The 72,089-nt window shown below is 44.0% G+C and overlaps 2 protein-coding genes across 3 annotated transcripts in view; one reads left to right on the forward strand and one right to left on the reverse strand.

The window, feature by feature from the left end:
• Window positions 1–4,856: 4,856 nt before the first annotated feature.
• On the reverse strand, window positions 4,857–57,136 carry capn15 (calpain 15; the record flags this gene model as incomplete). Its single annotated transcript, XM_083788272.1, has 12 exons — window positions 4,857–5,081; window positions 7,097–7,275; window positions 10,037–10,206; window positions 10,592–10,827; window positions 11,075–11,236; window positions 15,714–15,866; window positions 18,981–19,106; window positions 20,808–21,031; window positions 21,562–21,745; window positions 24,594–24,802; window positions 36,685–38,383; window positions 56,958–57,136. The coding sequence occupies 12 exons, from the start codon at window positions 57,134–57,136 to the stop codon at window positions 4,904–4,906; spliced, it is 3,699 nt and encodes a 1,232-aa protein (XP_083644398.1). The 3' UTR covers window positions 4,857–4,903.
• Window positions 57,137–65,254: 8,118 nt separating this feature from the next.
• ankfn1b (ankyrin repeat and fibronectin type III domain containing 1b) overlaps window positions 65,255–72,089 on the forward strand; it is a 237,809-nt gene continuing 230,974 nt past the window's right edge. Inside the window, exon 1 of one of the 2 annotated variants that reach the window (XM_083787093.1) lies at window positions 65,255–65,329. The gene's annotated coding sequence lies outside the window, so the exon portion shown is untranslated. Of the gene's footprint in view, window positions 65,330–65,367; window positions 65,537–72,089 lie in introns of those variants that run through there. The other variant, XM_083787092.1, reaches the window with a different exon arrangement.

Raw genomic sequence — 72,089 nt, forward strand, 5'->3', positions numbered from 1 at the left:
TAAACCATAAAAAAAGAAATCACCATAAAATTGTGTTAAAAAATGCATATTTAGCCCCATGCTAGAATGCCCCCGCCCCCCTGTCAAAAACAGCTAAAATCCCTAAAACGAAAGAAAGCAGCAAATGAAAAAAGATTAACACTCATCTTTTACTTTCTCTAATACAACCTAAAACATGAACCTTGGTTGAAAAAAACTAAAGTTGTCCTTTAAGTATAAGTAGCAATACTGCAATGTAGAAGTGTACAAGTAAAAGTACGGAATAAAAATGTGAAATATTTGTACAAAAGTATTGCCATCAAAATGTACTTACCAAAAGTAGAAAGTGCTCATTATGCAGAATGTTTACAAGTTTTCAAATGAAAAAAATTACAACAAATATTTTCAAAATAGCAGATCTACAAATCCACAGTGCATCACATTGTGAGCTTGTAGATCGGCTTAAAGTACAATATCTGTCTCCGAGATAAATCAAGTGTTGTTCTGTTCTTCTGTTGGTGTTCGAGAGCAGGCATCTCTTTCCTCCTCTGAGTCACCAGCCTGAAGGATGAGAATCGCTGCTCTACTTTACATACCTAAAATATACATTACTGTATCCGACAGGGATGTTAGTGTATAACACTGTTAATAAGAACACAGTTTTTCATTAAAAAAAAAACTTTATTTGGTCCAATGGAACCTGAGATTGAAAATTAAACATACACAGGTTTGTATACATACTCATATATTCCCCCCTGGAAAAGATCAATAAAATACTCTATATAACACATTCTTCTCAAACAGAGTTCCATTTTGTTTCAGCATTAGGTTCGATTTATTGACTTCTTTTCATTATTATTTTCTTTCCTTTTTTAAATCTTTTTTTACAGGGTTAAGAAGGTCAGTTCACTGCTTTTGGGGTGGCTTAGGCAGTAGAGTCTGTACAATTTACAAGAACAACAGGGCAAAGGAGAAATGGAGACGAGGCAATGTGGCTAGTCTGTATGTGACTGGCCACTTCCACTGACATGGCCATAGCCTCTTTTCAACAGCAGGGGCGCCCCTTAAGCAAGGACGAGTCACCACCATAAATCAGTGTAAAGAGAAGAAGATTCACAAGACAACAGGTAAAGCCAAAAACGAGTATCAACAATCATGATCAAAACATAAACAAATCAAGCACATGTAAATGTAAAGTGAAACAGCCACGACGCTTCATTTTGAGGTGCTTTGATTTCGCAGGTTATTCAGTGCAGGTTCAGTTTTTTCGACAAGCTAGTCCCTCGGGGCGATCAAAATCAAGCCATAAATTATCACATTACATTTTCTTCTGTCATTCATTATTCCGCCCACACACGCACACACGCACACACGCACACGCACACGCACACACACACACACACACACACACACACGCACACACACACACACACACACACACACACCACAGACTACACTCCTGTCTGTGTACCCTCTGATATACAGTTCTCAAACATAAAAATGTTCTTTTTGTTCCCTCCTTTCTTCTTTTTACAAATAAATTAGACAGACAGCGAATTGGCAATGACCACATACACACAGGGTGAGCCGCTCTGAAACTGGTCAATACACAATACTTTAAAAAACAAAAAGGAAAGACAAGAAGAAAAAACAAACGAACAACATAGCTATTACAGTTACTCCAACTGTGATTCATTACAAGCAGACATTACATTGTGATTTGTTGTAGGATTAATAGAAACTGTCAGGATAAATGCCAGTCTTGGTAGAAGTAGTCACATATCACAAGACTCATCCTGACACCAGCGAGGCCATTTGTCATGAGCGGTGAAAGCACAAAGGACAATGACGTATAGTGCTTCTTTCAGCATGTTTAACTCATTCCTCGCTTGGGGCAATGAGTAGTAAACGATTCAAGCGGACTTGAATATCATAATGAATGATGATCTTTTTGGGAGATTTTGCTTTTCAGGTATCAAGCTGACTCCCGTCAACGCCAGTAAGACATCTTAATCCATACGATTAGCCACTTTCAAGGTGAAAATCCTCAATTTTCTTTAAAAGAAAATGCAGATCTACAAGCTACACTGACACGCTGTGAGCTGGCAGATTGGCTATGTCATACGAAGACATAAATTATGGCTTAAGTTAGAAATGCATCTTTCCAATTCCAGCCAATACCACATTTAAGAAGTTTCTCTCACCTATTCACCCCTTTCTTCACTAGGAGATCTGTGTTGTGTCTTGTGACCTTGAGTGGCAGCGTTGGAACTGGAAATCAAATGAGGACACATGAGTGAGGGGGGGGGGGGGGGGGGGGGTGTGAGCGGCATATGCCCATAAAAGAGCCCTCAGAGACCATGATGCCTCGCTGATCACAGTGCATCCTGTGGAATATATGGCACACAATGCACCAGGAACTGGAACGGGAATGAAAAATGAATCTGCGTTGCCACAACAGGTCTCCAGGGGTGCATGCTCTCTGTCTGTTCCCGTGTGCGTGCACCGTCACGGAGTCAGACAAATAGCTTGTTTGTTAGTCAAAAGATGAGGCTTTGTTCTCCACCGTGCTGTTGGTGTATCCTCAGGGGGGGCATAGCCCAAGTGCTTATGATGGGCCCGAATAAACACAAACACAATAAAAATGGCCTCCTCCACTTCCCAAAACAATCCCGACAGCTCCACTTAAGAGCTCCCCAAAGACAAATCCACCGTTCCAACAACCAACGCCTCTGCCCCAAGAAGTTAAAGCTGACATGCAAGTAAACGGAGGCATGACACTTATAATGAATACAGAGTTGAGCAATACAATCTCAACACAGAAACAAGGTGCGTGGTTTAATTATGATAATTCTTTAAACCTACTGTATATTCAGTAACCAATTCAGGGTTCTCCCTGCACCAAGGACTGACACCGCAAGGTGCCGGCGTTAACAAGCTCTATTTGCCAAGACAGATCATTATCCCCAAAGTGCGAGTTCATGTTTCCACACACAAGCTAACAGACAGACGGTCAGGATGTGAAAGGTTTATATGCCTAAGGTCGCCAAGTAACACCTCGGCTTCACACGTTTGAAGTCCCAAAAGGAAATCTTCTGGAAAACACAGGAAGAAAAGATGAGGTACAATGGTGGTTTTCTGTAAAAACAAAACAAAAACTATAGGCTACTGTAGTTTGTTTTCCATTCTATCACCATGTAAAGCATAATTTATACTCTGTATAAAATAGGCTCGACATGACAGCAAGTACATGTCACTCACAGCACGGTCCTGACAGGCCTACCAACTGCCACACGACAGCCTGGCTACTAAACTCACCACATACTATAACCGCAGCCCTAAACAGCGAGTATCCCAGCTACTCTCAAGGAAGCTCTGAGAAGGAAGTGAAGTGGTCACGTGACTGGGCTGCGCCATGACACTTTCATGGACACTTTCATGGGAGCCAAACTACCCGGAAGTCAATGAGAGCTCAGTGACGAGCTCATGAACAAACATTATTTATGAACAATTGAGACCTTTTGTAAAGTAATCACTTCTGGAAAATAACAGAAGACATATCACAGGTTGTTTTCTAATCACTTACTTTTCGATGTGCACAGAGTGCAAACTTCTGGGTAGTTTGGCTCCCATGAAAGTGTCCATGAAAGTGTCATGGCGCAGCCCAGTCACGTGACCACTTCACTTCCTTCTCAGAGCTTCCTTGGCTACTCTCAAGTCATGCCACAGCTATAACCATGCAACAGTCAAAGGCGAGCCTTATGTTTCCCAGCTTTATGGAGACCTATTAGACAATGGCATGGGTTTGGTATTCAGCTACAAAAAGAGGGAGAGAGAGAGAGAGAGAGAGACAGCCAGTGCTGCATTGAAGAGGGTTCTTCAGAGAGAGAACCGTAGAGTACCGTATGTTTGATGGCTTGTCCTGTGATCTCGAGCTCATGATAATATATGGACGAGACGGCAACAAGGGACACGTATATGTAAAAATACAAGACCAATATTGACAAGATGTAAAATGTTTTAAAAAAATAACATCATTATGAATGTGTGTAAAACTGCTAGTTGACGTTTTGGCTGATGAAGTACCGTTCTACTAAGGGCTGGCGTAGTGGGACCGGTGAACTGGTCCAAGAGCCTCCCGAGGTGGATCGCCGACAGTCGTGTGTCGCCGTGTTCATTGAGGTGCGTCTTCAGAAGGCAGGATGGGGAGGGGTCAAGCACCCTCTAGAGGCGGCGGATTGGCTCAGTGGGCCAGCAAATCGGCTCAGTAGTTTTATTTTTTCTTCCCAAGCACTCCGCCTTGACCGTTAAACTACGTCTCAGAGGCAACGGATGAGGCCAATCAGGCCATCTCCCTACTAGTCCGTCCAAGGTCATCTCCAGGCGTGTAAAGGGGAGATACCAAGGTCTGAGTGTGGGCTTTCTGCTTCCACACCACACTTTCTGCTTCCATGGACGTGGGTCACAAACAGAATTGTGCACGGTTGGGAGGGGAAAAACCAGGCCCACAATTCAAGTGAAATTCCAGAGTGGACTTTTCTTTTAGCGGAGTGGGGCAGGGGATCATTGGGTAAAAAAATAATAATAATAATAAAGTTCAGATGGAGCCACACGGCCCCGCTCCCCTCATCCCATCCGGAAATGGCACATCCACTTGGCGAGATACAGGGCGTCATAGGAGTCTGTAGCGGTCAGCCATGGGAGGAAGAGGTGTTGAACACATTTAAAAACATACCCACAGTAGCCCTCTACATTCAGGTGTGTTCATCCAGAAACACACACACACACACACACACGCACTCACGCACGCACGCACACGCACACACGTCTCGTCACATTGATCAGACAGCCCGTCTCCCTCTGCCCCGCCCCCTTAGAGTTCACCGAGTTCAAGTGAGCGAGTGTGTGAGGTGGAGGGCGGTGGTCATAGGGGTCTGGGTCGATGCAGTCCGTCGATGTCCGGGGTGAGCTGCGGGCTGTGGGTGGCCTTGGTGGGCGTCCAGTCCCCTAGGGAGGCCTGGGCCGCCTTGCGGTGAGCCAGCCGGTGGGTGATGGAGAACCCAGCGTTGCCCTCCAGCTGCGAGAGCACCACCAGCACCTGCCTGCAGGGGGAGACAGAGGGCAGAGCCATGGCTTAGGACCGGCAACAGCACTGAATTAGCCCATGTTTAGCTTTGTGCGTGTGAGAGAGAGACAAGGACACTTCAAACACTCATCAATCAGTGCCGTGGGAGGCCATGACATCTCCTATTTTACATACACTAGACGATCTGGGCAATGTTTCTAGGAGTTCCCCACTGATGTTTAAGGGCACATTCACAACAGGATGTTTTACTGTCATTAAAACTAATCCTGGCATGAGGGGGGAGATTGGATGGAGCCTACTTATAACACCGATTCTGTTTGGGGGTTCATAGGCTATCTTTTTTATTATTCTTAATATGATCATCTACCGCTATGACTATGCACTACTAGGTGCCTTGGTTAGGCCGGGCAGTTTGAGTTTTTTTCTTCTCTTTAGACCAGCGGCGATAACGGTGATGATCGTGTGAATGTGTCATGGGCCGAGAGCAAAGACTGGCTGAATTCTGGGAAATCGGGAGAACACAGCTCTGCCTGTGAGTCATGTCCATGTCTCTGATTACAGCAAAGTAGGAGCATTGATTGAATCATAAAGTTCTGTTCACAAAAAAAAAGAGAACTATAAACATAACTATAAATTCAGTTTGGATGGATGTACACATTATCAGTATAATTATCTTTTATTTATACTTATAGCTAGACTTATAGTTATACTTACTGTATAGAGGACACTCCTGTAGCATATGTTGCATATTTTCACCTTTCAAAGTTTAATATCATCCCTAGATCTTTGGTGGACATTTTTGGTGGATTACTATAGCTTTCAGAGCTATAATAGAAGAACTTCAATTTATCAAAAGTTTCCAGACTTTCCTGACGATTTATAAGTATAAAGTAGACCGCCCTGGGAAAAATGTCTAACATTGGCTACAATATCCAATGAGAGCAAGTGCTCGACTTGAAGATGGGAGCCATGCTGATGTTCCTATAACTCTCTCCAGTGAGACGGTAATAAAACACCAGGTGAATGAGCACAATAGTGTGTGCCTGTGATGTACCGCATCGCTGGAACACACACATCACACACGAGCGTATTTAACAACAGCACTGGCATTCTGCTCTCGTAAGGGGCACGACTGCAAGGCACAGCATTAAAAGCGAGGAAATGCAGTTAGAAAATATGGGCCGCACGCGTGGCCACTCTTAACGGCGCACAATTATAGGGAAGATAACTACAAGGCGGCGGAGGCTGTAAATTTACATTCGCGCACACAGTGCTGTCAAATAGCACTTATTTCACAGAAACAAATCAAGAGGTAAGATAAGCACTTCAACAATCTGCCGTGCTTGTTTCCTGAAATTTACTGTACAGTATTTCAAGGCATTTTCAAGCAGACCAAATTAACGTAGATCACCAGTAAACTCTGGTTGCACAGAACCCCTTGTGCATTCAGTGGTTCTCAACCACTTTCATAGTTTCAAGGACCCTCAAAATCTATCTGGTGAAATAATAGTGAAATTTAATTCCTCATTTTGCTAGGGACCCCCATGGAAGCGCCTCAAGGACCACTGCTCTATACTTTACATTTAGTCATAGCGTGTGCTGGGGCTGAAGAATGCTTTGGTGTGGAATAGGAGAAAAAGATTAACAGATGCTAAAAACAGGTGTGTGTGTTTACGGGGGGAAAAAACAAAGTTAGACTATGGAGATAAGAGGTTTCTGCACCGACAGCGACGATATACTCAGCTGTGCGAAGGAGGAAGTATACGAAGGAGGAAGTATACAAAGGCAGTGGTTCCCAAAGTGGGGTCCAGGGACCCCCAGGGGTCCTTGAGGGAGTTCCAGGGGGTCCCCAGCTAAATGATAGTTAGGAACCAAATGGGCCCTTATGGTTCTGTAACTCTGAGAGTGTAACAATGGAACCAAATGGACCCGCTTTTGTACACTCTGAGTTAAATTAACATTGATTTTATGATAGGATTATGAATTTTACAATACGTTTGGGAACCAGTACACAAAGGGAGCTCCTCATACCGGTGCAGCGGCGGGACACTGTCGATGGTCTTGAGGCTGCCGCGGGTGGACACGACGTTGAAGCTGTCGGTGCAGTCACAGGACACATGGAGGTAGTACTTGGGGTGGCGGTTCTCCACCACCACGATGAGGCCCGCCCAGCCGTGGGTCAGGTAGTAGCACGTCATGCCCTCGCGACCCTGGGAAACATATTGGAATTGAAAAAAATTATGTTGTTTGCGTATTATCGTTCTATTTTTTTTGTAATATATTTTTTATCCCACGATTTTGTAACCCATTTTTCACCCCTGTGTCAATCATCTAATGTGATCCTGGGCTCTACACACCCTCCACCAACCTAGTCCCCATATATGGGGGACAAGGGGAGAGCAACGGACTTGAACTCATGCTTCCTTCATGCCTGAGTGTCCAAGTTGCTCCTTTACACCTGACAGGGGGGAGTTTCCCTGGTTGGACGTAGCGGCGTAAAGCGTGGAAGGAACACGTTATTCCAACCAGTTCCTTTCCCCTCCATCAGGCGCCCCGGCTGGCCAGGGGGAGTTTAGTGACCAGGATTACTGCATGTTTTTTGTGAGGGTACCTACCCTAGGGGACATGGGGAGAACATGCAAACTCTACACAGAAAGGCCCTTTCGCCAACCACGCCTTCGGGTATGGGCACTGATGACATGGAGGAGGAAACATGCCGCCAGCACCCACAGCGTCCCGAGCAGGAATCGAACCCAGGACCTTCTAGCTGTGAGGCGACAGCACTACCAACTGTGGCAGCGTGACCCGTATTATCGTTCTATAACCCATTATCGTTCTATAACCCATATTCTTGCTGCTTTATCAACCTGAAATTTGGCAAGGCTTCTAAAAACAAAAGAGCCGTTGTTGACTGTGTAAGAAAGGTCAACAACGCCTCTTTTGTTTGAGAACGCGTGCCAAATTTCAGGTTGATAAATCTCTAACTAGATAAAGTGCCCCTCGGGGCACAGGTCTCCAACAGGGCAGGTCAGGTTGTGGCCACCTGGTGGCGCTATAATAGGCCAATGTGAAAAGGGTGCTATTTCTGCTTGACAATTGGATGATTTGAGGGATTTTGTTCCAAAAATGTCTTTTGCAAAAATCCACCTGTTGGTGGCGCTATAGCAGGCCAATGTGAAAAGGGTGGGATATATTCCTCAGCATAGTAGGAAAGTTTCACGTAAATTGCACGCTGCGTTCATGATTTGAGGCTTTTTGTTCAAAACGGGCCAATCCTGCAAACTTTGAAAGCCAATAGGCGAGTAGGATTGTGAGAACGGCCTCAAAGAGTACATTTTAGTAGCCTGGATCAGGTCTTTAAAAATCAGGTGCAAAAAAAAATAATCTGCAAAGTCCATTTGTACAGACAACTTCATCCCCTCAGCTCTGAGTACAGGCTGCTTCCTTCCGGCCTTCGCCTAAAGGTTCCAGGGGCCACAAGTAACAGGTACAAATTCTCCTTTGTATTGTGCCTGTGTCTATCCTGCAGGCTTTAAATGCCGATAGGAGGAGGAGGTAACTTTGTCGCTGTTATGAATTCCATTGCTACACTGATACCTTGAACTGCCATCCTGTTTTTATTTTCTGTGTACCATTTTTTTACTGTTTTTTTATGTGATTCATGCGTCTGCCTGTTATGCTTTGCTGTACACCAAATCGCCCTTCGGGGACAAACGAATAAATTAACCTGAACCTACGTACAGAACAACCAGTTGAATAAATTGTTGATTGAGGCTTTAAATCTTTGCCCTTGTGAAATATCCTGGAACATTTATGGAAGATTCTTCTGAACATGTATTCTGTTATTGCTAGTTTAACCACTTCCAATACGCTTTCATCTTAACACAACGAATAACCGAACATATTCGTTCTACAAGCTCTCAATGCGTCACGCTGCAGCACATTGAGAGCTTGTAGATCAGCTACTTTGGCTGTGCAAGCTGGCTTCTATGGAATCCAAATGACTGATAAAGCTACATCGAAGGACAGGCAAACACGCTAATGAGTTGCCCCCAAGTGCTGTATTTTATTGACCTCCAGTTTCCTTTTTACATACCCGCCTCTCCATTCTACTCTTAAACACAGCGATAACTCTCTTTAGAACTTTTGAAGGCTTTCATCTCGCAGACAGTGTGTGCTAAGCACTGTTTCACAGACTACAATTGGGAATTGTCACGCTTACCATCACTGTGCTATTTTCCACAGCTGTTGTGTGACCTCAAACACCCAAATAATATTTTCCTTTATGCATAATAACACTTGTTAATAATTTAGGATCAATTATCAAGTTTTGAGAAAATAGCTGATCAACATTTGTTTTTGTTAATGAGAATAGGTTTCTGGGACGACATGACCCAATGCCAGCCCACAATGCTGTCTCTGGCACAAAGATTATGGTTTTCTTCTACTAAATTAATTTGTCAAATCTAAAAACCACATTTACACATTTCCTGCGGTTGACAGCTGTTACCTCACAAGATGCTTGCTTGGTGCTGCTAAATGCCTAAATTGTGAATAGTAAATTGGTCCACATGCTGTGAGCAGGCAGGAAACCTTGACACAGTACTTTCTCACTTTGTCTCAATGTCTCAATGTGTGTGTGTGTGTACTGTAGTGTACTTTATGTGTGCGTATGTGTTAGACATTTGCACAGGTAAAGGCAGCATGTAGAACCTTCCAAGTGGTTGATCTTAAAGTATATTTTATATGTTGGATAATCACAAATAGCAGATCTACAAGCTCATACAACGGCACAAAGTGATGCTCTATGAGCTTGTAGGTCTGCTATTTTTTGAGGTTTTTGCGTCTCAAGATTTGAGCAAATCTTTGAGAATATATATATTCTTTCTAAAGTGTTGGAAGATTTTCACTGCGCAACATGCTTCCATAGAAGACATTACCGACTTTTAAGTCCCTGGTAGACGTGCTCACCTCGTGCCTCTCTCCCTTGTTCTCGGTGAGGAGGATGATGGCGTCTGCCAGCGTGGTGGCCGTGGCCTCCACCTGCTCCACCATCACCTGCCTGGAGCTGTAGATGGCCAGGATGTAGCCGGGGAAGTCCTGACTGGGCCGCCGCAGCGCAGCACTGGTGGGACTGGACACTGTGGGAGAGGACCAAGACACAGTGGAACACCCAGAAACTGGTCAAATATTACGTAGGTTTTTTTTGTAAAATTACACTCTACAAGTGAAAAGTTGCTCAGTCAGTTTTGTGCTTGATTAGAAGTACTTTTAAAAATACTTTTTTAAATGAATAAAATCTAAATTAGTCCAATCTGTATGGTAGAGCATGTTAATACAATATAACTCATACAATTGGGGTGGTTGTATTTGGTGAGACATTTAGATCGTGTCAAAGATTTATCCCCTGAGCAAGCAGGGTAAAAATGTGTGTGTTGTAGTGTGCACCCACCGGATGTGTGTGTGTGTGTTGTGTGCTCCCACCGGGGGGCGTTATGTGTGTGTGTGTTTGTTGTGTGCTCCCACCGGGTGTGGGCGGGCCTGTGGCTCCGCTGACATTCATCTGCCAGTGGTTGAAGGCGCAGCAGACCACGGCGTACTCGCCGGGCTCCAGCATCACGTCGCAGCCCACAAACTTCTTCACGGCCCGCTTGCTGTGGGCCAGCAGGCGGCCCAGCGTCAGCTTGTTGCCGCTGCCGAAGGAGGCGCGGAACACCATGATGCACAGGTCCAGCAGGTGGCTGTCGGCCGTGTCCGAACGCCTGCGGAGGAGGAGAATGAATGGGAGAACCAGAAAGGAAAGGAGGGAGGGAGAGAGAAGGATGGAGGGGGGTCCAGCAAAAATATAGCATCACAGTCTTTTAGCATCAAGTATTTTATACTTTGGCTATTTAAAACTATGGATATATATTAAATGTATACTATATTTAAATTGAGAAAACATTATTCAAATCATTGCTCCCTTGATATGGAAAAGGTCTGAGTGACCACTAGTTTACAGTACTGTACCTGCTGCCCTCCTGGAAGAGGGCGAACTCCAGCGCTGTGCGCTCTAGTACAGTGAGAGCGGTGACAGTGACCGGCCCACTGGCCTTACTGGGGAAGCAGCCCTGCAGTCTCACCTCCTGCCAGTCTGAATGGATCTTACAGATGTCCACCGAGTCAAAGTACCTGGAGGTGGACAGCAGAGAGAGAGAGAAAGAGAGCGAGAGAAAGTAAGTCCATTTTATTCATATAGCACTTGTCATAAAGACGAGAAGATTAAAAACAAAACAAGGTATTAAAGCAGTTAGAACAGCAAAAAGCCTGTACAATTCATATCAAACAGCACAGAAGATAACAATAAAATCATATAACTAGTAGCATTTTTTAGGTTGTTCTAAAGATGTCCACAGATGCTGCAGCTCTCAAGGTCTGTGGAAGAGCATTCCAAAGTTTTGGAGCTACAGCCTGAAAGGCTATTTTATCTTTTGTTTTGAGGGGCGCTAGCCCCTTCGTCCTGTCATTTGCCATTGACAATGAAAGGAAAATGTACGTCATATGTAGACGAGCAAATCAGCTAACCAATCACATAAATTCAGTTGTCATCTTACATGAAAAGATGAGGTTTTTTTAAACATTGTATCATGGTTAAAAGATAACATAAATTGACAAATTAATTCATGAAGAAATATATTATATTAGAAATATATATATTTTATTGGATGATGTACAACGACAAGAGCGGGTGTGATTTTCTGTTTAATATTGGGAATTTCTAACAGACCCTGTTCAAAGCAGTCCTTACTCCTTAGGGCCCTGCTGAGCACATAACGTGGGGCAGGTCAGTTAAGTATTTCGGGGCCTGATCATGAGAGAGAATGAAAGAAAGAAGAATGTGGTTGCATTGCAGTTTACAGTACAATTTAGGCATTTAGCAGACACTCTTGTGCGAGATCGGAGAAACAATGAGACCAAGTCAACAGCCGAAGGTAAACAGTCACACAAGAAGAGAGCAAACAGAAGCTTGAGTGCCTCAAAGAGACTAGGATACCAGGTAAACAACCTACTGTAGCATGCCATCTAAATAGCATAACGGTACATACCGTAGTCTCGCAGCTAATTATTGTGTTTACCATGTCCAAACTAGGTACTGTACGCCAGGTTGAAATTAACCCATTCTGACCTGAGATCAGATTCATACGAGGTTTCCGCCGGACACACACTGGTCCTGATTAACCCATTCTGACCTGAGATCAGATTAAAAAAATGTCAGTCGCTCTTCGATTTTTCAAAAATGGCAGACCTACAAGCTCGTATCGCGCCACTCGGTGGCGCGATATGAGCTTGTAGATCTGCTATTTTTCAATAGCTAAAGCATAACATGATGCTGACACCAAAATGGGTGCCCGGTCAGAATGGGTTAAAAGATCTGATATGAGTAGAATCAGAATGAATTATTCATTGCATTTTACCAATAATATTAATATATAATATATTAATTCCATTACAATTTACTGTACAATTTATTTGATTATATTATTCCTTGTTATGAAACCTGTACTGATAAGTCCTGATCTGTATTTTTTAAGTACTTTTAGCTTCTTGTGCATCACTAATGTCTTATACTTGTAAAGGGAGGCCCAAATGAACATTACAGGAGACAGATAAAAGCACTAAATAGTTCCCCGTGGACATTATTTCCTCGGCAGGGCAAGGCCTCCGAAGCTGGATTTAGACTAGACAACAGTAAAACTCTCCATCGACAGCAATGCAAATGAAAGTCATATTTGCCCCGTGGCAGCTCGCAGAGGCAGGACGACCTATGAGCCGCTGTGAAGCGTAAACACTGCAAAAATAAAAAATAAATATATACACATGGGTTTGGGATGCTACTCGCATATATCCTTAGTTCAATAGTACCCAGGGGGAAAGTGTGGATTCACCATCGAGACTCCTGCATAATAATCCAGTTATACTCAAGTTGCGTGCCAGTGTCTACAAGCTAGAAATAGCAGATCTACAAGCTCACATTGTCAGCTTGTAGATCTGCTATTTCCGGTGCGCACACATGATGCACAAACAGTATAAATCAGGCTACAAGATGGAGTAGGACACAGCATACTGTAGGCATAACGGTGTGACACAAACACAGACGCGGGTGACAAGTGGTGATTGGAAATGCTAAATGACAGCTCCCCCCAGCAGTGGTTACACAAGCTCAGCGGACTCCGTGTGTGTGGTGTGTGTGTGTGTGTGTGGCACCCCTAAGCTGGTGGCTGGGTGGAAGACATTGGTGCTGACAGTGCAGTTAGGACACCGCTGTGCCACGTTTGTTAGCAAGTGTCCAAAACGTGTGTATGTGTGTACACACACATACATACACACACACATACACACATCCTTACAGCTCAACAGTGTCGTGCTCAACACCACTGTGTGTGAGTGTGTGTGTGTGTGTGTGTGTGTGCCAGTGTCGTGCTCAACACCACTGTGTGTGAGTGTGTGTGAGTGTGTGTGTGTGTGTGTGTGTGCCAGTGTCGTGCTCAACACCACTGTGTGTGAGTGTGTGTGTGTGTGTGTGTGTGTGTGTGTGTGTGTGCCAGTGTCGTGCTCAACACCACTGTGTGTGCAACTAAGTCTAAATCAGTGGGAGTTTCAGCTACAGTTTTGCACCTAGCAACTACCAAGTGATTCATTCTTCTGAAATTAAACATGAATTTAATTTCTCACAGTTAATTCAATTCAGCCGCTTGTTAAGCCCCAGGAAGATTAGCTTTTGTCATGGCAAAAGCTAATTGGGATCCTAATAAACAATAAATGTCATCCTTGCTTTCTCTTCACTGGTTGCCTGCGCATTTCAGAATAACTGATTTTAAGATTTTACTGATTCATTTAAAAGCCTTGCAAGGTAAAGCTCCTAGATACATTTTGGGGTTTAATGAGTTTAATGAGTCCAGTGCATGTCAGTGACAGACCCAACAGTCCCAACACCTCATATCCAGTGGTCTTCTCCTTCTCCAAACAAAGTGATTAGGATGGACACAGACTGGCCCCGGGCTGCAATGCTTGAAAAGAACCCGACTGTGGAAAGAGGACAGCTAACGGACAGATGACATGGACTTATAGTCTGTCCCCAGGTTCTAAGGACTGAAGGACAGATCAGGCAGGCAGGCAGACAGAGAGCTGCTGCTGGCCTTGTTATTGTGCCACACTCCCATGAATGACAGGAAGGACATCTATAAGCCGACACACACACCCACAGACAGACAGAAGAGATAGCCAGACGTCACCTTTCTTTAGGTCATGGACATTGAGAAGTAGCACATACAGGCAGGCAGAGATACATGGAATAAAGTACCATTAAATATCACAACCTAAAAGTTTATGATTATCTTTAGGTATTATCATTCTTAACCTAATGTTGCTGCTGTTCTACATACAGTACATACACCCAAACAGTTGAAGAAATCACAGACTGAAGCTTTAACACTTTGCTTTTATGAAATAGTGTTCATGTTTTACAGTTTGACCATTTCTCATTCTCTATAATCGTAAAATAACCAGTTTGACCATTTCTCATTCTCTATAATGGTAAAATAACAAATAACTGAATATAGCCTATTTAGAGTACAAGCTTGTAGATCGGCTATTTTTGGTGCACAGCATGCTTTCACAGAAGACATGCTGGCTTCTAGAGGAATCCTAACCCATGCAGATAGAACAGACAGACAGACAGACAGACAAAAGAAAAGTCAATGCTTCGCTGTTGTATGTCTGAAAGGCTTTAATTGAATAACTAAAGAGAATGTCATGACCAGTCCAAGATTCTGCCTGCCGATCTTATGGCAACCAAAACAATGCCAAACAATACAAAAACAAACCCAACAACAACTTAACGTCCCTTCCTCATGTGAACAGGTCACACCTAAAGAGTGACTAGCAGACAATGTACTAAAACAACACAAAGTGAGTTAGCAGGTTGAAAATACAGCACATGAGATACCACTGTATAATTTACTCTTAACACAGATAACTACTTAAGCCCTATTTTTGGACAAGCTCACCACATTGTAAAAACAGCCGGGCTACAAGCTCACAATGTTTTAAAATGTTAGGCAAAACCATTATAGGCAAGAACATTTTACCTATAATGACATAGTGATTAAACGAGTCGCCCAATTTTCATTTCAGTTGCTTGCTTTACCTCACTTAGAGTACCGGTATATTGTGTCAGCAAAATGAATGCAATACTCGTTAGCTTGCCTCATTATTACAAAGGGGACACTCCTGGTCACACAAATTAACAGTAATAAAATCGTAAATGTCAGTGCTGTTGCATCCTTATGGAGGACTAGTTCATATTACCTACAAGGACAATGCAGCACATCACAGGCAGGTGCTTGGAATAAGGTCTTGTAATTTTAATTGCCCTCATAAAAATAGGCTATTAACATAAAACTAATGCAATAGTGTTGCGCTTCAAAACTGGCTTGGTCTTACCCCCATGTACTGTACAAGTTGTAGACCAAAGAAAGAATAGCCTCTCGAGATGAGGAAAAGAGGCGCTGTTTTGCGGGCTGGCGGGCGGACGGACGGACGCGCACGCACACACACACACACACGTCAGCCATCCTGTGTGAAGTGACGTGTAGACAGAGGTTCTTACTTGATGAAGTCGCTGTATTCCATCCAGAAGACGCCGTCGCTGCTGCCGTGGGCCATCAGCTCATGGCGCAGGTGCTGAGGCCATTCTGTCCACTCGTCTGACCAGCTGCCGTTCCACGAGAAACGACCCCATGGGTTACGTAACCGCAACAACCTGGAAGAGTGCAACGTAGACCAACAGATGGGGAGATTGAGAGACAGAGGAAAGAAAACAGGGGAGGGCAGATAATGACAGTGTCAACTTCTTGCTCTTTGTGGATGATTTCCTATTTTGTAGCCTTTTACCCAGAGAGTCAAATAAAACTTATAGGAGAACTTTGCTCCTTTTTCAACCTTATCTTCATATAATTGGCACTCACTAATCATGCTTATTATACAATAGTACAATTTCGGTCTACTCACTCTGAATCTCAGTGGTGGGCAATGGACAGTTCAGAAACCTGCCAACCAATGACATCATCGATGGGGATTCCAAGCTAATATAAATTACAGACATTCCCTTTCTTGGAAGTTTAGAATACTGAAATAGAAGCCATTGTTCCCGCAAAACAGCGTTCTTTTCGTCTGAAAATAAAAATCTTGTTTGCAATGACCAAACCTGCCGACCGATGATGTTGTTGGTAAGCAGATTTCTGAACTGTCCACAGCCCTCCTCTGAGACCAAGTAGACAGAAACTTATAATGAGCATTAATGAGGAGCAGTATATGAAGAAATTGGGTGAAGTGCTTGCTCCTTTAAATGATTCTCAACCCACTTGAAAGTCTTAAGTGTTTGTAGCCCACCCATCTGACATTTGCTTACAGTTCACACCGCAAAAGGGAATGGAGGCGTGACTCTTGCACCTCGCACAGGCGATGATTATATTCATACACCTCACACAAACAGTGCTGCCTTCTTAAACATAGGCCTATATTATAGTGCTTTTAGATCGCATTGCTGTAATTATAAGCCTTTCTCTTCTGGATGATTTCCTCGTATGAATGGAAGTAAATATTGAGACGTGTGGGGACAAAAGCTGTGGTTGTGATAGGTTAGCTGATTTGCTCGTCTACATATGACGTAAAATTTCCCCTCATTGTCAATGGCATTTAATGTTTGTGATGCCACACATTTACTTAATATTTGAGGCACATATGACCTAAGTTTTCCTTTCATTGTCAACGGCAAATATTGAGACGTGCGGGCACAAAAGCTGTATATAGCGGCCCTCAAATTTTTAAAAGATTGTTTTTATTCTCTATATCCATCCATCCATCTACCTACCGTATCTATCTATCTTCCATTAATGGCTTGAATACTTTAATAATAGTTTGCAAAGTTTGCTAAGAGGTCGTTTAATCACTTTGGCACGTTTACATTGGGGTCCAATTTCATACGAGAAAAGAAGTGAAAGGCATATAATAACAGCAGTGCGTTAAAATGTCATCTAAAAGCACTATAAGGCAGTAATGTGTATAAAAATGATCATCGCCTGGTGCAATCTTAACGCTTAAGACTTTCAAGTGGGTTAAGAACCACTGGTTTAAAGGCATGTTAATTTGAATGATCAATCAAGCAATTGTGTTCCACCTCGTTACGATGGAACTAACATAGTATACTGTTGGCATCACTTAGCCCCTCCTACAGTATATTCAGCTATTAGTGTAGATTTTCCTCTTACACAAACTTTTACATCACATACATATGTGGACGAGGAAATCGGCTATTTTGTCCTACCAAATGATGAGGATGTATGATAAGAGCGCCTCTCACTTCACACGGGTGTGATTTTTTATATATATTTTATATTACCATTAAAATCTGATAATTTGGGGGGCCCACTTGCAATATCCTCCTGGCCCACAGCACAGGCCGAAAACCATTGCTTTAAACAAGACGCTTGTGTCACTCAACACAGTCTGCAGAGCCATTGTCAGTGTCTACCCTCAGACTTTTCAGATCAAGTGTTGTGCTCCAATCTTCCTGTCAGATTTTTCCACAGCGGTAAATTAAAGTGGCTCGTGCACGCGGCAGCCATCGAGCAAATTGCGTCCGGGATTTACAGCCACTCTCATGTTCCACTCGCAGGTGGGATAGAAGCAGCACCCATTGTGTGGACTTACAATGGCTGGCGGATCAAAGTGGTCACCGGTTTGTACCAGGTCACCGTCTGCCTCAGCCCCTCTGTGCTTTAATCTTCCATCCCCCACCACCTCTACTTTCACCCGCTTCATCGCTTTTGCAAGCACTAGTTTCACAATCAGGAGTGTATCATTTTTATATTATTATGCTCTGATAAAGGCTGTTAATTTATACACATTCATAATCTGTGTCTGGGGTAAATTGTCTCACGACACACAAGCTACACATTTTAAGGACATATCTGCAATATTTAAAGCGCAAATAACATGCATTTTAAAACTGCTTTTAATATTTAATATCATATTGTCTATGTCCATCAAAGTTATTTCTAATGGTTTGAGCCTCAATCACCACTCTGATATAACCAGCCCTTGTCATTTCTTTCTGGACTTTGAAAGCAGTTTTAGCTGCAATACCACAATGTCCTGAGGTGGTGGGGGTGCTGATATGCAGATTATTTAATATTTGAGTCATTATAATACTGATGCTAGATAAAACCAGGCTTGTTTCCATTCCATGCCAGCTTGGAAAATCAACAATTGTGGACATTGTAAACAAAGTGGAAATGCAAATTTGAAACTGAAAGACTGAAGAAGGAGGAATTATACAAAGTAGGGTGACATTGATGACATCACGATGAGACCAAAATCAGTTGAGCTGTTCCTGAGAGCAATTTCCATTAAAGCACCAATATGATATGAAAGCCTGATTGTTCAAAATTTGTTATTTGTGGGGATAGAAAACACATATGGGAGCCTCAAAAACACAAAATAAATTGAAAAAGTTAAATTTTATGTTATAGCTCCTTTAAGGTAATTTTTGTTATCCTAGCTTTCTGTCCAAGATATGAATATTTGGAAATAAAAACGCAGCCTTTGGTTGTGAACCAGTCATGGCAATTCACCCCATACGTACGGCTTGTCTTTGCTTGAATTAATTACATTTTGCCTGTTTATTGTGCATGTATGTTTCCGTTTTGATTTCGAAAAAAGGTGACGTTTTCTGCCCCCTCATTGATGCAACTCTCAAATAGAAGGCTCTGGAGACAAACTTCAACATACAAGTCCTTAAATGGTCACTTCACCGTCATCTCCCCACAGGTTGAGAGCCACTGCAGGATGCCTTTTATCCTGTGTTGAATCCTACCTGTAGCCCTGCACGTCCCTCACGTCCAGGACGGAGTAGGCGTGGCGAGGCCGCAGCCCCAGAGACTCATACACCACGTCGTCCACCTTCATGTTCCCTCCTCCGCAAGACGCTCCCATCAGGAACCTGAGCCACACAACCACACACGCCACGTCAGGACTTTACTAGACCAAGACAAGGTACCCGTTTTGTACCTCTGTGTTTGTATCCACAGTCAGTTGATTTTAGGCAATACGATTCGATTCACGATATTAGGTTCACGATACGATATTTTGCAATTTTTTAAACACAAAATTAATTTCCAGACAAATACTTCTATTTCCAGTACGATTCCAAAATAAAACATGATCACATTGCAAGTACAAACATTGCAAGTACAAACAAAAATAGGTGGCTATGGAACCCCCTTGACACATTGTCAAACCTGTGTTATGATGGTGCAAAACTAACAAGTCTGTCTCTCTCAACTTTTTTTTTGCTGACTGGTCAACATTGCCATCGTGAAATCTCATAAAGACACCCGGCTTTACAGAATGGCTCAGAAATATCTGATTGCTATGGTGAGCCCAAAAAAAAAAAAAAGACTAGTACAGAATTATAGTAGCAGTAGCGCTGATGAGGTTATCGAGTTGTCATCAGAGGAGGAGGAAGCAGAGGACAACGACGATGAGCAGGTGTTTAGCATTGTGTACGATGGGCCACCATAACTTGTTATACTGTATTTTATACAGTATCTAATGTTGTACCGTAGTATTCTCAGGCCGCTGTGCCAACTGAACTGCAAATGTTATATGATGCCTACTGCATTGTGTTCTTACAGCCAGCGGGTCCCTGTGGAAACTGCTGCTAGATTGTTAGATTGATTGATTGAAAATCAAAAGACGTTCAAATATGTCTATATGCCTATATTGTGTGCTGACGGGCAGGCAGCGGCCCCCCGACCCCTCACTGGCCATTGGTTGTGTTAAATTTAGATCAAAAAGATACTAATAAGAAAATAATTGTGCACGTGCATGTGCTTTCGCGTGCAAGTGCGCGTATGTATTATTGCACAGTATATCTGCTATTTTTTTATAGCAAACGCTAAAATCTAAAATGACACAGATGCTTTCCTGGTTTTAATGGGTTAATATGCTGGTGTCCGTCTAAATAAACAAATAAAGTAAAAGCAAAGTAAGTCATAATAAGGAATTACATGGTACCAAATGGATTAATACTGTCCAATGCAGTATACATACATTCAGTATTATTCAAACAAAGGGTAGGAATTTAGAGAAATCCATTCTTGATGTTTAACTACTGCATTTAATTCCTATATTTTAAATGGTATATACAAATTGGACAGCAGAGAGAGACACAGACAGACAGACAGACAGACAGACAGACAGAGAATGACTGACAGACAGACAGACAGTGACAGGCAGAATGGCATGGCATGACCTAGATTCAATCTTCCAGCAGTGCAAGCACGTGTCATCTAACCAGCCACCTTGTGCTTAACGTGTATTCCGTGCTTGCCGAAAATAGCTGATCTACAAGCTCTTACAATGCTTTTGAATTCAACTGGATCGGCTGTGTATGGGCGGGATTTCTTGTTTCTTTGACATGTCTGACGTGTGTTCATTGTTATCTTTTTCTATTCTTCGGTTAATATTGCATTTTGTGTTATTTCCTGTAAATGTAATAGTCCTTGGAAAGAAAGCTGTGAGAAAGCTCACAATGAGTCAGCAGGAAAAGAAACGCTCAGCGTCTGGCTTTTTCAGAGCAGCATGCCGCCCAGGATCACGTGCACGTGCTCGCAACCGTAATGCACTAAGACGTTCTCACCCTGCCTCCTTGGAGCTGAGCATCTTGGCCCAGATGAGGTCGTTGTCGATGGGCTCCTCGCGGGGGTTGGTGGAGCTGACCTGCAGCATCAGCGAGTCGCAGGGGGCGCCCGTCAGCGTGGCCAGGCCCTCGATGGCGCGCCCCGCCTGCAGGGCAAAGTAGGAGCCATGGAGCTTGGCCAAGGCCTTCTCAATCAGTGCCACCCAAAGCTGCTTCCTCTGCGCCTGGGGTTGCACACGGGGGATATGATTCACACATATTATTTCGAAGTACTGGAGCTAAAAGGAAAAAGTACCTAATTTGTGGCACTAGGTCTTTTACCATTTATGTCTGCTTGCTGTTTTAAACGCTTATATATGTGGACCGGGATGTGAATGAAGCACGACCTAGACGGATACTGTGTTATTCATTGGGGTTTGAATGGGCTTGTGAATAATGTGGACACTAACATGTTCTTCATGCTGACCTAGTTGAGAATATCTAATCACTCTGTCGGCTCCTGTCACCTAGTGCATCTGAGAATAATTGTGAATGTGAATACACTCGATATGCTTCCATTCGTTCCCCTGAACTTGTTCAACTTAATCTCTCTGGTTTCCCTCCCTCCACTTGTCCATGCCTCTGTTACCCCCTAAGCTCTCCTCCTATCCATCCATCCATCCATCCCTCCCTCCCTCCCTCCCTCCCTCCCTCCCTCCTTCCCTCCCTCCCTCCGTCGGTCCGTCCGTCCGTCCGTCCGTCCGTCCTTCCTAACCTGGGAGAAGAGCAGGTAGCCGTAGTCATCGCAGGGCAGCATGTCGTCCACCAGCACTGTGGTCCATGTGCCGTCTTTACACAGCCTGACCTGGTAGGCTCCCTCTGGGCACATGGTCCGCGTGATCATCACCCTCTCCACCAGCTCTGGACGCTCCGCCAGAACCGCCAGAGCACTCAAGAACCTAGAGGAGAGAGAGGACAGGAGCAGTGTGGTTTTAGTTTTAGTCATAGTATATTGAATAAAATTCCATTTTGTTAGTCGACTACACTTGATTTTGTCGACAGAAAAGGCATTTTACACTTGGTTGCATGCTGAAAATAGCCTATCTACAAGCTCACAACGCGTCAAAGCCCGACGCTTTGTGTGAGCTTGTAGAGCTGCTATTTTCAGCATTTAAACATAAAATGACTTGTCTTTTAGTTCCAGTGGATCTATTCTCCACCAGTCCCTCCCTTTAGTCTAGTTTTTATTTGACGAAATGTTCAATATATGTAATCATAGTATTAGTCATCATAGCTTCGTTTTATTTAGTTTGTCAGTACAAAAGGTAGGTAAACTTTTGTCATTTTTCGTGAAAGGAGTAAGAGAGGAGAGGAAAGGAGTGAGAGAGGAGAGTAGTACGAGTGGAGAGGAGAGAAGAGAAAGCGACAGAGGAAAGGAGGTTATGAGAGAGAGGAAAGGAGGGGTAGAGGAGGCGAGACAGGGGAAGGAAATGAAGGTTGAACAGGAGTCTGCGAAGGGTTGAAATGTCAGAGGGAGGGAAATGAGTGGAGAGAGTGAGCGAGAGACAGAGACGTAGTTCGGTGAGGCAGCTAATGAGACGGTCAATCAGGGAGGGACGCATTGACTTAACAATGGATAGGGATGGGCTGAGAGTGATCCGTTAGAATCCAAGAGACTGGGTCAGACAGAGATAGATTAACAGATGATGGATAAGAGGAGACGGATACTAGACAATGGGCAGGTGGATCGGTGGGAAGGATACACGTTGACAGAAATGGACTAGTTGCCAGACACAAGGTGGGATTTAACAGACAAACAGACACAGGGGACAGGCGAAACGGAAGGCTGGGCTGTCAACCGGTCTATAAATTAGGAGTTTTTATCATCCAGTTTCAGAAGGTTCTCTAGGTGGTTTATTCGAGAGTTTTTCATTAGCATAATTCTCCCTTATTGAAAATCATTCACGTTTGATGAGAGGAGCCACTGTGCCGTCTGGTTAGCCGGCCTATTACGGTGAAATTACCCAGCAGCACACGCTGCATGGAGACCATGTTGCCATCCTTCATTAACTTGCTAGTTAAATGAGTCGCTGAAAATGCAGATTCATCACAAAATGCAAGTTATTCAGCGTGTAGAGCCAGGGACTCAGTTGGCCTTAAAAAGACTATTTTAACACTTCACAGAAAGTTCACACTACTGTTTGTACTTGTGGATAGAGAAACTGATTTTTGTGGATAGAGAAACAGATAGAGATTTCTTTTTTGCAGTTGACTCATTTACAGATAATATTAATTCAAAATATAGAGACAGCCATCTATTATTGTAAAAAAAACCTCTACTGTACTATCAAATAAGGCAGAAAAGGCAAAAATTCAATACAAAAATTCTCCACATGAAATCTGTCTCACTTCAGGAGACTTTCTGCAGTGGGAGACCCCTCCAGACACACAGAAACTCGTTCAGGGAGAGAGACTTTTCCCGTTTGTTTTATTAACAGTGTTCCATCTGCTGAAGTGGCAGCCGAGCGGGACTGATCAGCCCAATCGGCTGATGATGAGAATCCAATTCCCTCAAAAGGAATCGAATCAAAGTCCAATTAGCCTGAAGCATAACGAGATACCAGATGAGAGGTCACATCCCCCCCACCATGGCAAACGACCAAGGTGATTGTCCGACAGCTGCTTAAATTGATCGGGTGGACGGGAGGGAGTCGGTTGGATAGAGTGTGTGAGAGAGACAGGGATGGGAATTTGGATTACATCCTGTTGCTGGTGAGTGGCTTGCGCCCAAGGGAGTGCTATTTTTTGATAAGCTGCAGTGTGTGTGTGTGTGTGTGCGCACGCACACACACGTGTGTGTGTGTGTGTGTGTGTGTGTGTGTTGGAGAGCATACAGTATATGCGCATATCGGTGACGTGAACGTACTGTATGCGGCCATATTTGTGTTTGTGTGTTCAGATGGGTTTGTGTGTACTGTATGTGATGTGGACGACAGAAGGACACGCAGGGAACACTAAGGCGTGGAGATAAAACACTGCATCCAGACCCACATTCCCATGAATAATCTCCGTGGTATGTGTACTATCTGTACATCTGTACGACTTCCCCAACCCTCCCTTAAAACCTCCCTTATTCCTCGTTCTCCTCACTTCTTCACGGCGAGCGGCTCGTTGACAAACAACCCTGCCCTGGAGGGTGAGCGGCCGCGTGTGCTTTCCATTGCACTGACCTTTCAAAGCGAAAGGGAGGGGGAGAGGTGACCAATCGTCCGTTTCATGCACGGATACCAACAATGTTCCGGGATGTTGGGCCGATACCAGGATAGCATGGTATGGTTACGCCGTCAGCGTCTTGACATTACTGACAGGAGGAGTACACACGAAACAGTAACATCAAGACAGAGAAAACAATATGACCAGGTGCTCACCGGAGTAGTTAGAAATAGTTATATATATCAAAAGGTGCTCCCAGAACAGACGGGATAAAAAAATGAAATAAAAAAAACAGAGGTCTTCATCAGGGCTAAAATGGATTTTCGTTTGAAACATGTCAGCGTTTGCCTTGTAACAAAGGCTTTTTCCTCCTTTGTACAGTGAGTGCCCACTGCCAAGTAATCAAGACAGATTAGATTGTTTTACGTGCATCATCCAATCTCTCACGCCACCCATATTAATATGAATAAATGGGTTTAAACCAAATGTACATGGCCTACTTTGTTTATTGTTCAGCAAAGGTACCACATATGAACAGCACATGTTGTCCCCAATATACTAGAATGTGCACGGCATAAAAGGATGGTGCCTCACCAGCAGTTTCCCAGAAGGCCTTGCAGGATGTCAGAGGGCCGCGGCGTGCGGAAGACGGACCACTTGACGCATCGCTCTTTGAAATTGCTGCAGTTGATTTCGTGGGGGCGGAGCCACTTCTTGATTCGCTGCTGAACGCTGTCGCCTTCGGGGAAGCCGACAGAGCGAGGGCCTGGAGGGAAGCTGTCGTCCACAAAGTTTACCACATTCTAGGAGAGAGAGAGAGAGAGAGAGAGAAAGAGGGAGGGAGAGACACCAGAAAAGAGAGAGGGCATTTAGTTCGGCTTGTTCCAAGGTGATCAGTCATCATCGGAAACTGAACTGAACTGATTCAGAAAGAGAAAGTTCAGCCAATGTGGTCAAGGTGAACTCAATTCCAAGTTAATCAGATAAAAAAAATGACCAAAGAGAGAAAATGAAAATAGATGAGCTAATCTATCTTAAAGGAAATGTCACCTCCCTGGGAGAGGGAGAGCAGACGATACTCTGTTCCCTATCTTCAAACTGTGAGCTGAGCTGTTCACCATGGGGCTAATGCATCATTTATACTTAGGTGTCTCACACAGTGTGAACACCATTCTTGTGAGCTTGTAGATCTTCTATTTTCGGTGTGAGTCACATAAATAGAAGATCTACAAGCTCACAAGCAAGGTGTTGTGAGCTTATAGATCGACTATTTTTGGTGTGAGACAGCGATGTGCAGCAAAGTATAAATCAGACCCCCTAGTCGTTTGAAGGACACGTTCCGCTTTGAGTTCGCTCCATTCTTTACAGACACACACACACACTCAATCACTCCCTCGTACACATGCCCTTTTTCGTGAGGTGATGGCTGTTGATCATTAATTCAGGGCCCTGCGGGCCGCCATAGCAGCTCCACAGTGTTGGGGGAGGAACAAGGACGAACTGCTGGCTACCCAAATGTATTCATGTGGCGTGAGGAGAGTTGTTCCTGCCATTAGTGCATTATCATGCACACGCACAGCAGGAGTCCGGGCAAAGCGGGCATGACAACATGCTTCAGCCAACAGCTGCATGAAAATCAGTATCAATTATCAAACGGATGAAACCCCATGTAACACTAACACACGCACGCACACGCACACGCACACACACACACACACACACACACACACACACACACACACACACACACACACACACACACACACACACACACGGTAAGAGAAGCCTTGAAATACAGCCTCATTTGCCTACCATACACAGGCGCTGCCGCTGACACATGCTGATATATGCACGGATACACACAGACAGACTAAAGAGTGCATTTAGCAGATCAAGACACCCAACCGACACACTATCAGCCCATCTAAACCCTGCTGTACAAACTCCAGACAGAGGGCACACGGCCACAGGCACACACACGCAGAGTCGGCCCCTATCCGGTTTCCCTGTGCACGGTGCCAGGCGTGAGACTGCAGACGCAGCCATGTCCTCAGAGGTGATGCAGAGGATGGGGGATGGTGAAGTGGGCATCCATGGGTACTGGGTGGGGTGCGGGAGGGTCCCGCAGTCAGCTAGGGGTTATTTGTCACCATCCACCCCAATCCAATTCTGTAGCCTTGGCTTGTGCCTGTTAACAGCCTGTGACAGAACTGCTTTGAGTGCTACAGTCACCACTACTGAACCCTAACAACACACCACCTTATTCACCTCTTCACCGACCATAATCACATTTTGCTCTGATGTCATACTCGGAGGGTGACGTACCCCCACCCCAAAAGGGTCGGTCCTCTGTCCTCCGGACTGTCGGTCAGACAGTCCGGGCCTGTATGTGCCGTTGCAGCTTGCTGAAAACGCGGGATTGCACGTACAGTAGGCTGCAGATCGTTTGTGGACACACACACACACACACACACACACACACACACACACACACACACACACACACACACACACACACACACACACACACACACACACACACACACACACACACACACACACACACACACACACACACACACACACACACACACACACACACACACACACACACACACACACACACGCTCCTCTCCTTATCAGGGGACTGTATGCTATACTACAGTAGCATACAGTATGTACCCCGCAACAGTCGTAATCATGTCTTCCATATACCCTGCAGTCAAGATAAGTTATGAGCATACAAAAGGTAAATATTCCCTGCACGTGCTTAATAAACAGTGTCACACTAACGTCTAATAGTGTGACAGTGCCTTGGTGACAGCAGTGTTGTTTTCGTCAGGACTGACGATAACGTAAATGACGACGTCAACGCCCCTTTTTCCAGGACTAAGACGGACTAAAACGAATGACCCTAAAATATTTCGGGACAAGACTGACGCTGACGAGCTAAATACCGTAGCTCTGTTTGATGACGATGACGAGACGTGTGTGTGTTATTGTTGACAAGACGAGGCTACACGAAAATGTTAGTGGATTTTGACGAACAAAGTTTTAAATGCATGAAAATGTTCCGCCAATAATGTCACTGCACTCGCCGCTATCCTCCTCTCCAGTCTCCTTTCCTAGTTGGTCACGCCCATCTGCATGCATGCACACACACACACACACACACACACACACACACACCGTCCCATTTCAACTCCGTGTGCGTGTCCTCTTCAGACCACCACCAGACTGGGGGAAGCTGGCACCGCTATGATCACTTTGCTTGTCCCCGGCGTGGATTGGAAATAAAAGGCTATCCGATGATAGCGTGGATTACAGCACAGTTGTGTGCAATTATTCAATAAAGAATTCACATATCACCGCACCTCGTCAAGCCTCCAGTGTCGGCTCAATGCGAAACATGTTGCACCGAGCCTAGCCTGGAAGCTAACGTCAATCAACAACAGTAGCTCTGGTACATAGTGTAGTTAGGACTCATGAGTTCTATGGTACTTAATTTGATCCTTTCCCCTCACTCACACCCGCGGAAGCTGTGCAGGCAGCCCCTCGTTTTTAACATAAAAAAGATGTGAAAGCCTACTTTCCTCCTTCTAACACTATGGATCAGAGCTAACGTTATTCCAACTCCCAGTAGCAGTTCAAGTACCCGACCAGATGACATGGTTTCTAACTAAACGGTTATGGCCAAATAAAATGTAAAATCTACTATGGCTGTTACTGTATGTCCACGGAAGAAACACAGAGGTGTTTTCTTATGGTCATGTCTGTCACATATTTGCTGCACCAATTGAAGCCCCCCCCCCCAAACCCTGTAGGATGCATTCCCCAAAACTCTCAGAGACATGCCCCCACCATCCAAACCTTCAATATTACTTTCCACATCTATTTATTTACTTAGTGTTTTTCCTTTAATAAAGTTGTTTTTGATTCATGTCCCCCTTGTAAAGCATTTGTGGGTACTCAGAAAAGCTGTATATAAATTAATTTTGAGATATTACTACAAAAACAATGTTTATTGCTTAAACTTATGTATTCACTATTCATTGATTCACTAGTATACCAAAATCCATTAAAAAAATGGCTCTCTCACAGTTCTTGGGTCAAATAATGATATGCGATTAAAATGTGATTAATCGAGATTAACTACAAAGCCTCTGATTCATTAGATTAAAATTTTTTAATCGAGTCCCAGCTCTAATTAATACCTGTACGCTATAGACATTTTATTTAAAGACTTTTTATTTTTTGACAAACTGGACTAAAACCTTTTACTAAAATGACTAAAACTGACTAAAACCCTTAGGAGTTTCCGTCGACTAAAACTATCAAGGATAGAAATGACTAAGACTGACTAAGACTAATTAAGCATTTTTTCAAATGACTAAGACTGACTAAGACTAATTAAGCATTTTTCCAAAAGACTAAGACTGACTAAATCTAAAAAATGCCTGCCAAAAACAACACTGGGTGACAGACTAACAGTACTGTTCTCAGAGCTCGTGCTTGCTTGCAAATTGGTAATTAACTGACTTCACCACCTTTAATAGGGGAGAGGATTCACAATCATCATGCACACACAATGTGTGTGTGTGTGTGTGTGTGTGTGTGTGTGTAACCGGCACATGGGTGCAGCTGTTGGGGTCATATTGTTCAGGTCCAGCTGTTGTGATGGTGACTATCTAGCTAGCATAAAGGGCTCTCCTCATTGAGGGAACCTGATGCTGCTGTGTCACTAATCTACCACCTTGGTCCAATGCCCATGTGAAAAAGCCTTGGCTGAATCCACCCAGCTCAATGCCAAGCTAACCAAAGCTAATAAAACCCACTGTGCCACAGCAAGTGCACTGTGGAGTCCAGGATGCTATGCTATGTAAAAGTGGTGACAGAGAACAGTTGAGTCATACTAACAGTGGCACACTTACTAAATTAAAAACAAGCAAGCATTGCAACACAGTGCGGCCATTTACTGTACATTTTAACTGCATTTCTCAGTAATGTAAATGATTTACACTACTGAGAAATGCAGGTCACACAGCATCAGTTGCAAACTTGCACCAGATCCAATTTCCAAGAAACAAAGCCCCCCCCCCCCCCCATTTTCCCTCACTGTATATTGTATCTTTTCCCTTTTTTGCTTCCCATATGATGAATTCCTGTTCTGTATTTTAGCTACATAGAAATGTCTATTTGTATGTCTCTAAATGTTTGTATGTCTTTAAATGTTTTGATGAATTGAACAATGTGGACCCTGTTGTAAACAAGTGTAATGCTTAATTGGGTCGTCCACTCACAGTTGACAGTCTTTGTATTGAGTTTGTGCTTAAAATGTACTGTAAATTCTACAAACTGTTAATAAATATTTCAATCAATCAATCAAAAAGAATATAGTCCCTAAAACAAAATTAATTGTACACGGTAGTACAAGAAGTAACTTGGGCAAAAGAAACGTGACAATTAAGCCTTTCCTGTTTAGCATGCTTTTGTCTCTCCCAGAGAGGGTGAACAGATGTAGTGGTACTGGGGGTGAGGGGTGGTGGTGAGGGGTGATGCCAACAGGCCTAAATGGTACTGGATTTAACAGCTGAGGGGTGATGCCAACAGGCCTACATGGTGTTTGGTTGCTTGGCAGAAGGATGGAGGCAGTGAGTGAGTAGATACCCTTGGGGCCACTGGCAGCAAACGGACACCTCGGCTCTAACTCTTAAAAATTAATGGCCAAAGGTAAGCGGAGTGGAAAAAATATATATCAATACACTTCATTCTATAGTATACCCAGAGCACCCGTTATTTTACGGTGTGGCTCTGCAGGGGGCTAGCCGTCTGAAAGAGGGTTGTTGGCCGGGTGTCTGTCTGTGTGTGTGTGTGTGTGTGTGTATGTGTGCGTGTGCTTAAATTGTGTGTGTGTGTGTGTGTGTGTGTGTGTGGGTCTGGAGCTAATCTCACAAACCGCTGGACCAGTCAGCACATTTCTTTTAGACATTTTGTAATATTCAATTTAGATTTTATAAGTCAATGGAGCTCAGATTTATGTTGAAATCCAAGTTGCTTGCATCACCTCACGTTTATACCGCTGGCGCTAAGCCAGAATAAGTACCTGATTGGCCAACCAGAACCCTTCGGCTTAACCGATTGGCAAAGCTTCACATAACATTTGTGCCGCATAGCAGTATAAATGGAATGACTTGCATCCTTCCCGACATGCATGGCTCCAAATCAGCTTGGCAGACATTGCTGGGGTCATGAACACACATCAGCGAATTCAGGTTTTGTACCCAGCATTGACTTGGTAATTTGCTTGGGTAAAATTGTCTCTCTATCCTCCTCTCACTCTCACTCCCTCTTCCCATCTCTAGCTGGTATTTTTGAAAAGTTGTGAATATTTGTTTAAAATATGTGCGAATCTATATATATTTTTTAATACATCCATTTGGGGACCTTAATATGAAAATGTTTGAGAACCACTGTTATAGAGTAGATAGGAGGTTATACTGCATATATTTTGGCTTTTTTGATCACTGCCGTCAGAGACTCAGAACTACAACAGGCACTGAACACTGCCGTCAGAGACTCAGAACTACAACAGGCACTGAACACTGCCGTCAGAGACTCAGAACTACAACAGGCACTGAACACTGCCGTCAGAGACTCAGAACTACAACAGGCACTGAACACTGCCGTCAGAGACTCAGAACTACAACAGGCACTGAACACTGCCGTCAGAGACTCAGAACTACAACAGGCACTGAACACTGCCGTCAGAGACTCAGAACTACAACAGGCACTGAACACTGCCGTCAGAGACTCAGAACTACGACAGGCACTGAACACTGCCGTCAGAGACTCAGAACTGCCGTCAGAGACTCAGAACTACAACAGGCACTGAACACTGCCGTCAGAGACTCAGAACTACGACAGGCACTGAACACTGCCATCCACTATCGCCTAACAAGCCTAGACAGAGAACCTTGACTTGACCAAGGAATGTAATCTAAACCTCCCAGCTCCCACCACAGTGTACTGTAGCAGCTCATGTTTGTCTGTGGTGTGCTACTATCAGAAAGCACGCCGACAGCATATAGTTTGAGTCTCACCATCATTACATCACTGGCATAACTCAGGGTAATTTGGTGTGAGTCGAATGCTACTGTACTGAGGTTGTTGGTTTTTAGGACAGTTTCTCGCTTATTATATCAACTGCACTCGTCCCGTCACCCTCTTAGTTTAAACAGAGCGGCCGGAAAGCGTCGTCACCGATTACTTACACCGTGGGGATAGTGAATAATTTCTACTTCTCTCTACTCTCTAGCTCAGCCTCTGATGCTATAAATAGACCACCCCCATGTTCACCTTAGCATGCAAACACATGCCACAGCTACATTGTGTGTACACAGTACACACACACACACACACACACACACACACACTTTAGTTGCAAAGGTAGGCGGAGAAAGTAGTTGGGAGTAGAGAAAAAAATCAAACCACACCTGTGTGAAGTGAGGGGCGCTCTAATCATCGCACATCATCATGGTGTAAAATAGACACTATGCCTATTTGCTCACACTATGATGTAAAATGCTCCATTCACTGTCAATGGGAATTTAATGTTTGTTTAAGACAAAGTTTGAGGGGCTAGCACCCCTCAAAAAGGATATACAGACATTGTGGTTTGAGATTAAATAATATATAAATAATAATATAATGAGTATTTTATATAATTATAAAATAATTATACTTGAGTAAATATACTTAGTTACTTTTTATTACTGCAAGACAGACAATAGGGGAAGAGAGAGAGCCTGGCTAAAAATATACAGTAGGTGTCAAATTAGTAGTAGGGTCAAGTAGGGTAGCGGGGATGACAGATCTCAAGTAACCTTCTCTGCTACCGAGGCCAGTGTTGCCAGAGTTTGCGAGAGAAGAAAGCAACCAGGTCTAATTTCGCAATGCATTGCGAGCTTGTAGATCTGCTATTTTCAAACTAATCTTGAAAAAAAAGAAACATTTTGAATATCTGGTACGGGGGTTCCTGGGGCACAAAATATTTTTAGATGGGGGTGGGGTGGGGTGAGTCCGTAAACAACTAAATATTCACTTGGTTGAACCTTGATTAGGAAATAAATGCGCAGCTACCAATAATTTACAAGCAACTTTACAGGAAAACAAGCTTAAAGTCGCTTATAATAAGCAGACATGGCAACACTGCAAACGAGGCAGCTACCCTCCCACGCTCTCAGTGGCGAGCCCACAGCTCACAGGCAGCGCAGGCATTAATAATGCATCCCAGAGCTCGCCTCGTGCCATTATAAACACGGTATGAATTGCAGAGGCCGTGTAGAGATGTCACTGGGCGCATATCAGCCACTCCAAAGATAAAAAGAAAGAAACCCTAGGTATCTGGAAATGTATTTCCTGACTTACCCACTTAAAGCCTGGCATCCGTGTTGCGGGAACAACGGTAGGACTAGCGCTCGAACATGCGCTGCTCTCGTGCTTGTGGTTATGGTTAGGTTAGGGTTTGGGGCAGATTGTCGGTCTAATGACTGTCGGACCAATAATAGTTTTGGAACAAAAGCCTGTAACCGAAAGCTTTCGCAGAAAATAGCAGATCAACAAGTTCACAACACACCACATCGCAGCACGAGCTTTCCACACCATAACAGAAAACAGCAAATACACTAGTATAGAGCCCTGAGGGATTCCGCTCAACCATATGTGGTTTAAATGATTGAAGTTATGCTGCACACTTGTTTGCCGCTGGTCAGTTTACTCTGAGCATTCTGGTATGGGTGCATGTCATGTCATCTGCAGCGTACTAGGGGCTGATGATTAATTAAGTCATGCAAATAATTGCGGCTAACGATTGAATTGTGTTTTTGGAAAGCATCCGTGTCATTTTAGATATTTTACGTTGGCTATTCAAACTCGCTGTGAGCTTCTTTTTTTTTTTTTACATTTTTGAAAAATGTGAGTGGAATATAGAATGTGTTATCTAATAATTGTGACAGACCAACTGCAGCGGAGTTACAGTAGCATCACGTGTATACACGTATGACAGCCCCCAGGCAGCCTGACAACATTATGTAGGCCAACGAATGGCCGCGCGGCGTTTGCCGCTACAAAGTGAACATGAAGCTCCGTAATGAAAACGCTAGAGCAGCAGACAGCAGCAGGCTCGCATCCGTCCGCAGTTGCCAGGGGAAATGTCACGTAGCCACTTAAACAGCCGTGAGACTGGGTGATCACGACCAATCAAATCCCTTTCCAAGAGAGAGATGACCGCAGTGACCCCCACAGATTGGTGGGACGTTAAATGCCAGGTGCACTGGGGCAGGTGGAAAGCTGTCACTGTGGTAGATGTTCCCATCAGGAAAGTTACAAAAAAGGGTTGTTTTTCTGCTCATTAAAAATGTGTAAATTATTCAACGGTAGAAAACCACAACCCCACCCCATTTGGTATGCTGATTGAAATTGTGCCATCTCTTGATGGGGGGGGGTCAAGATAAATGATTTAGTGTATTTAGTGAAGGTTCAAGTTCATAATCTTTTAATAGTTGGGCAAAATATGTAATTACACGTTGACATGAAATCAGATTTGGGCCGGTTGCTTTTATCAGAGACAGACATTCAAGCTAATAAAAGAGATTTGATTAGCATTCAAATAGCCTGTCTAATAGAAAATGTTGACGCATGTCTGCAGGCAAAATAAACACAGCCTCCCTCAAGAGTCTTTCCAGAGCTCAATCTAATTGCATCTCATCAAGTGATCCAGGACTTGCCGTACTCGACAGACGGTCCTTGAATGCAGGTCATATCAGAATTATTAGGAGAGCGGGTCGCATCGCTGTATATCTGCAGCATATTCAGGGGAAAACACGGTTACCCTCTGGCCATTTAAAACGCAACTAATGAACTGAGTGCAAACAGAACCCACTGACAAAGCCTATTAGCATCTCTTGGCAGAGTGTGTGAAATGAAGGACACTGGGGGACAGGGCACAACGCCAACGCCATAGAAGAAAAAGCAGCATAAAGAATAAAGATGAGGGAGCTGTGCTCTGAAACCCAATGTGCACCCAGTGACACATTAAACAATGAAACATCCTCCGTGAGAAGTCGCTGGCTTTTGCACTCTACTCAAAAATGGCAATTGCACCGTGAGCTTTTTTTTTGTGCTCTGCTGCAAATGAACAATGTCCGTTGCTTGCAGATGACAACTTGCTTCCTCTGCAATGCTTCAACTCACTCAACCTTTAAGAAACGAAGCACATTTGTATACAAATCACGACATTGTGGCAAAAGGTCTGATGAACAAAGACATATTCATAAAAGGATCTTATAGGTTATTGCTGTTAGTCATCATGACTCATTGCTGAAATTGGTTGATTTCAGATATTTTGATATAGAAATGAAAAACATGAAATTATTACTAGTAATACAAATCTCTGTGTATCTGTCTTTCTGCGTGTGTGTGCGTGTGTGTGTGTGTGTGTGTGTTAGAGAGACAAGAGACAGTGCTTTTCTTGCTTCGTGCACCACTTGGGGGTCTGGACCAGTGACCACCTGCCTCAAAATGAATGTATCAATAATAGGCTATGACACATGCATATCTTCGAACGGGTAAGGACTAGTAATAATACAATTTAGGCATTTAGCAGACGCTCTTATTCCAGAGTGACTTCAAACACATAGAAATAGTCATCAAGGATAATAAGTAAGCAAACCTAACATCCATCTAACAGTAGAATATCTGTGCAATGAAACTACAAGTATACATTATAGAATGTGCTACCATAATGCTGTCTGTCTTGTATACGCCTGCAATGCCGTCAAGGCTAGGGCAAGTTCTGCGGGCTAAGGAGTTTCAGAGGTGGGTTTTTCAGACTACGGCGGAGGATTGGGAGCGAGTAATAATAATAAATAGATATAGGTCCTAGCAGCAATACGGCCGCCAAGGAATGCAATATGCAACATGCACAATAAGCCATAGAAACATAACTGACTGAATTTGAAAGAAAGACCACCATGCAATTAACAAAATAAAAAAAACAACAGAAAACGACATGCATAAACTATCCACTTTCCATCATGCCTGCGAAAGATCCTGCACATATTCTGGCCCAAGACCATCTCAAACAATAACCTCCTCAACATCACCCAACAAGACACCATGCACATATAATCAAAAAAAGCAGGTGGACCTGGATTGGCCATGTCCTTTACACTGGATCCCAGAAGGAAAGAGAAAGAAAGGCAGGCCTAAAATGACATGGCATAGGACGATAGAGAAGGAGCTCCAGCAACATCATCAGAGCTGGGGGACCATAGAGAAGATGGCCAAAGACAGATGCAAGTGGAGGAACTTTGTTGCTGCCCTATGCGCCAGCCGGCGTAATGGGGATAAGTAAGTCAATTAACAAAATGAGCATTGGAAAAAGCTGAGCAGAGTTCCAAGGGATTGTGGATATTAAAATGCATGTAATGTTGCTTATATAATGGCAGATTTCAAACTCTTATTAAAATTTCAGGACAAGTTTGACAATGTCTGAGACATTGGCAAACTTTTGTCTTGAAAGAAACAATTAGTTTCTGTTGTGTAGATGAAGCAGAGCCATTATGAGGAACAACTTTGCACCTTTGACCTCTGACCTTTAGATTTTCCGACCTTTTGAATTATACGAAACCACGTACATGAAAAATATGAAGCCTCTACAAGCCGATGAATATTGCAGTTTTATGAAAATTCTTGTTCTACCCCTAACTACATAAATGCAGAGTCACAGTTTTTGCAATATGATAAAAGACCCTCTTATCATATTGCAAAAACTGTGACTGTTCCAAATGCCACTGACATAAATCTTACTCCAGTCAGTTGTCAGTTGTGACGTATGTCCTAGTGAAGGGTGCGGTGCATGCAGAAGATTGATACTTTTCAGCTAACTTTCACAGAGATGTTGTAGCTGAATGAAAAAATCTGACCAGTCTGAAGTGAGTGGTGCTTTACTGTACTGTACTGTGCTGTAACTCTACTCAACTGGTACTGTACTATACTGTACCTCCTCCCTGGCCTGTGTGTGTCTGTGTGTTAGGCTGTGCAACAGTGACACTTGGTGGTGAACAAAGGCTATAACGCTATTTCCGTGCTCAGACACAGGGACCCAGGGACACACACATACAGTAGCTGTCTATAGGAGTGGTTGCACCACTCAAAAAACGACTGCAAGGTTAAGCCAGAATTGCAGAATATAATGCACGCACGCGTGAGCTAATTTAGAAACTGTCATCGTCACATAAGTTTGTCCAGGAAAGCATAATCCGTCCGACTCCATTGTTTACATGATCACAGCTGAGCAGACGGTGGTGTGGAGTGTTGACTTCATGGCAAGCTGATAACTACTCTGGCTGGAATGTCAATAAACAATGGCCACAACATTTGCAGTTTAAAATATACAGCAAGCCCTAACAATATAACCCATACATCATCTTAACAACTGTTGTGTCTCATGCACTCATTCTCATCACACTTGTGTTACAGTAGCTGTAGATTCCTTTCTCCACATTCCTTACAATGTAATGTGGATATACTATACTAACAATGCTGCTACTTGATATGATGATGTGTACAGGACAGTGGTGTTGAGTAAACCACACTCTGCATCTACTGATCAACTCCGCCTTACCTCTTGACAGAAGGTGACAATGTTCTCCCAGAGTTCCTTAGCCTCGCCTTCGTCGTTTCGCCGCCGGGCCTCCACGTGCATGCTCTCCCTCCTCTTCAGGGGTTTGACCACCTTGCGCAGGGTGAGGTACTGTTGTGGCGTGTGGCAAGCAGCACAGTTCTTGGCCTTGACGTCGTTGAGCAGCGTACAGGCTGGACAGCCCCACTGGCCTACCTTCTCCGGAAGGCCAGCTGACGAGGTGGACGACGACGACGACACAGAGCAGCTGGTGGCAGAGGAGGAGGAGGGAGAAGGGAAGATTCGGGCCTGTTTCCGTGCCTTATGGCCCGAGGAGGAAGAAGACGACGACGACGAAGACGAGGTGCAAGAGCAGGGTGCGCTGTTGGGCCCCGGGGAGAGGCCACAGTGCGGACAGCAGCGAGGCAGGGACACCTGCTGCTCCTGGAACCCGTGTAGCTTGGAGGAGCCGCAGGCAGAACACTTGCCGGCTCCCGTGGGGTTGCGTAGGGTGCACTTGGAGCACGCCCAGGTGCTGAAGTCCGGGCTGGAGGGGCTTGCCGGGGTGAAGCGCACCGTCTCACAGCCCACTAGATCAATGAGGTCAGTGCCTCCCCGCGACGAGCGGCAGGTGTCGCACTTGGACGCGCCCCCCGGGTTGGGCAAGGAGCAGCTTGGGCACTTCCAGGTGGGGGCCACCGAGGAGGAGGTGGGGGGGGGTTGCGGGTGGTGGTGCACATCCTCCTCCTCCAGGACACTGAGGCGCTTAGTGGGGTAGGAGGGCTCCTGGGGCTGGGCGTGCTTGGGCTTGGGCGGCCGAAGTTGCGGACCAGGCTGCGGGGGCACGACGGCTGTGTTGGGGGAGGGGGAGGTAGGGCTGGTGGCGTTGGCGGCCGCGCTGGGCGGCCGCCCGGGAGGGGGCACCTCTCTCCTGCTGCGTGGCACAGGGTTGTTCTGTAGGGAGGAGAAAGGTGTGAAGGGTGTGGACAGTGGCTGCGAGGGGAGGGCGCTGGGGGGCTCCTGGGGCTCACAGGAGGGCGGCGGCGAGTCATCCGTCAGGTCTATAAGGATCGGCGTGCTCCCCGACGTGTGCACAGGAAACCCCAACACGGGTGTGCGCACCTCAGGCACGACTAGAGCCTCCGGTGGGATTTTAGGCAGCGACAGTTTCCTGGGCCCCCCGCACGCCGAGCAGGACAGAGACACCGGCGTGTTGTGCAGCGTGCAGCGGGGGCACGCCCAGCCAGAGTGATGCCCCTCCAGGACCAGGACAGCCACCTCCCCGTTGCTCTCCGACCTCCGCAGCACCTCCTCCTTGGGGGGTGGATGTTGCCCGCGGGGCTCCAGCAGTACGGTGGGGGTGACGGTGGGCGCGGGGGGGTCCGGGGCCGGCGGCAGCAGGCCGTTGGCAGTGGCGGCCATGGTGGTGGTGGGCGGCGTGGGGGTGGCGGGCGAGGGTCCGAAGCCGCAGACCGTGCAGGCTCCGGAGCCTTGGGGGTTGTTGAGGGTGCAGCGGGGACACGCCCAGCGCTGCTCCTCGGTGCTGCTGAGCCGCAGGATCTGGTTGAGGTCGGGCTTCTGCCGCGGCGCCTCGCAGATGGAGCAGCGAGGCGCCGCCCCGCCATTCAGGAAGGTGCAGCGACCACACGACCAGTCGCTGCTTCGCACCGCTGCTGCCATGGAGCCAGGAGAATGGGAGTGGCTGGAAGAGAGGAAAATGAAGTAGATAGCTTAAAGACAAATGTGAAAATAGCAACCTGTCAAATATGTAAGCCGTTACTGCCAGTAGTGTGGACTGATGAGCAATATTAGATGCGAGGGCCGATGGTTTAGGGCAGGCAATGCCCAATACAAGTATACTATCCAATCCATGTAAATTATTTACAAAAAACAGCAGCTAGGGTGTAATCACACAGGTCTGAATGCAGCCGTAGTCTGGACTCTACTGCTGCCTGAAATCAAACACTGGGAGAGAAGACTAGAAGCATGGGAAGGAAGGGTCAGAGAAGGGGTTGGAGGAGGACAAACACGGAGAGAAAAGGATGAAGAAGTGAGGGCATGAATAAGTAGAAGAAGAAGTAAGGGCATGAATAAGTAGGCACCAAAGGGTTCAGGGAGACATCAGAAGAGACGAGTCCAGTCAAAAGTTCTGAGTTGAGAAAGAGAGGGGACAGACAGTGAGAGAGAGACAGAACTAGGGAGAGACTCTGCAAATGGGAACAGCAGAATCCGAGAAACAGAGAGAGAGAGAGAGAGAGAGAGAGAGAGAGAGAGAGAGAGAGAGAGAGAGAGAGAGAGAGAGAGAGAGAGAGAGAGAGAGAGAGAGAGAGAGAGAGAGAGAGAGAGAGAGAGAGAGAGAGAAAGGGGAGATTAGCTAGTGTAGGGGAAAATCAAATCTCCCTCCTGGGGCCATGGAGGGCAGTAAATCCATACACAATGCTCCTGCGATGAGGCAGAGAGGACAGACAGCAAAGAGGAGAGGAGAGACAGAGGATCGGGCTACCACCTCAGAATACTGAATGAAGCCTTCTCAGTACTCTCCAAGTGACTGACACTTATTACACAGCACACACACACACACACACACACACACACACACACACACATACACACACACACACACACACACACACACGGGATCAGTTCGAGTTCATATTAACACTTCTCTTCCCGTTTCTTCAGTGAATGTTAAAGAAGGCTAGAGGGGGGCCGGCCAAACAAAGGTTATGTCAATCCTGAACCTCCATGGATTTTCAAATGAATGCTCAATGCCTTGTGGTCTATTATTTGTAGCAGCACTTGTGAATTTCAATGACATATTATGGTTTAAAAAGACAGACGTCAAACTCTCAAAAACATGGATTTGTTATTATCACGTGAAATGTCAAGCTTCCTTTTATTTATGTATTTTTATTCAGATTGCCTTCACGAGAAGAACATGCTGAATTGAGTAGTGCTTTATTAAACCATTGCACCAAAATAAATGACATGACTAACCCTGCATTAATTTAGCTAGTGGTAGCTACACAATAATTAGCGTAATATAAGTCTTTAAAAAAAAACATTTCAAATTTCACCTTTTTGAAAATAGATCTACAAGCCATTTTCAAATATCCGATGTACAGTATATAGATTTAAAGTGCTCATGTGGTTGAACACCTCCAGAGAGCACGGAGTGCCCCAGGGGACAGGCGGGGGTGCCATCTGAGCAATCCCATAAATGTCACTGTCAGTCAGCCGCTCATGTGTGAACGCTGACCCAAGGTGGTGGGGGAACTGGGGCGAAGCTAGTGGTAATGACCGCAGTGCTAAGAGCTCGCGTGCTGTGCAGTGCCGGCCCCCGTGAGCATGGCCCATGACAAGCCCGACTACAGATCTCGCTTATTTGCTCGCTTCTGTTGCTATTAATAATACAGTATTTGTTATAGAGGAAGGGGGATGTCTATTTCTCTTGAGGCGAACAGGTCTTAGAAAAGGCTTTTTTATAATAACTAGACCGGTGACCGGCTGTAGAGCACCGAGTCGGAAATACCCGTTGTACCCGTGTCAGATTACCCGTTCCACCCAGCTGTCTGTGTCCCTTTTATGCCCATATATTGAGATTTGTATCCGTCTCTCTGTGTACCTTTATTCTTATATATGGAGGTCTGTGTTAGGCATGCCCAAATATGGAGTGTTGTGATGTCAGAACAAGCCAGCTCCATATATGGAGCCCGGGCAGAATGAACGAACAAACAAATGAATGAAACTGAGATTACATTTGATTTTCCTCGCAAAAGGCATTCAAATACTAATAATTTCTGTAGAAAGAGGTTGTGAGCCAACACGGTAGGGCTGCACAATATATCGTTATCGTATCGGTATCGAGGTATGAACATGCACAATATCAGTATCGCAAAAAGGCAACGGTATCGCGATATAGATATATCGTCGACATATCGATATATCGTCCACTTCTAAAGCCAGCCCTCTGTTTTAGCCTGTGCCCCTCGGAAAATAAACCATCACTCCGTTTGTCCCTCTGTCCTGTTGTAGCCTGGCTCCAGCCCTGAATCGCTAGCCACGCCCATTAAGAAAATATGTTGCTGCACGATATATCGTATCGTATCGATATCGAGATATCTGCCATATATATCGTGATATATATTATATCGTATCGATATCGAGATATCTGCCATATATATCGTGATATGAATTTTTGTCCATATCGTGCAGCCCTACAACACGGTATGATTTTCATATTGTTGTTGGAGAGTACAGAGAGAGGTAGCGACAGGCTGACCGCTCAGAGACACAGGCTGGCCGGAGTCGTGCTCCTCTCCCCTGCAGCATGGTGTGCATCTTGGCCAGCTAATTGCCCTCGGTTCAACTCTATTAAACTTTTCCAGGTCAGAGCAGGCCTCACAGAACCCAGGGGAGAACCAGAGCTGCTCTGCCTCTGGTCACACTCTCCCTCACCGGAGTCACCGCTTTGATGCTGAATGGTCTGCGGCATCACTGTCACAGTACAATACTGTAGGTGTACGGTAAACCCTATAGGTGGAAACTGGTATTGCAATAGTCAGTATCGATATTGGTCAGCATGATAGTCTGCTCTATTTCACAATGAGCTTTGCTCAGGACCTCTACAGTTGGCGAGACATCGGTTCGGGAGTTTGCACATCCCATAGTAAGCTCACTGTGAAATAGATTTAAAAATATCAGACCAGTCTGAAGCGAGTGGTGCAACAGCACCCCCTATTAGTACTCTAAACATCGGGACATAGTCACATAGGTTAGAGAACATAGTCGCATAGGTTGGGACATAGGGACAAAGCTGTTCCTTCAAAAACTATATCTTTTGTACAGTATCACACCCATACTCCATCCCCTACACTGGCTTCCTGTCTCCTTCAGGATAGTTTAGTTTATTTGATCATCCTTCAGTTTCAAATACAATATTTACAACAATGAATGGAAGCTGTTACCAAAAAGAAACATGAAGATGATCAAAAACATGATTCGTAATACTACAATAACATGAACAGATTCACAAAACATAAGTCAGATACGAGAATACGAGATACGAAAAAGTCAGATACACCAAACCCAGCCCCATGTCACAGTAGAGATCCACCAGGATCCATAGTTACATGGAACTACATAACAGTTAAATTACACATTATTATTGTTATTAAATGTATATTCAGTGATTTCACTCAAAAAACCTTAGGTTTCGTTTTTGGCTGTGGGACCCAGCCTTTCGTCCAATCAGGATAGAGAGTCAAAAACGAAACCTACGTTTTTTTGACCCCCAGGGGTTAACTGGGGACAGGGAGGAACTCCTTATATGGTCAGCACACTCTATAGTAGAGAGGATTATCACAACAAAACAAAAAAATAAGTGATATTTGAATTAAGTGAAATCACTGAATATACCTTTAATATCCTCATTCACATTACCCTCATAACCAATGATCATTATCATTTATGTTGTTACTGAGTAATGTCATTTTTGTTAACATAATTACAATAATTTCAATTAATTAATTATTAGTAATGACAGCGCTAATGACTATCAATACTACCATCACTATCAATACCTGTACAAAATGTATCAGTTGAACATACAATAACGTCATCATCCACAATACACTTAATTAGTGTTACTACTGTGTCTGACTTCCTCTGGTAGGCCATTCCAGATCTTAACCCCTCGGACAGAGAAACACATCCTCTTCCAGCAGGCACACAAGGTGCCAACTGCCAAGGACCAATCTCCGCACTATGGGGGACCGGGCCTTCTGCTCAGCTGCTCCTCGGCTGTGGAATGCCCTCCCAGACCACCCGAGAGCGCCACAATCCGTGGACGCTTATAAAAAAGGGGACTTAAGACTTTTCTTTTTAACAAGGCGTTTGCCTAGTTGGACCTTTAAGATGGTTAAGATAGCTGTATACTTGTGTATACCGACCACAAAATGCATGAATTGTCCTTATTTTTGTCCTTTTATATACTTTTTTATTTTATTTTTTCTTCTCTTGATGTAGCATTTTGAGATTTGTTTCAAATGTAAAGTGCGTTATAAATAAAATGTATTATTATTATTATTATAGAGTGTAACCCTTGTTTTATGAATCATGAGTAATGAGCTCTCCAAAACAGCCCCTCACGCTAGAAAAAGGGTGTTTTTGTCAAATGATGGATTAGTCAAGAGTCAGGTGACCGAGTGCTGATATAAGGAGGTGATGTCATGACGTCGGAGCATTGGTCACTGACACAAGTCTTATGCGTTGTGAATGTTCTGTCCAGTGGCAGGGGCACCGTTTCACCCATAGTGAGCTTGTTGCTCATGAGCTGATTGCAAATCTGTATTTGTGTGCACAAGTGTGTGAAGTGTATTTGGGTGTGCATGTCTAAATGCACACTATGGTGCAGTGTGTGTTTTTATGGTCCAAGTATATTTACACGCAGGCCTATGTGTTTTCCTAGCCCCGGGGGCAGTGAGGAAAGGAGATAGAAGTCCCAGTGCTTTGTGTCAAGAACCATTAGCAGTGTGTTGGTTCTCCCCAGCCCTGGCCTGCTCTCCAAGGTGAAAACCACAGTCTCCTGGGAGGACAACACCCCCTTCTGTAACACTAACAAACCACTGCTTATTATGCTTACTCAGCCTATCGCCCCACAATGTTATCTGTTGGGTCCTGGGAGAGATACACACTGACACACACACACACACACACACACACACACACACACACACACACACAGGGCCGGGTTAAATAATTGTACCCCTCCGTAGCACTAACAAACTGCGGCTTAGCACTTACTCAGGCCACAATGTTATCTCTGGAGTCTTAAGAGTCACTGTGGTATATCAAGTCTCCACAGTGAAAAAGATGATAAGAGGTATGAATTTAATAGCAGCAGCTACATTTACTACTGGTGTGGAATGGAGACAGTGAGGGAATCTGTCCTTAGACAACCCATACATGTCCTCATCCTAGATCTGCTGCACTGTTTACATTCACTGCACTTGAATAATGCACCCCCCTGCCACCACAAACAAGTGTAGTTGGCATATGCTCACGTTATGCTCCACAGGTCTGCCACTGCGCGGGTCGCACACACAAACAATGATAACAGCAACGCTCACACAGCTCATATGAGGGCTGATAGGGGTCCCTCACCGCTGTCGTTTGAACAACTCTTGCTTCTTTCATCTCCAGGCGTGGGATCAAAGTCCTACTGTAAGCCACAAGGAGCCATTGTCATGGCAATTGATTTGGTTACGTGGCAAGAGCAAAGGGATCGCAGAGCTCATTAAATGTCAGTAGTCTGTGTCAGCCGTCGGGGGAGCCTCCTATCGATTTGATCACATATATTAATGGGCATCCATTCAGAGGATGTAGAATAGCTCGAGAGGCTCATTGTGTTACAAGCATTAAGGCTTATCAAATGTTAAGTAGTGATACATGGTAAGTGGGTTCCGGCCTGAGGTGTGAGTTCCAAGTGCAGGGGTGCAATGTGCAAGTGACTTACGTGAACTTCCAAGCACATGCACACACACACACACACACACACACACACACACACACACACACACACACAAAACATAAGCAAGAATACTACTGTATATATGCAATGTTTTGTCCACCCCCCCCCCCCCCCTCTGTTCATTGGAGCTGCTTTAAAAGTGCCCACTTCAGCTCCTCGTGTTGCAGGACTGGGCAATGAGCCAAGACCTTACAGTAGAGAGAGAGAGAGGCCGATGACAAGCTTCCATCTAAAAGCTAGCCCCTTCCTTTCCTGTCTTTGTGACAGCCAGGTTGTCCACAACATACCTGCCCCTCACTTAAATTCACTTTAGAACGAGCACCGATGTCCCCGACCAATTTCGGGATGCTTCAGTGGGCTTAATAAGATCGTAGAGCACTTTGGCCAGCATATTAGAGGCACTGTGAGGGAGCCCTGCTTCTGCACTGAACACCACCCAGGACTACCACAAACAGTGGTTGAAAATATTGTTGGCGAGATGAAAGCCACGCCAAGCCTTGAGGTAAAAAGAACCTAGGAAAAACAAACAAACTGTAAAGTGGAGGTTTACAGGTTATGTCGTCAGTCACCACATGAATCTTCATATTCAGAATGTGGGGTCTTTAAATGCCACACTTGGGGCCTTTAAATTGGAGCCTTTAAATGCCACATTTTTAGACTATAATCGCACCGGTGAGGAAGGTAAACGAGTCTTGTTTGTCTGACTGAGAGCGTTAATCCGAGAAAGTGTTTAGCAATGTTGGAATGAGCTCAAATGAACAGAGCAGCACCAAGTCAACCAACCCTTACCTCCCGGCTTGCCATGACACACGTGGCCTTTGTGCGACAGTCATTAATCCTTCCAAGTCGGCCATCCCCACCCATGACCCAGGGCCCATTAAAATTGCATTATAAAACAAAATGTGAGACACAGCCTTTCCAAGGATGGCCAGTTGGCCACCGGACGATCCTGTGTGTAAATGGATGAATAAAATGCACACTGTGTAAAAGGCACTGTAATGCACCATTTATCATTTATTTACCATTCATGGTTAGGTAAGGAGATTGTACATGTATGTATTGATATTGAAATTTGGTTTTGCAAAATATGCAAAAGTATTGAAGAAACTGGTTTGTATATGTTTCATAGCATGTTGATGGTGTTGGTTGATGTCTCTCTGTACTGTCCATTGAGCTAAATAAGTGTACTGTGACTTTAAGACTACAATTAGAGGTCGCAGATTTATGGAGTATACGTTCTCTGCAACACTGAGGCCAAGTTATAATTTAATTAAAAACTTCATTAAACAATGGACCATTTGCACACCAGTGATTACCGATTTGTATAAATGACATGAGGACTCTCGTCAACACACGGTTGAGCCAATGAAAATCGCTGTTTCATAAAAAATCTTCTTCTGCCTCTAATACATACATGCAGCGTCATATGCTTAATTTGCTTGTCACTTTACAGTATAGTATCAATGATATCGTTGTGTTTTTTGCGATTATTTTTGTTCTGTCGAAACGGATACAAAAAATGAACTTAAATTAAAAGCCTCCCCTACAGTATAGTTCTTTCTCTCATCTGAAAGTTGGACTTTCTGTAAAAAGCAAAAAGATGCTGACACAAGGGAAAGAACATCAACAATATAAGGACAAAAGTGCCCTCCTACAAAGGCTCACATCCCTCATGAGACATCTTGATGGTCGTTATAAATCATCGGCTGCTCTTTCACGAGACAAAGATAAAAAAGGCAGCAATTCACAATGTTTAATAATCGTTTATACTGTCAGTCATTCTCCAATAAGTGTTGCATACGGCTTCCATAACTATCAACCTTATGAGATGACAGTGCCAAAACTTCACTTTGTTGGCATGCCACATAATACATATATTGTTTACATTACTAGGCACCGGCCTATAGTCAGGAACAACGCAAGTTGGAAATGCATGACCCAGACAGTTATGCAATACCTATTGCACCCGTCTGTGCCCATATCGAATCGACAATAGGCACCGCACTCCCTCAGATCATTCGCGACGCACATGCATAGTTTGAAGTCAGTCAGTCAGATGGTTCTCGCCAAATGTGAACTACAGATGCACGCATGCAAAGACAAATATCTTGCATATTCATACTAGTAGGATATAAATTCCTCCAACTAGACCAGCAGAAACTAATATAATCCATATAGTAGGCTTTCACAAACCAAAACATAACAGGGCTAATTAACTGCAAGCTACCCTGCAAGGGAAAAGGTTATCCGTCTGTCTTTCCCCATCAGTATATTTGGCCAGGGCTGGCTGCGGAGCTACCTGACTTATCATAGGTGAGCAGTTTCTGGACCTTGCTCTGGTTCAGTGGGAGGCAGGTCCTTGTTAATAATGCATCCGATCCATAGGCCATAGGCATCACCCTCAGACTGCTACAACAGGATCTGACAGATGTTTTACAAAATCTTCAGGACTGCCATGATTAGCAACAGATGACTGAGACTAACTAACACATACAAAGATAAAGGAAAAACTACTTATTGTCAGCTATAAATGGGTAAGAAATCAAAAGCAGCATTGCTGGAGTCGTAATCACTGAAGTGTTCCAATCAAACTCAACCACAGCTAGCGCTATGCACTACACAGAAGATGTCGCCTAAGCATGACTGGCAGCTTCAAGCCATTCTGATACGTCAGGAAGTGGCGCTGGCTTAATTCCTGGTACCCGCTGGGGCCAGACTGGCCGCAGACAGAGATCCACAATCACTGAAGCTAACTGCAGGCAATTAGCCTGCGTTACCTCCGCTTAACTAAGTGTCTCTAGAGGAGACACCCAGGGAGTAAGGTTGCAGCCACAGGGAGCGATGGGCACACAACCACCATCTGTCGGGGCGTCACTCAGGGTATCTCAGCCAGGGGGACGTGCCATACTGGAAGAATCAGTGGTGCGTTTTCCACAGTTCTCACACTTCAATCATTAAGTCTGTCGAAGCAGAGTACCCTGGCCTTTTCTCCCAATGTAGTAGTTATTCCAATCCCCAATGATTATAGTCCCTGTCACTGCTAAGTCTAACCAATAATGTTTGGTCTTGGGGAGAGTGTAGACCAGAGTGGTCACTGGTTCTCAACCTTTTCAGACCGTGACCCCCCAAAAAAATCATATTTGAACTGGGTACCCCCCACCCTGACAAGCACATGGAATGTAGGAGTTGAGGCATTCAATTTAGCTTGTCTTGGTTCCGTTCCGTATACATTTTGTGAAAATAGACGATCTACAAGCACATCGCTTTTTTTTTTAACTTTGATGCAGGTATTAGTATTTTTTTTGGGGGTTCCCCCTCTGAGGGTCCCGACCCACAGGTTCTCAACCTACTACACTGTAGACAACCACATCACCTGCTGCTTATTTTCACCCGACAGTGAAGAGTTTCACCAGGAGGGGTTAACGGTAACGCATGCAGAGGAACATGCCATCTTTCCCAATTCTGCTCCCTTCTGAACAGGCACACAGCTGTATGAGTCACTCACTAGTGCAGCGATAAAGAGGCTTCCCACACGTCGTGAACACTAATTGTGCTCATCTGACCACCTGGCCAAAGTAGACGCACCATGGAGATTTGTTGGGCATGTGCCACCCACCCAGGCACCCAGACAGAGTGAGTTGTGTTTTAACCCTTTTAAGACCTGAGTCTCAAACTATTAGCAAAGAAATAGCAGGTGCTCACAGCGCGTCACAAACATGTACATCTGCTATTTTTGAGTGGTACTGTGTTGAAGACTTGAACATCAATCTGATCATCCCCGTCCTTCCTGGACCCTCCAAATGAGTAGACTGTCTCCCACAGCAACAGCAGCTTGATGAGGCTCTCTGTTGATGTTATGAAGCCCTCTGTTCAGATGCAGCGTCCAGCAGAACATTTCTCACAACAGATCCTCCAGGGTTCAAATTTTATTCCAGTCCCGTTGTCTAACAGAATGGTGTCCTATTGTGTGCTCGTAAAACACTTATATTGGTTCAGTGGCACAAACGTCACGTAAGGTTTGACCAATCCACAAAGCTGATGGGTTGGGCTGGCCAATCAAGGAAGTTGATGCCTGTTAATGTCCCTAATATGGACAGGCTCTACGGAGCAGACAGACAGGCTATACGCAGCAGACAGACAGTCTCTTCAAAGCAGACAGACATTCAGGGGTCAAAATGGACCCTTACCGGTCTGTAAACCTGAGATATATTGTGCTGGTCACCTAGTTTTTAAACGTTTTATTTACGCATTTATTTGCATTTTTCACCCGGTGCCTACGCAACGTAAGACGTCATCTGGCTGATATAAATACAGTGGGCGTGGACGCCCCTCAGTTCACACCAGTGTGATTTCTTTATAATATATCTCTGTTGACGAGCAAGAAAACAAAATCACACTGGTGTGAAGTGAGAGGTGGCCAATGTATTTATTTCAGCCACATGACGTCTTGCGTCGCCATTTAGTGCCCGAAACAAACATTTAAGTCCAAATCCCATAGACTTGGCTTCCATACTGTATGATGTAATCTTCAAACACCTGTCATGTCATAATAGGCAAACATTCAATATAAAAATAAAAATAAATCGTTCAACACCCGCTGATGTGTATAGGCAAATTATACAAGGAGGGGACCAAGTACAGACCACTGGGGGACCCTGGTCAACGAATGTAGGGTTTAAGTTAATGTTATGTTATTTTAATTTTCTACATATAGCTATTTGAATAACTGACAGACATTCTGCCCCAACTTTCCTTGTTAGAATCATAATGCATCATCCATCATAATCCATCATTACTGACAGTGCAGAGTGATGAGTAGCTACTAGCTACATTATCTGAGAGGTGAGGTGAGGGAGTTCTTCGCTGTGACATGACGAGACCTGGAGACATGATACACAGAGCTTTGGTGACAGTGGAGCGTCGGTCACAGGACACAAGGAAGGGAGATGGACCACAGAGCGTTATGGTGGAGTGCCTACGAACAGGACTTTTTGTTTTAAAAGTACTTAATGATTTTTGGGTGGGAGGAACCGAATAAGGCCATGTTATGTAAACGAAGAGCAGATTTAGACAGCACACGTTGCAGCACTGGTGGTGGCAGCGCAGACACCGTTCCTATGAGACCAAAGCAGACAAAAAGGTCTTTTCAACGAGTCGAGTGTCCTTAGGCCAGGAAAACCCACTGACACACATCACTGAAGCTATAGAGACAGAGCTTTATTTATAGATATTTTCAACAGATATGCCTCTTTAAAGAATGGAACACAACAAGGGCTTAGAGTAGACCATCAGCTCTAAGCCAAATGTGATGCTGCAAAAACAATGGGGATGTTGTTCGAGCACCATGTCATGTGTCAAGAGTGAGGCAATGCATAAGGAATATGCAGGCCTGTTCATCCCTTTCTCATGAGGAAAAACTAAGCAATTCACCAAAGTTTGTTTACAACAGTCTTTTACCTTGTGATTTGGATATACCAAGCCATGAAATATGAGGAAAAAGAAAGAAATATATATATACATATGCATATATACACACATATATACACACGTATACTATATATATATATATATACACACACACACACACGCATAATAAACATAAAGTTGGCAAGATAGAGACAAACGCTAAGGCTGGGTGAGAGAGAAAAGATTGCTCCTGACCTCTGGCTGTAGCCCACGTAAACTTTTTCTGTGCCATTACGAGATAATCTCGTGAATAGCTATTGTACCCCACTGTGCCAAAACGAGATTTGATTAATTGGCATCCATAATAAAAAATGAAAAACAATAATAACAACAATATATATATATATATATATATATATATATATATATATTATTTTTTACTCACATGGTAGAACAGTCTAAATGCGAATCCGATGTGTGTGCGCTTATTACTCCTTTTTCTGCTCAAATTGAGAAAGTCCAGTGTTTGGGAGGTTATAATTGCCCGTTCTTACATCGCAAAGACCAAAACAATCCCATCACGGGTCCTCCGCTGCCTATAGTGAAGCCACACCAAAGAGATTCTATATAAAGAGGCGACAAGCATTAAGTCCCATCATAGTAACAGTGCCTCCGCCATATTGGAGTGATGACGTAACTTCCGGTTGCTTTTAAAAACATGAAAAAGTCACGCTGTACAAAACAATAACTTGTTTTAATCCTATTCTACTCTCATAATTATTTACCCATTTATTTAACAAATTAATGAATGGATCAAAGCAGAAATTAGTAACATTCATTCAGAATGTACTGTAAGGGTGCATGTGTGCACGCGCGACAGTGCGTGTTCTTAATTCTTATCACACGATTTTGCATCCCATTTTTTTCACCCACTGTCAATTATCTAACGTAATCCTGGGTGCTACACTTCCTCTGCCAACCTGGGGTGGGGCAACGGACTGATGGACTGCTTCCTTCTATGCATGAGTAGTCCAAGCTGCTTCTTTTCACCTGACAGGGGAGAGTTCCCCGGCCGGAAGGAACACGTTATTCCGACCAGTTCCTTTCCCCTCCATTAGGCGACCCGGCTGGCCAGGGGGAGGTAGTTTAGTGACCAGGATTACTGCATGTCGTTTGTGAGGGTACCTACCCTGGGGGACACGGGGAGAACATGCAAACTCCACAGAGAAAGGCCCTTTCGCCAACCCCGCCTCGGGTATGGGAACTGATGACACAGAGGAGAAAACACACCCCCAGCACCCACAGCGTCCCCAGCGAGAATCAAACCCTGGACCTTCTAGCTGTGAGGCGACAGCACTACCAACTGTGCCACGTGACCGTGCGTGTTTGAGGTGTTTACATTGACAAAGCGTTGCCGCCATATTGGAGTGATGCCAGCAGCACTACCTCTGCGCCATCTAGTGGTGATACCAAATATTTGAGGACTGTCGTGTCTTTATATAGAATCTCTTTGGCCACACAGTGTGGTGGGGGCTGCGCTTGGATCTCTTCTTCTACTTTGGTATTTCGCGCATTTGACTGGCACTGGCCTCACGATCCCACCTAGTGTAACGGGAGGGAATGTGTTCGAACAGTGCTAATTTTTTATGGCCGAATCTGTCGCTTTAATCTTTAAACAGAGCAAACTGTCCGACTAGCTTTCAGCACACGGCAACGGTGCAGAGTCGAGGACACAGTAAAGCAGGAAATCGGCAGGAAGCGGTTAACTCTGTGTGGAGGAAGAGGAAGTGGAATATAATATGGTGGGTTCTGTGTGCTAATCTGATGTTCCCAACACCAAAACCCTGCAGGGCCAGAGCTCTGCTGACGTCGCACTGCCTTCATCCAGGGATGTTTGATTTGAGTGGTTTATTTCCTGGTTTCCGCCTTGCAAATTCAACAATTATCAGAATAGATCATTAAAAATCATGGGCCGTAAAATGCCCTAGTTCATTGGCTTTTATCCAGTATCACTAAATATTGACTTGAATAACGAAGGAACTGCAATAACATTCTGTCAGAGGTGGAATTTGCCAGTTTAGGTTTCTCCCTTCGTGAAAGATAGCTAAGGTTGGCTGGCATATACGATCCAATCTAGTGCCTGTGATGGAACTAGGGTACTAAACATATGCTACGGATATCCATGGCAACAAGAGCAGGGGAGACTCTGGAATCAATAGTCTTTGCCACATCGGTGCACTGTTGTTCCAAAGTAAAGCAGTGTGAAGGAAAGCGTGCGTGCTGAACCCATTATGTTGCCTTGGCGGGATGTCCTGACGCCACCCTGTTCAACAGACTACAGAGAGAGGACGCGCTGAAATAATTCAGACATAAACACAGCCAGTGAGCAGCCTAGCCGAATCCAAGTGGACCGGTTTTAATCCAATTAGTGGGAGGAGAGCCAGTGGAACAGAGCCATGATAAACGCCACCATCCATCACGCTGGGAGAGTCAGAGACACTGGGAGCAACTCTGGGGACAAGAAGACATGGACTGTACAGTGGTCTGAACACCCCCATGGCCGTACGCAGCCAAATACGCTATAACCTAATGACTATTACTAATGGCTGACTGAATTGAAAGAGGCTGCACCAACTAGTTCAGAAGTGAAAATCTCAAGCGGGCTTTAATCTCCTTGATCTCACAGCAGCTAGCAGAAACAATGCAAGACAGAGCAAAGTTGATCACACAATCACAACTCTGCTGTATTTAACCCTTGTGGTGTAGCCGGCTGTTTCCTGGAGGAGTTAGTGGTGTCTCTCTCTCTTACACACACCACCCCCCAGGATAGGGCTGTTACTAGTCCAGTCTCTCTAAGCTCATAATAGTAAATCAAAGAGAGAATGTAGTATTCTACAAGACAGTATATCGAAGGCTAAATTCTGTACAAGAATGGGTGAGTTTAAGCTGGGCACACAGCAGTCTGTTGTTTCTATATTTCATGCTCTGTTACGGCTCAGCAAGGCTTGTCTAACCTTGTTAGGCTCATGCAGAAGTGTGAGTGTGTGTTGAGAGAGAGAGAGAGAGAGAGAGAAAGAGAGGGAAATTGTGAAGGGTGGAAGAGAACATGTTCTCAACATGGCTGCAGTGCACATTGCTTCTTGGATGGGCTTTGTGTGTACAATATGTAAATGTATGAATCAAACTGCATGCTCCCAAAGCTATGCTTGTATGTCTAAATGTGTGAGTCTAAGTGTGTGTGTGTGTGTGTGTGTGTGTGTGTGTGTGTGTGTGTGTGTGTGTGTGTGCTGTACAAGCTCAGCTGACAGCCTGGAGTCTGATTGGTGATGGAGGCAGAGGCTTGTTGCTATGGGGATGCACACACTACTAACACAGGAAGAAGGTCTCCAGACAAAACAGTGATGCAAACCCACACTAAAAAGGGGGACGCTGTGCACTGTGCGGCGTGTTCCCTCCCCCGCGTCATCAGTGCCCATACCCGAGGCGGGGGTTGGCGAAAGGGCCTTTCTGTGTGGAGTTTGCATGTTCTCCCCGTGTCCCCTAGGATAGATGCCCTCACAAAAACATGCAGTAATCCTGGTCTCTAAAACTACCTCCCCCTGGCCAGCCGGGGCGCCTGATGGAGGGGAAAGGAACTGGTCGGTATAACGTGTCCCTTCCACGCGCTACGTCCGGCCGGGGAAATTCCCCCCTGTCAGGTGAAAAGAAGCAGCTTGGACTCCTCATACATAGAAGGAGGCATGAGGTCAGTCCGCTGCCCCCCCAGGTTGGCAGAGGAAGTGTAGTGCCCAGGATTACATTAGATAATTGGCACTGGGTGAAAAGAAAACTGGGTTACAAAATCGTGGGATAAAAAATATTAAAAAAAAAGGGGGACGGCACACATGCATTTTCCTCCTACGTGGAGCAGCTATTGTTGAATGAATGCACACAGTAAGGTTGTAGCGCTGCCACACATGTTAAGAAAAGGATTTATTTTATTTATGGCATTTAAAAGTGTATGTCATATATATATATATAATGGTCCTTAATTAACGCCATCCCTTAAGGGTAAGGCCCTAAGATGTTTTATTTTGTTATTGTTTAAGGGGTGTTTTGAAAGCCTATGTTATGATTTGAGGGGATTGTTTTGATTGACGGGTCCGAGGCTGTCTGACGCACGACAAAAGAGGCGTTGCGGGAGGAACCAAACGAGAGAGACAAACCGTCCAGGAAGTCCACGAGAGACCTGGATCAGTTTGATTAATTATTTATTAAATAATAGACTCTGCTCGAACGCTATAGGTGGAAAATACCTAAAGCCACACTGCAACTATACTGCAACACAGAAAAGACTGGGTGAGACCGTTTATATTTCTTTTATACCCCGCGAGGATCCACTGTTGTTGTTTTCATTTGGAATCATTAAGTTTGGATTATATCGCTTCTGGGGATCCCTTTTCCTTTTTGGATAACTTTTTGGAGTGACATTTCGGTTTTCCCTCTTTCTGGGACATTGGGAGCCGTTTGGATTTACGGAGCGATAAGGAACAATAGGAGCGTGCGGGCGTGCACGAGACGCGGACTTGAATTACTCTTTTCTTACAGACCTGTCTAATAAACTATTTAGCGGGCGTACGTGCGTGCGCGAATCGCGGACAGTCGGTTCAAACAGATTCATAACTTTCAGATCATTCATTTGATTTTGTGGGCGTTTACACCTGTCTGTATTATTATTATTATTTCATTTGGTTGGATAAAGAGCCACATTACTTCATCACCACTTCGCTGTGTTCTCATGAGTTGGTTTGCTGTTTGTCTATTGTCTAGTAAGCTAATCCTGTCATTCTACTTAAATCAGTTGTGTCTAAAGGAGATCAGTCAATATCCCGTACAGTTAAATTTTATTATCAAACCGTTACAAGGTAGTGCTTCTGCAGTAGCCTGGCTAATAAGCCAGACCGAATCAGCCGTTGGCAAAAGTGTGATATTAGTCTGGCTTATTAGCCAGGGTACCTCTGCAGTAGCTGCTCTGTGAATTTTTAAACAGCAATGGTAAGCTACAGATATGCCATACAAATATACTTGCCTTGCAGACCACGGCCATCTTGCCATCAGAGTTTAGAAGCACTCGTTTTCAGTAAACCTGCTGCCTCCTGCATTATGTGCAAATTCGAAACAGGCAAGGCAGTTGAGTGATATCTAACGAGAACTTACAAACTGCAACACTTAGAAAAATAATCACTTGCAAGGAAAGAAAGTAGCTTATAACATGTAAAAAAAAAAGTGGATTTTTATGAAACAAATACTTTGTAAATAGAAAGTTGATAATTCAAGCTTTTCATACAGCTGCAATGTTGGTGAGTTTGACGTTGTTTAATACAATCAGATAGGACTTTTCTGTTTGGATGAATAGGCTGTCAATAGGAAATTGCACCTTGTTAGCACCATTTGCCATTAACTTATATGGCAAGATGGCCACGGTCTGCATATGGTCCATAGAAGGCCTTGTGATGGCCTTCAGTGTTAAATGGGGGGCAATTGCAAGAAAAACATTGACAGAGGCAGGCAGGAGTCAAGAAAGATGAAAGCCTTCCTGGAGACCAATGCTGAATAAATAATGACATCCATTGTGGGGAAATTTGATCTGGCCCTCTGAAAATCAATAACTAACAACCGGACCGTGATGCCCTGAGTGACTCAGCAATAGCTTCAATACACCGGAGTGGTCAATAGCAATTGCTTGTTCTTGTTCTGCAGGGCTCAAAAAGGCATGAAGAAAGCTGGTAGAAATGACAGTTTTCAAGAGGACCATGGAGGATGTTATTTTTTTACAGTGGTCAAAAACACAAATTAAATCGCTTTCAATTGTCATGTGAGCTCATCTTCTTTGAGATCGTAAATACTACTTTCACCATGTCAATAATCAATGATTTAGAAGGCAATGAGTTATAGCTTGGGGACAATTGATCACTACAACATGGTTCTGGCTTGGAGTCAGGACTGGCTTAATACTGTCAATACAGAGAAACAAGGTCTTTCAATAAATGTGAATAACAAACCTCTCCTAGAAATGAGTTTGTCCCATTGGACTTCAATGAGACCTCCCTCCACCATTGATGTACAACACAACACTACCAGTACAACAATAGAACATTCGATTCTGGTGTAGCGATGATGAGCCTTGGTGGTTCATAACTACAACAGCATCATATCAGTTTGTATGAAGGACGCAGCCATCTGTACATTGGCAGCCATTTGTTGGCAGACACTGCACTCCCAGGTCAAGCTCGCACCGCCCTGTAGCGCTGTACACTCCAACAAAGTGCAGCATGGCATGGAATCAGAGGTTGTTTGGGAGCTCCTCTAAACTAAAGCATAGAGGCAAAACATACTCTAATCGCCCTCTGGCAGGGTTCACAGCCTGGGTTCACAGAGATCAATCTATTGGTCCAGGCAATCAACTCAGGCATGCATGGAAATTTTGCATTTTTGTGGCGGGGGAGGTACAGTACCCAAGAGACTACTTGGTATTTTAGATTGCAAAACCGGCTAAGCCATATTTTGGGTGCATAAAAAACACATTAGAGAATGCAGGCTCTGATTAGATCGGGGCAGTGAATTTGATTAATCAGTTAAGGTTATTGAATTATCCTACTGTTATCTTCTTTTTTTCTCATTACGACTGAAAGGGGAAATATTAGACAACAGTAGGTGAGACAGACAGTAGTAAGTGTCACAAGCGAACAACTCCTGTGAATGGTCTCAGATTACTGCACAAAGCACACACTGCTGAGTGACCGGAGGCAAAGACAACACCCATCACAACAAGACCATCCTTAAAATAAAGAGGTCTTGTCATTTGTACACCGTGGCTGCAAGCAACGGTATCCCTCGCCTCATGTATTACAATTTACAACCCACACATCTCATTTCTCCCTCTACTGCTCATCCACTGGCATTGCCAGGCCAATCCCTCCCTGTGCCTCGGGTGCACTCAACTGGGAGATCTATTAGTTTAAGCGATGGTTACTGGCCAATAGAACACACTCCAAATACAGCAATTTGTCCTCTGCCTGGCCCAAACTGTAATTCCACTGAAATGGGACCCAGTTCAAACAGCGACGGGGGGACTGTTAACTGTTTCAAGAATGAAGAGTTTACAAGCAATTTTTGCATCAGTTGGTGGAATTTGGACATGCATTGAAAGTCCCTAAAAGCTATGGATCATACCGATGGTCATGTGATAACCATTCATACGTAAGAATGTTGCATGGGTGGGAACACATCCCAGAGCAGATGGCACATGTTCTGGCATCAAACATGTCATGCCACTTCTGCGGGATATCCTGGTTCTTACCTGCGCTCTCGGTGAGGCAGTGGGTGCTGCTGCTGGCGTGTGATGAATGTGGTACCCCACACGGGACTGCTGTGACTATTCCTGAGCCAGCCCACGGGAGGGGAGGACGGGTAGGGGGTGCTGCGGAAGCCATGGTCCGACTCCGTCTCCGCCGTGAGCGACGAGGCGGAGCTCCCCATCGCCACAGTCAGAGGCAACAACTATGCAGTCAGCTGGAGGGGATGGGGGTGTTTGTGGTGGTACAATTTGTCACAATTTGTGACAGTTTGTCACAAAAACTGACAAAGCATAGGTCCTCAGGGGAGTTAATATGTCACATCTGTTAACCGTTTTCAATACTGTTCACAGTCAGGGTAAGTCTTCTGCAAAATTCAAAAGAGACTTTCCTCTTGCAAAACACAGTCAGTGATGCTTGAATTTAAAAAAAAATAAATGTAATTTAAATGACTGAGACAATCAAAATGCAGGGCTATTAAAAAAAACTCTGCTAAGACTGCAGATCATGGTGGATTTCCCAGTGTGTGGACTGTGGAGGCTGGAAGAAGTAGTCAATCCAAAGTGTAATTGGATGCCCCAAGCGCTGATTCCAATTCAGCAGCCAGTCTCAGAGAGGAAAAAAGGCCTCTCCTCTCTGTGATGGGTTCTCTCTTCCTTATAGACGTCAAGGCTTCTGTGTTAACAGCACGTCCAGTCGTCCATACGGTGTTGTGCAGAATGACACTCGTAATTCCTCCTGCATTGCCTCCAACAGTTCTCTCCTGGTCTAGTCTCATGCCTGGTCATTACTTGATGCATGCTCAGGAGCTGGAAGACAGGCATGTGTACTTGGGCTCACAGCCAAACAACATCTCCGTAACTAAACAGCACCCGGCCAGCAAACCAATTGTTTATTAATTACTAAATGCATCTTAATTAATAGGAACTGTGAAAAATGCCATTTGTTGCTTATGTCTATAAAATCCCCATGCAGAACAGAGAACAGAGACATTAGATTTGATCTGGGGATAACATTCAGAACTCAGTGGTGTGCAGTTTTATAGAAATTGAATGCATTGCCGTTCTGGACATTGTTGGCACAAGTAGCCTACACCAATATACATGGCTCATCTTTCACATATTCCACCCTGACTTGCAGCTGCTGAGGATTAGCAAAACATCTAGATGGCAACACCCAAAAGCATTTCTCACTGGACTGGACAGATCCTAGACTGAGATTACACAACTACCGACCATTTTCAGTTTCACCTCATGAGGTAGCCTAATATTTAACAATTAACAAAGGCATGAACTTTGGATTGGACATTGAAAAACAAGTCGCTTCAAAGCAGCAGCTCTACTCGGAGCTACAGCAGTGCAGGGCTCTACGTGGAATTCCAGAGAGGAGCACTGATTGGGCTGCGATGCTCTGCCAGCGCAAACACGGCATTTGATCCCAGTTTCCACCGTTTGAAAGAGACTCGGCTTCGGGTGTGATCCCGTTGATGAGGCCAGCCAGTCTAGTTGGTCGGCGTGCACACAGACCGACGTGCACGCAGGAGCCTGTCATACTGTAACAAGTCTGTACAAGATGAACAGCTGAGTGGAACAAGAAGAACTGGGCTACGCCATGGGGTGCGCTGGGTATAGGGTTTGCGTAAAAAGGCGTAAAGTGGACCTTTATAACATAATTCACATGCGGGTTGTGTGGATGCAGTGGGTGGCCTCTGTAACCACACGTCAAGCTTCTGACTTGAACATAGTCACTTTCCGCATGAACATAAACGATATTCCATTTCGAATAAATGTTTGATTATGGCAATTAAAATAAAAGGATATTAACACCCAGGAACAAACGTTACAGCTTACAGGATCTCCAATATGTGATGTTCTAAATAGCCAACAATGAAATGATAACGCAAGCTTTCAAATGACTCTCAGTGCGGCTAAGCATTGCTCGGTGATGATGGTAGGGAATTAGGAATCTGTTGTCCATGCACGGGAGCGCACGGAGAGTCATGCAAACGTGAAAATACCAGGTCCCGTTCACAAAGTGCTCTCACTCAGTCGTAAATTCCACCGTGTGTTCGGCCAGGTCCATTCCAGCCTGTGCTGCTCATCGCATCAATCCCATGTTCTGATCTCGTTGAGTTGTGTGTTAGGACACAGACACATCCCGCTCCAGTCCCGGCGTCGCTTTGCAAAGAAATGTGTGCATATCATACTGCAGCGCTACTCCGCCCCAGATTCCTTACATCTTTCAACGTAGGGCTGTTATTGATCCTTTAAATAGTCTGTTTTACTGCGGGTTTTAATTAAACATCTGTGATGTGCTAAGTGCAGTGGACGAGCCGAGGATGCAATCTCTTCCTAACAGCGGATTAGTCAGTGTCAGCAGCGCGCATGCGCAGTGGCGTGTTGAAAAGAAAAGGCTAAAGGCTGTGTTCAAGAGATCAAAATAAACCCTAACCCCAACACTCAGGTCTTATTCAATAATGTGTACATTGGTAGCCTATCATAGATTGATCTAATAGTATTTGGAAAATCAAAACATGCAGCATAGCAAAAAACAATGTACATTTCAAAACGCCATGTGAGTGACACAGCTTCTGCTATTAACCCCAATCTGTCAACATCAACTTAATCTGTCTGTTATTACAACCTAAAAACACAACCTATATGTGCCTCTGCCACTGCCAGTGGATGTAGGAAAGGGTTAAATGGAAGGCAGTGGATGACAGTAACGTTCATCATTGCTCAACTGTCCCTTCACATTACTGAGATAAGCCCTCAACTTCCCCTCTCCTGTCTCGCTTCTTCCATCATGTTCTTTCTCTTTGCCTCCTTCAACACTTTGCTGACCCCATTCCCCCACCACACATTCCGTTTTGCTTAATTTGCACAGATCACTGACAAAATGTATAGGCTACTGTTACTGTATGTTTACGACTAAACCTAAGGACTCATTATTACTGCTTTTTTGCCGAATAGATTAATAGAATACAGGGGAGGGGGTAAGCATTAGCCATAAATTAGCTATGGAGCCAGCCAACTGGCAACTACTGCAAAACAAGCTAGACTGGCTGTCTGTGTGGGAGTGCTGTAGGCCAGTACTTGCCTGAACTGTCTGCAGATGTTTAGTCAGGCTCGCCTCACAGTACCTGGAAGGTGGAGCTATAGGCACATGCAAATCTCTCCGTAACCTTTTCCTGTTGCATCAGTGGCAGCAAGTCTCTCAAACTGGTTTGACTATGACTAGTTCATTGACATAGTGAAATCATGTTGTCTACAAACCCATGGATTGGGTGTTGAATTGAAACGTATTCTAATGTCAAATACCACGTCAGGGAATCAAGGCTGTAACATTATGCCTGTGTGACGCAACAGGACCAATCATATGATTAGGATCATGTAGTAGGCTATACACATTTATACACAATGTGATTGAGGCAATGTTGGACTTACAACTAAGCCTGGCAAATAACAACATGAGATATAACAATGGTTAAATTTCTATACATCAGTCCAATGTCTATGATGAGATTAGTGATTATTAGCAGATTTCCTAACATGTCTAGAAGTTTAACACAATTGTCTGTGTCAAAGTGCAAAAGATAAATGACTACAATTAATGCATACTAAAAGCAGCCCATAATCAGAGAGAGAGAGAGAGAGAGAGAGAGAGAGAGAGAGAGAGAGAGAGTAAGAGTAGTCATCATGGGACAGATATTAACCAGCTGGCATGCAACATGAGTATGTAATCAGACAAATCCTACAACTCATAGGCCAATCAAAACTAGACTAGGACTGTAACCCTTTGTTACATTTGCACCTGTTCCTGTTAAGACCACCTGTCTCAGTAAGTCCTCACCCAGAGAGATGTGCCAGCTGCCTCAGTTAGGGAAGAGCGTGAGAGAAAGGGAAATAGATGTGAAATGGGGTAGAGAGAGAGACAGTACCAAACCCTACCAAGTGGAGAGCACCTAGAAAAACCCTCAGTGTCAATTTAAACCTTTACAGTTTACACTCTGTTAAATGTACACTGTACAGTAAAGTGAATGGAATGTGAGCTGATTTCATGGTGTGTTTGACAGTTGTTTTGTAGACTCACTTTCACATATCCGATTACAAGCCCACCAAACTACCACCCCCAAGTAAGTAAGCTGCATAAAAACAAACACTTTGCACGCGCACACTCAGCCAGTCTGCAGATAATGCAGCTGCCAGCTACATTTACATTTCATGCAATTTATACTCTGTTATTAGCCTTCTTGAAAGGGAGGAAGATAATTATGGCTTTGTGGCTGCTAGGGTCTACTCTTATTTGGTGAAAAATAAGACTGTTTCAGAAAGTCACAATCAAGCTGGACTCACATGTCAATCTCTAAACTAAACTTAATCTAAACTCCCAGTGTTGTCTGGGACGCTACTAAGTATAAATCAGGCTTAAAGGGCTATTGATATGCTAAGCTTACATGTGCAGTATATTGGGTTGTACACTTGCACAGAAGCATTATTGCGACCACAGGTCGCAGTTTACTATGAAAACGGCAGCAATTCCCGTCAGCCAGTCCATCACCCCACGCCTCCATAGATATACTGTATGGACATGCCTCGTGACATCACATGACATCATCAGGATTAGAGATCCCTGATGTCATAAATATTAAGCCCATATATGGGAATGCCCACATATGGAGTTCCCTAATGTCATCAATATTGGCCAGAAACTCTACATCTGATTCCGGTCTCAAACCCTTAGATCTCCATATATGGAGCTGACCTGTTCTGACATTCCATATGATGATCCTTCCCCATCCGTGCTTGACTGATACTTCAAACTCTAGACGGGCCCGTCCCAAAGTTATTAGTGCAGCCACGCCCGGCAGCCGGCGAAAAACTAGAGTTCTCAACAGGCCCGAGAATTATGCATATGGCCAGTACAGAATTCATTCCATATGTTGATCTGACCCCCCCATGCCACCCTAGTTCTGCAGTCAGCCACGCGACCGCCTTCAGGGTGTATTACTGGTACTTATGACTATATTGATATCTAGTAGTTCATCATACATTACTGGTCAGTCGGACAAGTGTTTGTTCACACACACACACACACACACACACACACACACACACACACACACACACACACACACACACACACACACACACACACACACACACACACACACTTTTTTTTTTACATTACTGTAGCTGTATCTCTTCTCTTAAGGCCAGACCACATGAATGCAACTAGTCGCAACTCCTTGCAACAAAACAGTTTTGATGCCAGTCCACACCAATGCAATCCTTGCAAGTACCAGACACAGTATAGTTGCATGTTAATGATGTTATGTTGTTGTTGCATTGGTCTGGTCTTAAGGCTACCTCTCTGTCCTGTGTTTCATGCCAACAGGGTGATGCTAGTGCTATGATGACACCTGAATTTCCCCCACAGCAGGGATCAACACGTCTATCGACTTTATAACGTCTTCCATTTCCGTAATATAATAGCTATGCCATGTGCTGTATTTTGTTGATGTTGAAACCAAGTTGCAAAACAATATCTCCACTTGTGAGATCATAAAGAAAGAGAACCTTGAACCTACTCTATTTTGTTCTAAGCAGTAAGTCCATATAAGTAACATAATAAGCAATCCTTCATGTCCTTGCTAAACAAGCTATTTGTTGAAACAAAATCAATGTGTACGAAAGATGCACCAAGTTTTACCTTGAGAACAGCTGTCACTCAAATGAGCAACAATGTATCCAGATTAGAACAGTGGACAGGACAATCCCATTGGATGACAGGAGACAGCGGGAGTCGAGGACGCCGGGGACATCGTAAACAAAGACAGTCTAATTCAATCTCTTCACTAGAATGATCGATATCGACAGAAAGCCGCCTCGTTCTTTAAATTCAACTGGTAACATTCTTACCTCAAAATACGTTGTCGGTCGAAGGCAGATTGTTCTTTTTATACGATTCGGGAACGCGTCAACTTTCCCGAATCGTCCAAATGACAAGTTCTTACCGAACTGTACTTTGGCAGCAGGCGTTAGCTGCCAGCTACCGTTCCCGACGGCCGCGTTGCACTCCAGTACAACATTGTTTCAGGCTTTTATTTCAAAAGCACATGATGTTGAACATTATTATCACTACAACGAGCACTGGCGAGACCGATACGATCTCGTACGTTTACCTCAAACACCCCAGGAAGCAAGGGGAATCTCCAAGGAGCAAAGAAAGACTACACGTACGCTTGAAGCGCAGTGTACGTCAACACAGCGCGGCGTACGCGGAGGAGTGTGCGTAATATCCATGCGTGAATACTGGTGAAGGAACTACATTTCCCACGTTCAAGCAAGCCTACATTTTCAATGAGGATATCCGGAGAGCTGGTCGTCATCTTTTGACAGATTGTTGGGATAAAAAATTAGACAAATAAATGAATATAAATTATCATTTAACATGCATATTTAACGGGTTAACAAAATTAAACAGTTTAACCTACGGCAGTGGCATAGGGCTTAGGCCTATTCGTAGTAGTAAATAAATTATTATTAGTATTAATTAATAATAATAATAACCTAACCTTCTATCATTGAGCACTTAATTATAAGTGCTTTAATAGCCTACAAATAAAAACTTTAAAACAAAGAACAGATCGTGTTCTATGGTAACTTGTCACTGTGCAAAAATTGCAGCATAAAATAAAAGCAGCGAGATTTTCCTTAGTAAACAAAGGCCAAGTATTAAAGAATGAGAGAATCTAAACTAAAAGTATCCGAGACAGATTGCTAAGCAAATAGAATCCCTTCATAGACCAACAGTGTCATCTAGTGGCACCCTGTCAAATTGACCCATTGTTTTTCTGAGACAGCAGAAACGCATTATGAACAATGTCAAGTTGAAATCTTTCATTTTACGGTCTATGGTTGATATAACATCTCCGTGATATATATTTTGATCTATTTTTCATAATTTCAAATAATTTAAAATGGATACAGGATAGGTTGGCACTAGGGACCCTAGGCCTAGGGACATACGTATGGGCACCATATTTTTAAAGACTGGGCATTGGGCACTAGGAAGAGTGGACTGGGCACTAAATGTGGGCTATTTGGCACCTGGACGAGTGGGCACTTTGGGGTGGAGAAGAGTGGGCATTTGGGATTGGCACCACGAAACTGGGCACCTGAATAGGATTCGTATCCACATTTTTGCATTACTGTTCTATCTTTCTAACATAATTTAGAAAAGTGCTATATAAATATAGTTTATAAATCCAAATAGATTTAACAGAACTTCACAGTCTAGCTTGGAAACAAATCTTTTGTACATAACTGTAGCCTATGTGGATATGAACTGTAGCCTATGTTATAGAGAAGGGGGGGAGAAAGACTCTGAGATAAGGCCTGACATCATCCTGTGTTAATTTGGAAATGGACTGGATTTGAATTTCATTCGGAATAATAATAATAATAATAATTATTATAATTTTAATTATTATTATTATTATTATTATTATTATTATTATTATTATTATTATTATTATTATTATTATTTTAATAATAATAATAATAATAATAATAATAACATTAGGCCTACTAATAATAGGCATATAGGCTACATAGGTCCTATGCTATTACTGTAGAATAAGTGTAGATATATAGAAACTAGGTCTAACTACTATAGCCTACTTCTTTTTAGAAAACTGTGTCATGTCATTATTGTCATAGCATAATAGGCATAATAAAAAACACTGCACGTGAAAAATTATGTGAGGTCGGATATCTCCATAATGCCGGTGTCACTCGGTTCGTTTGAACCGAGAGGTCCCAGGGGATTAAAGCTGTGACGGCAGAGTTGTGACATTAATAATGAGAGCATGGGGAGTACAGCCCATTAATGACTAATTAAGGCTAATTGTTATGATGCGAGTCGACTTGGCTTGTAATTGAATCATGACGGAGCATCTCTGGTGGAAGAAAACGTGTTTTGCTAATACTTACGGTAAAGCCAGTGCTTTTTTAAAACTTTTGGACAAGATTAATAACATTGCGACCCGTAACCAAGGGGGTTTTCAATAGCTAGAGAGCGTGTTTTCAGCGAGGCGGGGCAATGCATCCTTTGATAGACGGTACCGCGGGCACAAAGAATAATGAATGGGGAAAGCAGGGCGGAGAAAGTTGGAGCAGCAGACGTCGTTAAAGCCGTCACAGACACAGTGCCTAAACTTCGTCTCTAGCAGAGGTCGAGGACCAGACTGTACGTTCTGGCTTCATGTGCTACACGTATTTGGAGGAATAATACACTGTTCTTTCTGTGGGGGAAAGGCCCAGGGACATTCCCCGCACGGGCTGGATACTAGGAAGACTTCTTTGTTGAGAAGGTAGGAATGTGAATGGACGCATCCTTGTACGCTGCTTTCGGAATCTTTTCTCAACACTCATGTGCACTTGTTCTGAGTTGGTGGTATTATCAACACAATGCGGCCCCAACTCAAGACCCTTGTACATGTTTTCGTGTCCACGTTGAAACGGTAGGCTTAGCGTGCCACAAACAAAACAGAAGAAGTTGCAACTCAAGTCAACTTTTGGTGAGTGTATTCTTTTTCAAAGGCCAGTTGTCTGTGCGCCGTACACACTGTTGTCATGACAATGCTACGGAAACCCAGCGCATGGCACGTTGGACACACAAAAGAGAGAAGCTTGCTAGTGTACAACTTTGCTTTACAACTTTCTTTTTGTCCACGCAGCTCTCGAAAACATTGACACAATCTAAACAATATGTCTAGCTGTCACGGTTTACGATGGTGTAGCTATGCTGCATACTATAGTATAGTGATTTGTTGTGGTATATATGTAGCCTATGCCTATCTGACGTGTAAACTATGTTCTTTACTACATTCTGCAGAAGAGTCTCTAGATTAGAAACGGGTATGAATTTCTCATTCAAAATAACTATTTGGCGGCTGCCTGCTACTACTACTAGGTTACTACAATACAAGTACATACAAATAAACACAACTGACAAAGTAAATATCCTCAGTGTTCACTGCTCTGACAATGTTCAAATGTAACCAAATGGACACGGGTCCATTTGGTTACATGTGAAGGCTCCTACACTGTCAGAGTTAATGAGCACTCAGGATTTTACAATGTAGGCTAATTGACATTGCTTTAAGACTAAAGAAGATAGCTTGTAACAGTATTGGAGTTAAATAGGCCAGTGGAATATGTGGAAACTGTTAAGGTGTGTCCTGTGTTTATATGACACAGATTGGGACCCTGCTAGTCAGGAAAGGGATGCTTTTAGGCGGCCCTTTGCTGTTTTATGGCCAACACACATGTGGAAATGACCAGCTTCCACAATAGACACAGGGAAAAAAAGTCAGAATGAGCAAACAATTGTGTTGAAGGAAAAGGAAAACTGAGAATAGTGTGTGTGTGTGTGTGTGTGTGTGCACACGCGCGCACGCTTGCATGTGCATTTAAGAGAGAACAGTAAAAACGATTGCAGTCAGTGCACTTCTTTTCCATTTTGTTAAACTGTGAAATGTTCAATGTGCATTTTGTGTGTATTTGTAAAGACACACTCATACAACATCTCATCCTCTTTGTATGTTCATGACATCCTAACTGTGTGTGTGTGTGTGTGTGTGTGTGTGTGTGTGTGTGTGTACCTGCCTGCGTGCGTGCGTGCATGCATGCGCGTGTGTGTGTGTGTGTGTGTGTGTGTGTGTGTGTGTGCCTGCGTGCGTGGGTGGGTGCATGCGTGCGTGCGTGTGTGTGTGTGTGTGTGTGTGTGTGTACAGGGTCACGGCCACTCTACATAACCATGACCTCATGCGAGGGCAGGATGGGATAGACAAGGACACAAGTGGGGGGGGGGGCTTCCTTTGTTACCCAGCAATACATGATATCTCACACACACACACACACACACACACACTCACACACACACACACACACACACACACACACACACACACACACACACACACACACACACACACACACACACACACACACACACACACACACACACACACACACACACACACACACCTTCACCTCCAATGCAATGAGTACTGAGAGTAATGAGCAGGATGTTAGTGGAGTGCTCTTATCTGCTGAGTCGGAGGATTTCTTACTCAAACCTTGTACAGGCCAGGGGAAATCATTCGCAAAATTCAGTCAACACTCAACAGTGTGCATAAATATTGCATCCAGCTGGACATAAGTCATTATCTGTCCTACAATGCTGAGCCAGGAGAATGGGCAAATGCCAGTGCACGGTAAAACACCTACACGCACCTTCCGACGCCAGGGAAAAAATCCTTGCTGTTCGGACAGGCTTTCTGAACTAGTTCAGTCACATCTCCCTTTGCGAACAAATCTTGGGTCATCGGACGGAGCTTGCATTGGGCTCCATATTACCGCTCAGAATTGTACTGGGCATCCACACTCGCCAGGCAGAAAAGGGTGGATGAGTATTGAGTGTTGCACTCTTGGAATGGCTTTCCTGACATGCAGCAGGGTCACAATCTGGCTCATATGAACTCAGGACCATATAATATCTGTTACCTCATATCCTATAGAATATATAGACCCCCTTTACATTGAGCCCACATAAAGCTATAAAGCTGCCTGTATAGAGAACAAAATGCCCAAGAGAGGTTTCCAGATTTGTGCATCAGTAGTCCCCCTTCTGTTTTTCGCATTGCCCGTGGAAATGGAAAAAGGTAGATATGATGCTAAATGTCACTGCTCTTAAGGAACAGTAAATCACTTTTAATGTTGGAAGTCAGTGCATGACTGATAAGTCATAATCTGCATCCCGTCTGCCTCTCTGTTGGGGCACGTAGTGATGTCTCCTTAACTTAGCAGGACCCGCAGGGCACAGCAACACACACACACACGCGCGCGCGCACACACACACACACACACACACACACACACACACACACACACACACACACACACACACACACACACACACACACACACACACACACACACACACACACACACACACACATAAAACAAATGCACAGGGGGAGCAAATGAAAACATGAAAGATACATCTGTTTCTTATACATGTTTGATAAGTTGGGCTGGCAGTTGCTTATCACAGTCACAGGCCCATGTTACATCACAGATCAGTATGCATGACTAGGAATTGGCTGAGGCATGAACTGAGATGATTTGGACAAGGGAGAGTGTGGTTATAAATGTGTTATAAATGTATGCAATGGATGCAGGTTAGTTCGTTTTTTGAGGGGCGCTATTCAGCTATAGTGTAGATTTTTGTCCTAACACAAACATTAAATGCCATTGACAATGAACAGTGTGTGTGTGTGTGTTAGGGCTTTAAGCAACTAGTCGACTATTCAACTAGTCGACTAGTAAATCCACTAGTCGACATTTTTGGTACTAGTTGACTAGTTGATAAGAAGAAAAACAAACCCTTTTTTCCTTTTTTTGATTTTGTAGGCCTCAAGATCAGGTAGATTATAGTTATAGTCACCAATGTACACCGTTTTTAAATGTACAAATATATATATATTTTTGTACATAATAGGTAGTTATACAACTAGTCGACTAGTAAACTAGGCAACTAGTCAACTAGTAAAAATGCCCTAGTATATATATATATATATATATATATATATAATATATATAGGACGGCATCCTTTCCTTTGGAGGGCATACGTTAATTGGTTATACATACATACTAACAGTCCGACAGGCATTAGTCCGACAACACCGTCACTCCCGACATGTGAGGCTGGTTACAACTAACCTGTATGGCGTCTCTCTTGACAAACGTATGACGCCGAGAGGCTAAAGCGGGGAAACGTTTTACCTGTCAGACTCGCTGCTTTAGTCGTTGTCTGCATGATAATCACTGCTCCAGGCCAGGGTACTGCTTTTGTTATATTTTATTATTACAGTTAAAACATTACCATAGTGAATCACAGCATAGTAAAAAGCGATTGCGGTCAACGAAGTTGGACCTTCCCCGTTCACCCCCTCTCTCCTTGCGAACAGCTGACTTTACTATGAGTGACGTAGGCTAGTAGCACGCAAACACCATGTGACCCATATAGCTGTCACCAACATAACCTGTGGTTGGGTTAAAACTCACCTGTGGCTCCTGACATGCGTGGCAGGTTAAAACAAACCCGTTGCAGGGTAAAACTAACCCGCAGCTTCCCTGTGAGGTTAGGGTTAGGTTAGGGTTTTGATATAAGGGGTCGGTATGTTAGTACACACATGCACCCCTTTCTTTGACATTGACCATGCGACACAAATGTCTCGCAGAGTTCTGCCAATCAGTCAAGTCGACAGGTGATTATTACCGGTATGTCATATCTTATCATCCAGGTGTATCAACCTCTTCTATAATCTATACTGATACTTGCCATTGCTAATGCATGTGTCTCTCGCGTCTTTTCCAAATTGCCTATTGCGGAAAAGTTCCATTATAGCTTTTAGGTGGGATTAGTATCTATGGGGTTATACGCAAGATCATCCTTTCCAGAATTACAACAAAAGCCCTTTGCCTCGTCCTTCCACAGTAACGCACCACAACAATACGGGTATGCAGGGCATCCAAATATTGAGGTCTCACTCAATCTATGTCTGCAATCTAGATGAAGCGTCTCCTAGGAAAAGTAAATGTCATCATATCGTGCAAGGTGGCACCCTCTTTCGCGTGCTACCCTCAGTCGTGTAATAAGCTCTGGCTGATGCTGTGAGTTATGTGCCCTCTAGCATTTGTCTGTCTCCTTCTTACGTATGCCAGACCGTCATGGGAAGACGGAAGCAGACTGCTGGGCGAGCGCTGCCGCTTTGGCATGGGGGGTCAGATCAACATATGGAATTAATTCTGTACTGGCCATATATGGAGAGTGTCTTGAGTGTACAGGGTTTGATGAGGTCAGTCAGATCAACATAATGGAATGTCAGAACAGGAAGCACGGGTGGGGAAGAACGTGTTCTGACATGTCACGTGACGTCACGTCAGTGTGGAGCTATGATAGTGTTTCTGACATTCAGACATTGAGTTAATTATAGTTTGATGTGTTGATCTGACCCCCCCATGCCAAAACGCCAGCGCTTGCCCAGCAGTCTGCCGTCACCCAGGCGGATGCGTGCACACGACCCCTTCTCGCCCTCAGGGCGTCTTACTGCTTATAAGTCACATTAGTTGCGATTTTATTTAGGGTGGGCTTGTTTCTATGTACAGTTGCTTAGTTGGGCTTGTTTCCTAATGTTTAAACCAGGGTTTCTCAAATATTTTCATGTCAAGGATCCCCAAATTATTATGTATTTGGACAAGGATCCCCAATCCGAAAATATTTTCTGCCAGCGACCCCAATACAAGATTTGTCTAGTTAAAATGTTTCAAAGATATTCCTAAAATGTATTTTCTTTTCAAGATTTATTTTAAATAGCAGTTCTAGCTCACAACGCTTTGCGAATTCGCCACACATTCCGAGCTTGCAGGTCGGCTATTTTCAAATAGCCAATGTACGTAAAACAGATTTTGATGCTACGGTATTAATAGCTTGGGGTCCTTTGCTGGCAGTGCACTGGAAAACTAGGTTAACTGGAATGCAAGGTGTTATTTTCTGGAAATTTTCCCACAACATTTGGCCTCTAGTAGTACTATTTATTGGAGTCACAATTACTCTAGTCAAAAGAGCACATTGTGAGCTTGCAGATGTACAGCCTCATGTGTACTGTATAGGGCTGTAAAACAGAAGTTGATGCTATACTGGTGTTCCTCTGTGTCAGACATCATGATCATGTAGCCTAGTCGGCGCTTCTATTGGGCTTGTTTTTTGTAGACCTGGCTGCTTGTTTCTCTCGCAGAATCTTGCAACACCCAAAATAGAATCAGCATCACCTTGAGACGCTGCTGAGGCTGCTCACCTTTCACACAGTCTCTCGGGTTCAAATTGACAATACTGTATCCTTTCAGCAGATGTTCCACCTCATTACCAAGCAGGCTTGGGGTGAGAGAGGTGTCACCACCCGTGCGCTGCGGCTGTGGATTATTCTTTGCCCAATTACTTGGAATTAACATGGGTAATAATATAAATCATATCCGTGGAATGTGTTCCATCGCTTGGAGACGCTCTAAAAGGCGTTGGTAGAGAAACTGCATTGAGGAAGAGGAGGGGGATGGTGTTCTGGCAGAGCAGAGGTGTAAAGTACAATTACTTTATTATTGTACTTAAGTACATTTCTGGGGTATTTATTTACACAATTTCACAAATATTGTACTTTTACTTCACTACAATATTTTGACAACATTAGTTACTTGTTACATTTGTAGATTTTGATTATTATTACAAAACATACATTACCACTTAAACCCTGTAAGTACATCTGTGCCATTTGAAAATAGACGATCTACAAGCTCATATGGTGAGCTTGAAGATATAAATATGAATATTTTTAGGCATTTCAAAAGTGGGACATTCTGCGTAGTGAGTACTTTCTACTGTTGGTACTTTAAGTACATTTTGATGCCAATACCTTTGTACTATTACTCAAGTACATTTTGAATTCCGGGCTTTTACTTACAAAGTATTTCTAATCTATGACCTGACGAAGATAATAATAATAATAATAATAATAATACATCTTTATTTGTATAGCACCTTTTAAGAACGAGTCACAAAGTGCTTTAACAGAGAGACCTATATAAAAACATAGCAAGGAGGCACACAATAGAATAAAATACATTGTCAATAATACACAAAATCACAACAATAACAGAATAAAAAAATAAAAAAATCACAAATCACATGGGTAGAGGGTTGAATGCAGCTTTGTAAAAATGAGTCTTAAGGAGTGATTTAAAACGCGGCACAGACTCGGCTAGCCTGATCTCTAGGGGCAAGGCATTCCAATCCAGAGAGTCGGTGCACGGATAGCGAATGCCCGGTCGCCTACAGTTTTTTTGCAGCCTGATTTTTTTGATAGAAGGGCTGTGCCGGATGAACGTAGGTCACGGGCTGGCTCGTAGGGGACGAGTAGGTCAGATAATTATGTAGGAAGGAGCGAGTCCGGATCTAGCTTTGAAGGTGAATTAAAGTATTTTGAAATGTATTCTGTATGAGACAGGCAGCC

The sequence above is a fragment of the Protomyctophum parallelum genome, assembly GCF_964188405.1.
Source record: "Protomyctophum parallelum genome assembly, chromosome: 17".
Lineage (NCBI taxonomy): Eukaryota > Metazoa > Chordata > Actinopteri > Myctophiformes > Myctophidae > Protomyctophum > Protomyctophum parallelum.